Source organism: Triticum dicoccoides, chromosome 4B (assembly GCF_002162155.2).
Source record: "Triticum dicoccoides isolate Atlit2015 ecotype Zavitan chromosome 4B, WEW_v2.0, whole genome shotgun sequence".
NCBI classification, from domain to species: domain Eukaryota; kingdom Viridiplantae; phylum Streptophyta; class Magnoliopsida; order Poales; family Poaceae; genus Triticum; species Triticum dicoccoides.
Genome location: NC_041387.1, coordinates 360951855 through 361023943, shown reverse-complemented (window position 1 = coordinate 361023943; position 72089 = coordinate 360951855).

Sequence of the window (72089 nt, the reverse complement as noted above, 5' to 3'; positions counted from 1 at the left end):
TGGACGCCGAGGTCTGTGCCGCCTTGTCCTTTGACTTGGCCGCACTAAGTGCTCCCTCGTCGACGCCCATTCTTCCGCCGGCGTCCACTCCACCACCCGTTTGCTTCGGAGGCGGTGAAAGCGGCGCAGACGGAACAGCTGCCTCCGAATCCTTCTTCTTCGGTGGCATGTCGATGAAGACGATGAAGATTTAGCTCGCGTGCATGCCGGATCGGGTTCGCACAATCTCGACGCTCCCCTACCTGGCGCGCCAAAGATGTCGGGGAAACTGATCCACCAACACCTATGGGGACCGGGCCCCTTTCGGTTCGGAGGGGGGGGGGGGGCGGAGGCCGCACAAAGAGCGGATCGAGGCAGTACACGCGATCAGTTTTACCCAGCTTCGGGCCGCACAGATGCGTAAAACCCTACTGCTGCTTGTTTGTGTGTATTAAATTCTTGCTCAGGAGCGATGGACGCTGCCAGACCGAGCATGAGAGTGTTCCTGATGTTTCGAATGAGCCGAACCCCTTCTACGTTGCGCTTGGGCCTCCTTTTATACTTTCAAGGGGTCACCGACAGGTGGCAACGTAGACTAGAAGGGTAAAAATGGAAAAGGATGCGGTAGGTGTAGCTACCGCTACTGTGGACACAGTGCACCCTACCTAACTCTGACGGCTGGGGACAAGGTCATTGAATGCCCGTCTGAGTTGCCTAAACAGTGCAAAAAGTGACCGTTAGGAGCGCCACCGTTTTCCACGATGGCCTTCTCTTCATCTCCGCTTGCCACCGCGTACCCCTGGCTGCACAGGCTCCCGCCACGCGCCCCTGAGGAAGCCTCATGGCGACACGCGGGTGGGTGCGCTGGAGCGTGGGTACAGAGTGGCAGCGGGCCCCCGGCAAGTACCTTGTCGGGGTCGTCGTCTTGTCGAGTCCAAAAGCTTGTCGCTCACCGGACCTTGCCGGGACGTGCGGTGCGTCGCGGCAAGTTTCTTGAGGTGCCGTGGTTGGCCTTCCCGGCAAGCTCCTCTTGCCGGGGCCTTGTCTCTTCCCGGCAAGATCCTCTTGTCGGGGCCTTGTCTCTTCATCTTGAATACTTTGTTCTTGAATGGCTCCAAAGGAGCCCATGGAGGACTCTGGTGGTTGTCCGGCAAGCCTTGCCGCGCGGCGCTGCAACTGCCCGTGCACAAGTTCGGGATACTAGGGTACCCCTACTCTAGTACACCGACAGGAGCCCCCGGGCCTGGGCCACACACGGTGCCAAGCGCTGTTGGGCCAGGCCCAAAACAGGGCACGGGCATGCGCGGAGCCTGGATTATGCCGAATCTAACTCCGTATCCACCGCGCCCCCCATAACGGCACGCGTCAATCGCGGGGTCGTGGGAGAGATCGTGGGTGGTTGTTTATTTGGAAGGCCGAAATGTCCGCCCCGTCCCTCTTTATATGCAGGGGAAACAGGGGCACTTCCCCCACCTTCGCCCTTCGCTGCTGCAATCTCAGAAATCTCCGCCACCCTCCTCCGCTTGCAGAGTTGAAAGAGGGCAGCGCTCCGCCCCCGTCGCTGCTGCCACCACCAGCACCGTCGATCTCCCCCACCGCCTCCGCCATGCCTCCGAAGCCCGGGAAGGGGAAGGCCACGAAGGCCGCGGCCGCGAAAGCTGTGAAGTCGACCGAAGTGCAGCAGCTTGAGGCGCTGCGGAAGGAGCGGGCCACTTTCCCCCCGAGCTCTCCGCGAAGGAGCTGAGGGAGTGGTACTATCTCTTCTGGTCGACGGAGACGCGGGCGCATCCGCGCACGAAGGTACTCTCCGCCGTCGCCTCGCAAGCAGCTCCAGTTGGCGGATATCCTTTCTTCGCCGTGTTCTTCTACTGCGGGCTCTGCCCGCCATTCTCTGATTTCTTTTGCGACGTCATGAACACCTATGGACTCCATCTTCTCGACTTCACCCCCAACGCCGTTCTGACCATGGCAGTTTTCGCCCATCTATGCGAGAACTTTGTCGGAGTCCACCCCAACATAGCTCTCTTCCGCCATTTCTTTATGCCTCGTGTCGAGAGAGGGGAACCTCTTGCCGGCGGGATCGCCTGGATCTCGCGGGCCGGCAAGAAGGAGACCTATCTGGAGGGGGAGCTCCGCAGCAAGTGGGACGAGTGGAGAGCAGATTGGTGCTAGGTTGTAGAAGAGAGTCCGCAGCCGTTCACCGCCCTGCGCCAAGCCCCAGCAGTGCGTGGCAATGACTGGAGCGCTCTGTCCGTGGACGACGACAAGCTGAAGATCGCCACCACTTGGATCTTGCGTCTCAGGCTTGCCGGGCTAACTGTAGGAGCTGTCAGCGCAGATTTCCTTCGCTGGCGCATCGCCCCACTGCAGGTGAGGGGGAGACCCGTCTGGGAATTTGGAGGCCCGGCAGATATCATGAGGTTGCGCCCAGGCCTCAACTTCAATTTCACCGTCATAGAGTTGGACGGGATACTCAAGGAGATATTCAAGCACGACCCACAGCATCCCAAGTGGTTCAGGTTGCCGGCAGGCGTCGTTCCTCTGTGCAACAACTCCTCGCGCGACCGCATCTACGCCATGATGCCGTTGTGTGATTCGCACGGGATCGCTCCAACTTGGCAAGAGCCTGCCGGAGACGTTGTGCAGCAGTTCTTCGACATCCTAGTGGAAGTAGCGGTCAATGCTGACGACAAGAAGCTCCTCACCCGCGACACCACCGATCAAGAGATGGAACGCATCGCCACCAGGGCGGAAGAGGCGGCTGCAGCCGCAGCCGCGGGTGAATTTGGGTTCACGGTGGAGGAAGCGGACGCAGCATCTGCGATGAGTCTTGCTGAGCGGGAGTGGCCCGAAGACGAAGAAGAGCTTGCCGCGCCCGACGCCGAGTTGAGCGAGCCCGCCGAGGGTACGAGCGGCCCGCCATCTCCGGGGAGCTTGCCGGGAATAGGGCCCGGAACGCAGCCCCCAGTGCAGCCAAGAAGGCGCCTCCGCAGGGTCGGGGACACAGCAGGGCGGCAAGCGGGTCAACAGCCGCAGCGCCACGCGACGCGCTCCGTCGCGGCAAGTACGGTTGCCGCGGGTGCGCCTCCCGCCGCAGTGGCAACTGGGGTGGGGTCATCTCGGGCTGGCGCCGCAGTCCCCACCAAGCAGCCAAGGGATCCCACCCCTCCACCTCGTCGCGCCGGAGGTGGGCCGAGCTTCGACCTCTCCGCGCTCAGCTCCGACGAGGAAGAGGAAGAAGAGTAAGATTCCCTTGTTGTTCTTGTAGTTCTTCAACTTGCCATTCCTGTCTTGCATCTGATCTGACCCACCCTGGACTCTCCCTTTTCAGGACTCTGGCCCAGAGGGCGGCGAAGAGGGCCAAGGCTCAGGTGGTGGTCATCGAGGACGAGCCCACTGCAACGACAGGAGGCGCGCCCGAGACCACCTTGCCGGATCCGGCCATCACTTCGCAGAGCAGCCCCTAGCGCAGCCCCCAGCGTAAGCATATGGTTTAATTTCTGCTTCTGGATGCGCGTGGTTGCTCTTTTCCTTTGTTGACATCTGATCACTGGTTTGTTTGTGTAGGAGCAGAACAGCTTCATCAGGAGGGCATGGTGATCTCCTCCGACTCGTCGTCTGCTTCGACTACGCCGCCAAGGGCGGACTCCCCGGCAAGGAAGCGTTCTCTGGCAAGGGAGGAGCCTCCGGCAAGGGAGGAGTCTCCGGCAAGGGACAGCGCTAACGATCCGCCGGTGGTGGAGCTTATGACAGCGGATCCCAGCACAGGTAATCCTTCCTGCCCGAAACTTTCTTTGTATTCTTCTGCTGATTTTTCTTCTTGAGTGCTTGTTTGACTTCTCATTCTTCTCCGGTCGTCAGGTCCACCCTTCGCGGATCCGATGGAGACCGATGCGGGCGGCGGAGAGGACGCGCGCGGCAACACTGATGATGCCGCGGCCGCCAAAGACGGAGCTGGTGCCGATGTGCCTGCCGGTGAAGAGGCCGCCAAGGCTGCCGCCGAGGAAGCTGGCGGGGGATCTGGCGATCGCACTGACGGCCCTGAGGCCGCAGGAGCGTCAGGCGCTGCACCGACCGCCGATCCCTCCGCCGCTGCCGCAACGTCAGGCTCTGAGGAGCCCCAGCCCGGCGCCTATCTGAAGGCTGGCGAGGGCATCTTCATCAAGCTCCCTTGGGCGTCAAGCTCCAGGGCGCCGGTGGAAGGAGAAGTTTTGGATGGGGAGGTGCTTGCCTCCGCCGGGTTGTCGATCATTGACGCGCCGGGAAGCAGCAGTGACGAGCCCGAGGAGGAGCGGCTGCTGTGGAGGCTGCTGGCGCTCTATCGCGCCCGTCAAGTCAAGTTGGAGTCCCGGGAAGCGCTCGTCGCGAAAGCGAGCGTGGATATAGAGAAGCGCGCGGAGGAGCTCCGGGGTTTTCGCCAGGAAGCTCTCCGGGCCTTGGCGGAGGAGCGGGAGCAGCTTGCTAAGGAGCGGAAGGCCTTTCTCCTCGAGAAGGCCGAAGCTGAAGAGCAGCAGCGGCTCACCGGCGAGAAGCTGTACGCGCGAGAAGGCGAGCTGGCTCAGCAGAAAGTGAACCTCGACAGCCACGAAGAGGAGCTTGCCGCACGCGAACGGGCACTTGGCGGGTCGCTCCAGGAGGCAAAGGATGCGGCTGCGGCTGCCGAGACCGCCAAGAAGGAATTGGAAGTAAAGGTGGCGCAGCTGGAGGCTGATCTGAAGGTGGGTGGCGAAGAGCTTGCCGCGCTCAAGCGGGAGCGCGAGAGGGACGCCCTTGCCCACGGTGAGCTGCAGGGCCAACTCTCCGAGCAGGGCAAAGAGCTGCGGGCCGCCAAGGATTCCAATGCTGATCTGGAGCTGAAGCTGGCCACCCTGACGGAGATGTTGGACGGCGCCAAGAAACAGGAGGCGGACTTGAAGAAGGACATCAAGGCCAATGAAGTGCTACTAGCGAGGGCCGCCGAAACCCAGAATCTTCTCAGAGATACTGTGGCGCTCTGGACGGAGGGCCTCGTGAACATTGCTGCAGTCATCGAAGAGGAGCTGGTGCAATTGGGGGTGGAAGGCTTCGGGTACTCCTCCGACGAGAACCTCCAACCCAGCGCCAAGCTCACTCTGTTCTTCAAAGGCGTGGCGGCGGCGCTCCAGCAACTCCGGGAACGGATCCCAAAGCAGTTGGCCGAAGAGTCACGCTCGATTTGTGCCAGAGTTCTGGAGAAGGTGCTGGTGAAGGTGGCCTTCCGCAATCCGGGCCTCAACCTCACCAACGTCCTCAAGAGGCTGCCGGCGGACGCTGATCTTGACGCACTTAAGGCCCTCGTCGCACCCATTGTGGACAGGGTGAACGAGGTCAAAAGGGTTGACGGCGGTCGCGTAGATTAGGCCGTCCGTTTTCTTCTTTTCTTGTCGCTGCCAGTCATGTCATGGGAACACTTTATTAGAGGCGCGACAAGTTATTTTTGTAATATAACTCTATCTTAGGCAAAAAATTGCGGTGTTACTTCCTTTACTCGACTCTTGGCTTTGTATGGTTCTGCCCTACGCTTTTTAGGGAAACTTGCCGGTGCAGGCACCCTTGCCGCGAGCGCCGAGTGCGGAACTTCAGCAGCCTGCTGGCGGGGTCGCTACCGACAAGCAACCTTGTCGCAACTAGTTGCAGCTCACTTAAGTTGTTGAGCGGACTCGAAACAAAGTAAGGGCGCAGCTAGCTACGAGTTGGTTCCTCCGCGCACAGGTTTTCCATACAAAGCACGGTCGTTCAAGGAAAATAACTCAAAAACTTAAAAAAAAACTGATTGCTCAAACTTTAGCAACTTAGCTTTTCTGTCGTCTGCTTCCCGGCAAGGAGAAACTTTCTTGAACGGCCTGGTCCACACCATTATCTCGTTATCGCTTACCGGGGTTTGGTGCTGCACAAAGTGTCAGATAACATATGCGAAAAAGGATTATAGCATAAAAAAACTGACAAGATGTGCGGGGCACATGAACTTTACTGGTGCATGTGGTCTGCGCCCGGCTTTGTACAAAGGATTACATGCAACAGTGGCAAGACTTGTACAAAAGGTGGTTGCCAGAAAAGCTTCCGGCAACCGTGCCCTACGGGTAAAATTTACGAAGATGTTCTATGTTCCAGGAGTTGCTTACCGGAATGCCATCTTTGGTCTCAAGGCGGACAGTGCCGGGCCGAGTGACTCGTTTCACCCGATAAGGGCCTTCCCACTTCGGCGTCAACTTGTTGGAATTCTTGGCGGACTGAACACGCCGAAGAACAAGGTCGCCTTCCTCGAAGCTTCTGGCCTTAACTTTGCAGCTTTGGTAGCGACGCAAAGCTTGCTGGTAGCGAGCGGCTCGCACAGCAGCCTGAAGACGGTCTTCCTCAAGGAGCAGCGCGTCATCTTGTCACTGCTGCTCTTGCTCGAGCTCATCATAAGCGAGCACTCGAGGCGACCCGTAAACGAGTTCCGTGGGGAGAACTGCCTCCGCTCCGTAGACTAGAGCGAAGGGTGTCTGGCTAGTGGCTCGATTTGGCATCGTCCTGATCGACCAAAGAACCACTGGCAGCTCCTCGATCCAGTTTTTTCCGCACTTGTGCAGCTTGTCGAAAGTTCTGGTCTTGAGTCCCCACAGCACTTCAGCGTTTGCCCTCTCCGCTTGACCGTTGCTTCTCGGGTGAGCAACAGAAGCGAAGCAGACCTTGGCGCCAAGATCTTGGACGTACTGCATGAAGGTGCGGCTCGTAAATTGTGTGCCGTTGTCGGTGATGATCCTGTTAGGGATGCCGAAACGGCAAACAATCGACCTGAAGAACTTGACTGCTGACTGTGCTGTCACCTTCCTCACTGGTTCCACTTCCGGCCACTTTGTGAACTTGTCGATTGCAACGTACAAGAACTCAAAGCCCCCGACAGCTCGGGGAAAGGGGCCGAGGATGTCGAGCCCCCAGACCGAAAATGGCCAGGATAAAGGGATCGTCTGGAGAGCTTGAGCTGGCTGGTGTATCTGTTTGGAATGGAACTGGCACGCTTCACACTTGGTTACTTGTGCAGTTGCATCCTGGAGGGCTGTCGGCCAGAAGAAACCTTGTCGGAATGCTTTGCCGGCAAGTGCTCTTGCGCCAATGTGGTGACCACATATGCCTCCATGTATCTCTGCCAATAGCTGTTGTCCATCGTCCCGGCGAATGCACTTCAATTTCACACCGTTGAGTCTTATTCTGTACAGTGTGTTGTCGACAAACTTGTACATACTTGACTGCCGGGCTACTTTTCAGCTTCTTCTTGCTCTTCGGGAAGCTCTCCTGTCTGAAGGAAACGGACAATCTGCTGCGCCCATGCTGGAGCTTGTGGCTCGACAACAAGGAGTAAAGGCGTATCTGTTGCTGTGGGAACATCCGCTTCTATGGCAAGAACCCGCGGTTCGGCCGGAGCGTGATATTCCCCGGCAAGCTTGCTGGAGCAAAACTTGTCGGGAGCGTTTTCTTCAACGGAACAAACCAAGAGGTTCGCCGGAGCAGACTGCTCCTCAGCACTCTTGGCGTCGATCTTGGGGACCTTCTTGGCGGCGGCTTCGGGAAGCTCTGCCAGAAAGTAGTCATCAGAAACCAACTTCCTTTTCTTTCTCTGTCCAGTCGACGGTGTTACGGATGGTTGAGTCAGCTTGAGCACAAAAATCCCTGGTTCCACAGGTAACTTTAGTGCTGCGCACTTTGACAGGCCGTCAGCAATATCATTCTGAGCTCGTGGAACGTGTTCCATTTGCAGGCCGTCAAAGTGTGCTTCTAGCTTCCTTACTTCATCAACATATGCTTCCATCAACGGACTTTGATAGCTTTTATTTACTTGGCGGACTACCAACTGCGAGTCACCCCTGACAATGAGCTTGTTGATCCCAAGGTCTGCTGCGATTCTGAGTCCGGCAAGCAAACCTTCATACTCTGCGGTATTGTTCGTTGCTTGCTCCTTGGGAAAATGCATCTGAACTACGTACTTGAGGTGCTCTCCGGTGGGTGCGATAAGCAGCACGCCTGTGCCGGCGCCTTGCAGTGAGAAGGCACCATCAAAGTACATCAGCCACTCTTTGCTTGTCTCCTTGACGGGGATGCTCGTCTCTGGAATTTCTTCATCTGGGGTTGGCGTCCACTCTGCTATGAACTCTACCAATGCCCTGCTTTGGATCGTTGCAGTGCTCTCAAACTTGAGGCCAAAGCTTGACAGTTCCAACGCCCACTCGACAATCCTGCCTGTTGCTTCTGGATTCTGCAGTATCCTCTTCAGCGGAAAGCGAGTGACAACTGTGATCTCATGAGCCTGGAAGTAATGGCGCAGCTTTCTCGAGGCCATGAGAAGGCCGAAAAGCAATTTTTGCACACCAGAGTACCTCGACCTAGCCCCCTGGAGAAGGGAGCTGACAAAGTAAACTGGGCGCTGCACCATCTTCTTCTGCACCTCCTTGCACATCTGCGCAGATTCATCTTTGTCGGGACCAGAGCTTGTCGGAGAAGCCCCCTGCTTGTCGCTTGATTCACTTGTCGCGGTCGTTGGCTCATCATCCGCCTCCCTCTCTGCTACTAACGCAGCACTAACCACGTGATTGGTTGCCGCTAGGTACATCAACAACTTCTCTTGTGGCTTAGGTGCGACAAGTATTGGAGTGGAGGACAGGTACCTCTTCAAGTCCTGCAGCGCATCCTCCGGTTCCGGAGTCCATTTCATTGGACCTGCCTTTTTCAATATTTTGAAAAACGGCAGGGCGCGCTCAGCAGACTTAGAGATAAACCTGCTGAGAGCAGCCACGCAACCGGTAAGCCTTCGCACATCCTTGACGCGCTTCGGTGCTTCAATCTGCTCGATGGCCTTGATCTTGTCGGGGTTGGCTTCAATTCCCCGCTGAGACACAAAGAACCCGAGAAGCTTGCCGGAAGGGACTCCAAACACGCACTTCTCGGGGTTGAGCTTGAGGTTGATCTTGCGCAGATTTGCAAAAGTTTCTTCTAAATCTTGGATCAGGGTAGCCTTGTCCTTGCTCTTGACCACTATATCATCCATGTAGGCTTCCACATTTCTGTGTATCTGTGGCTCAAAAGCGACATGGACTACCCTTGCAAATGTTGAACCAGCATTCTTCAACCCAAAGGGCATCCGTACAAAACAGTATGTGCCGCAAGGGGTGATAAATGCGGTTTTTTCCTCATCCTCCTCTGCCATGAAGATTTGATGGTATCCTGAATATGCATCAAGAAATGAAAGCAAATCACATCTAGCTGTGGAGTCAACAATCTGGTCAATGCGCGGCAAGGGAAATGGATCTTTGGGACAAGCTTTATTAACATCAGTGAAGTCAATACAAAGTCTCCATTTCCCGTTAGCCTTGCGCACAACAACAGGATTGGCCAACCACGTGGGATGGATCACTCCTCTGACAAGGCCTGCTGCTTCCAATTTCCTGATCTCTTCTGCAATGAACTCTTGGCGCTCCACTGCTTGCTTCCTGATTTTCTGCTTGACGGGCCGAGCATGAGGACAAACGGCTAGGTGGTGCTCAATTACTTTCCTGGGAACACCGGGGATATCAGACGGTTGCCATGCAAACACGTCGACATTCGCCCGCAGGAAAGCAATGAGCGCGCTTTCCTATTTGGGGTCAAGCGTGGCACTGATGGTGAAGGTACCACCAGTGCCGTCCTCCTTGGCGGACACCTTCTTAGTCTCAGGTGGAGCTGCCATTGCCTTCTTACACTTGCCGGTGGAGCTCGATGGTGCGTCCTCGACGGTAGCGCAGCACTCCGAAGAGGTGCGCTTGCCGGATTGGGCATCAGAGCTCTTGTCGGACTTTGTCTTCTTCTTCCCCCCGGGAGCTTCAGCAGCAAGTGTGTTGCAATCAGCTGCGGCTGCCGCTTCCCGGTAGATCTTGTCGGCGCAGATAAGGGCATCCTTCTTGTCGCCGGGGACAGAGATGACACTTATCGGGCCTGGCATCTTGAGCATGTTGTATGCATAGTGAGAGGCTGCCATAAACTTGGCCAGCGCTGGACGGCCAAGGATCCCATTGTAGGGTAATGGAAAATCGGCAACGTCAAATGTGACCCTCTTGGTTCTGAAATTCAGCTCGCTGCCAAATGTGACCGGCAGCGTGATCTTCCCCTTCAACTTGCTCCTTCCCGGGTTGATTCCTTGGAATGTGCCGGTCTCTTCAAGCTCGCTGTCAGGGATCTGGAGTTTCTGAAGGACCGCGGAGGAAATCAGATTCAAGCCGGCCCCGCCGTCAACTAGCATCTTCGTGACCTTGAGGTTGCGGATAGTTGGTGAAACCAACATCGGCAAGCACCCGACCGCAGTTACGCGATCAGGGTGATCCTCAATGTCGAAGATGATAGGCATGCTGGACCATTTCAGAGGTTTGCGTGACTCTACGGATGGTTCCGCTGCATTAACCTCCCGCATCCACTGCTTGAGTTGGCGGTGCGAAGTATGCAGAGAAGCGCCACCGTCAACGCACAGGACCTCTGTACCTTTCTGAAATTCCTGCTCGTCGGCCTCGTCATCATCCATGTCTTCGTCGTCGTCGTCATCTTCATCCTTGTCGCAGCCGCGGGGAGGCCTGTCTCCTTGCCGCTGCTTGGCCTTGCCATGGCGTCCTCCTCGGCCGGGACGTTTCTTGCCGGATCCACCAGTTCCTTCCTGGGCCTTCTCCTTGTCGCGCCACTCGTACTCAGCTTTCTGTTGCTCAACAAGCTGTTCGACTTTCTTGCAGTTCTGGAGATCGTGACCCTTGGTGCGGTGAATCTTACAATACCGCTTGCCGGAGCTGTCCTGCTTGTCGGCGGCCGCCACAGGCTGGGCCTCCTTGTCGGAGCCACCAGCTTTAGCTTCCTTGGCGCCACCTCCGTTGCTAGACTGCTCGACAGCTAGCACTTCCTTGCCCTTTTTCCTTCTGTTGTTCCGCCGCTGGCCTTTCCTTGTCGGGGCGGCATCCTCACTGTCGGATCCTCCTGCTCCTGTACTCTCTCCGGGGAGCCTCCTCCCCTCTTCAGCACGTGCACACTTGTCGGCCAGGGCGTAAAGCTCGCTGACGTCTCTGATCTTACACATCGCCATCTCCTCCCTCATCCTTCGGTTTCGCACATTCTGATGGAACACGCTGATGATCGCGGCGGGGTGGACGTCTGGGATGTTGTGTTGTACACGGCTGAATCTCTGAATGTACTTGCGCAGTGGCTCTCCTTCCTTTTGGGCGAGCAGATGAAGATCGCTTTCTTGGCCATGTGGCTTGTGGCCGCCTGTAAAGGCGCCGACAAACTGATGGCATAAATCTGCTCAAGAGGAGATGGAATTGTCCGGCAAGTGCATGAGCCAGGACCTGACGTTGGGCTTGAGTACCAGCGGGAAGTAGTTGGCAAGGATCTTGTCGTCCCGTCCCCCGGCAGCCTGCACTGCGATGGTGTAGATGCTGAGAAACTCCGACAGATGCGTCTTGCCGTCGTACTTCTCTGGTACGTCTGGTTTGAAATTCTTTGTGCTGGGCCACTGGACTTGCCGCAGCTCACGGGTGAAGGCAGGACAACCTACAACGTATGGCAGATCGCCTGGTTCCCCTGGCGCATGCATGTCAACAGAGGGCCCAGCGCGCTTGTCGGATTGACGTCACCCTTCTCTTCGGCGCTCGATGCGGGTTCGAGCGTATTCTTATTGTCATTCATGGAGAACTTGGCGCTGGTCGCGACGAGCTCGTGGGTCCGACGACGCGGTGGAGCCGCTGTCGGGGTGGACCCGGCGAGTCGGCGATCTTGGCCTTCGTAGTGGAGAGTGCATGGAAGTCGCACCTCCCCCGATCTTGTTGCCATAGGCTCGCGTCCGGCTATCCTGCCGCGGCAGCGAGGTGCTTGGTTGCCGCGCAGTATCGCCGTTGGCGAAGCCGATGAGGCTCTGGATAGTGGCCCTCCATTCGTCGGTCTTGTCCGCCGTCGGAGGATAGTCTAGGAGCAGTTGAGCTCGCGCCAAGGCTTCTGCTGGAGTGGTGGGCGGCGGAGGTGAACGGTGCGAGGAGTGGGGCGTGCTCGGACTCCTAACCACGTTAGGAGGAGCAGTGCCCCGTCCAGGCGACCGTACTTCGCTCGAGCCAGCATGTTGACATGCATGTTGGTCTTGAGCGCCACGAGAACCACCAGTTTGATCTTGGCCCAGCGGACGTATGGCGCTGCGAACGCCATGCCGCTGCTGGTCCCGCGCCTCCTGAGAGGGGCGCGGTGCGCGCATGGACGCCGAGGTCTGTGCCGCCTTGTCCTTGGACTTGGCCGCACTGAGTGCTCCCTCGTCGACGCCCATTCTTCCGCCGGCGTCCACTCCACCACCCGTTTGCTCCGGAGGTGGTGAAAGCGACACAGACGGAACAGCTGCCTCCGAATCTTTCTTCTTCGGTGGCATGTCGATGAAGACGATGAAGATTTAGCTCGCGTGCACGCCGGATCGGGTTCGCACAATCTCGACGCTCCCCTACCTGGCGCGCCAAAGATGTCGGGGAAACTGATCCACCAACACCTATGGGGACCGGGCCCCTTTCGGTTCGGAGGGGGGGCGGAGGCCGCACAAAGAGCGGATCGAGGCAGTACACGCGAGCAGTTTTACCCAGCTTCGGGCCGCACGGGTGCGTAAAACCCTACTGCTGCTTGTTTGTGTGTATTGAATTCTTGCTCAGGAGCGATGGATGCTGCCAGACCGAGCGTGAGAGTGTTCCTGATGTTTCGAATGAGCCGAACCCCTTCTACGTTGCGCTTGGGCCTCCTTTTATACTTTCAAGGGGTCACCGACAGGTGGCAACGTAGACTAGAAGGGTAAAAATGGAAAAGGATGCGGTAGGTGCAGCTACCGCTACTATGGACACAGTGCACCCTACCTAACTCTGACGGCAGGGGACAAGGTCATTGAATGCCCGTCTGAGTTGCCTAAAGAGTGCAAAAAGTGACCATTAGGAGCGCCACCGTTTGCCACGATGGCCTTCTCTTCATCTCCGCTTGCCACCGCGTACCCCTGGCTGCACAGGCTCCCGCCACACGCCCCTGAGGAAGCCTCATGGCGCCACGCGGGTGGGTGCGCTGGAGCGTGGGTACAGAGTGGCAGCGGGCCCCCGGCAAGTACCTTGTCGAGGTCGTTGTCTTGTCGAGTCCAGAAGCTTGTCGCTCACCGGACCTTGCCAGGACGTGCGGTGCGTCGCAGCAAGTTTCTTGAAGTGCCATGGTTGGCCTTCCCGGCAAGCTCCTCTTGCCGGGGCCTTGTCTCTTCCCGGCAAGATCCTCTTGCCGAGGCCTTGTCTCTTCATCTTGAATACTTTGTTCTTGAATGGCTCCAAAGGAGCCCACGGAGGACTCTGGTGGTCGTCCGGCAAGCCTTGCCGCGCGGCGCTGCAACTGCCCGTGCACAAGTTCGGGATACTAGGGTACCCCTACTCTAGTACACCGACAGGGACGTAGTCGATGTCGTGGAGGAAGACGGACGACGTTGGCGAGGCGGAGGTGGCCGGAGTGCACACTGGCGACGGCTATCCCGAGCTCGAGCTGAAGCTCGGTCGGTTCATGGCGGGCAGGGCGACGGCGAGGCGCGGCTGGGCTTACCTGGCGGCAGCGAGGAAAGGAGAGGAGGGGGATCAGTTGAAGGGAGACCCTAGGGCACCGGGGGAAACTTTATAGGGTTCTATGGAGCTTCTCCGGCTGTCAAATCAATGAGGTTGTCAACATGGACATGCTGGATGCGCGCCGTACAGGAGGTTGACGACGCCTCTGTACATGTGGGCTGGATGGGCTGCTGGGCTGCGCCTGGCTGTGGTGCTCGGTTGGGCTGCAGCTGAGGGGAAGGCCCAGGTAAGGAGAGGAAAGTCCCCCTTCTCATTTCCTTCCAGTTTCTGATTATTTAAATAACCAGCTGAAGAAACAAAAAAGGCCAGTGGACTAGGAGAGGCATTTGGAAATTATGAAAATATTCCCAAGCTCCTGGGATTATCCGCTATTTGGATAAATTTCATTGGGCATTTTTAGAGGTAGAAAAATAAAACAAGTTTGAATAAAATTCAAACTTGGGTCATTTTTGAACCGGACCAAAACAACTTCAAATAAGGTGATATTTGGTAGAGAGGTAAATGACATGGAGCAAGATTTATAGGGAGAATATGAACATTTAAGGAGAAGGTAAAAGGTGCACTTGCAAAATGAAAGAAAGGAAAGGAAGGAGAATTGGTGATGATGCAAGATTTATGCATTGAACATGCAACAACATAATATGTATGAGGTCACAACATGCACGTGATGAGGATGGAATGGAAAATGACAAGAGGCACAAATGCAATATGGTAAGGTGAGCATGACAATGAAAAGAGTAAACCGCATAACCAAACAAGATGAGGCCAAACATGATAAAAACCCACAAGAATTGGATGAAGGTCAAGTTGATATATTGCCAAATTGGGACATGTTACATCTGGGGTGTTACACTTGCATATGAGGACTTACGGAATTGTTCTATGTTGTTTCCGGCCTCATTTAAACTTGATTTGATGTGTTGGTCTTGTATGTATCATCTTTTGCCATGAGTAGCTCCATGTAGCCTTGTCATGCATCATGTCTGTTGTGCATCTTGTCTTGTCTATGTCTGGTGTGTTTACTATGTTGTGTGCTTCTTCTCGATAGTTCCCGTTTCGTTGCGATCATGAGGATTCGTTCGTCTACGCTTGGTTCGTCTTCGTGGCTTCATCTTGGATCTCACTACTATCATTCTTCTTCCTTGCGGGATTTCAGGCAAGATGACCATCACCTTGGATCTCACTACTATCATTGCTATGCTAGTTGCTTCGTTCAATCGCTATGCTGCGCTACCTATCATTTGCTCTTCAAGCCTCCCAAATTGCCATGTCAGCCTCTAACCTTTTTCACCCTTCCTAGCAAACCATTGCTTGGCTATGTTACCGCTTTGCTCAGCCCTCTTATAGCGTTGTTAGTTGCAGGTGAAGTTGAAGATTGCTCCATGGTGGACAGGATTATGTTGGGATATCACAATATATCTTATATTATTAATTCATCTATATACTTGGTAAAGGGTGGAAGGCTCGGCCTTATGCCTGGTGTTTTGTTCCACTCTTGCCGCCCTAGTTTCCGTCATATCGGTATTATGTTCCCAGATTTTGCGTCCCTAACACGGTTGGGTGATTTATGGGACCCCCTTGACAGTTTGCTTTGAATAAAACTCCTTCAGCAAGGCCCAACCTTGCTTTTACCATTTGCCTCACCACCACCTACTTTTCCCTTGGGAGTAATTAACCCAAGGGTCATCTTTATTTTAGCCCCCCCGGGCCAATGCTTGTCTAAGTGTTGGTCCGAACCGAGTAGACTACGGGGCCCCCTCGGGGAAACTCGAGGTCTGGTTTTACTTGTAGGATGTCTCATCCCGTGTTGCCCTGAGAACGAGATATGTCCAGCTCCTATCGGGATTGTCGGCACATCGGGCGGCTTTGCTGGTCTTGTTTTACCATTGTCGAAATGTCTTGTAAACCGGGATTCCGAGACTGATCGGGTCTTTCTGGGAGAAGGTATATCCTTCGTTGATCGCGAGAGCTTATCATGGGCTAAGTTGGGACACCCCTGCAGGGTATAAACTTTCGAAAGTCGTCCCCGTGGTTATGTGGCAGATGGGAATTTGTTAATGTCCGGTTGTAGATAACTTGACACCAGATCCGAATTAAAACGCATCAACCGTGTGTGTAGCCGTGATGGTCTCTTTTCGGCGCAGTCCGGGAAGTGAACATGGTTTTGGGGTTATGTTTGACGTAAGCAGGAGTTCAGGATCACTTCTTGATCATTGCTAGTTTCACGACCGTCCCGTTTGCTCTCTTCTCGCTCTTATTTGCATATGTTAGCCACCATATATGCTTAGTCGCTACTGCAACCTCACCACTTTACCCCTTCCTTTCCCATTAAGCTTTGCTAGTCTTGATACCCATGGTAATGGGATTATTCAGTCCTCGTGGCTCATAGATTACTACAACAACAGTTGCAGGTACAGGTTAGGCGATGATCATGACGCGAGAGCGATGTTTGCTTGTTTTGGAGTTCTTGTTCTGCTTCTTTGATCAGGGGATAGGTTCCAGGTCGGCAACCTGGGCTAGTAGGGAGGATGTCGTTTGAGTTTCTGTTTGTGTTTCATCTGTAGTCGGATGGTGCTCTTATGTAAGATCATGTTGTATTCGTGTGGCATTGTTTGCCTTATGTACATATCCCCGCTATTATGTAATGCTGATGTAATGATATCCACCTTGCAAAAGCGTCTTCAAGATGCGCTTCTATCCTTGGTGGGACCTTCAAGTTCCTTTAGGATAGGGTCGCATCTTGGGCGTGACACTTACTGACCTTAGGATCCCCCTTGATTGATCGAACCGCTGTCATTGTTCAGTCTAGAAGAAAAACTATTTTGAATCTAGTTATATCAGAGAATAGGATTTATTTTTACTCCTCAACCCCTTCGTCGCTCTGGTGAGGACTACAGACGTAGATGTTTTGACTTCACACTCCTCTTTTTGACTCAATTTTTTTAGGATCACGCGGGTATTGTGGAATCGGTCCGATACCATTGTGACGAGAATTCTATCTTGGTGCCTCCTGACATTTAGGGGTTGTGGCAGTGTCCCGGGGAGTTGAGCTCCAAGGTGTTTTTGTCACAGTGCTTATCATTTCAGTTCCGGATACCAGAGGACGCTGACATCAAAAAATGCTTCTACACTCTTTGTGGTGAGAGTAGTTTGACGACACCCAATATTGTGGAGAGCGATCAAATGTATTGCCGCATCTAGTATATCGGATGTTTTCGAAGGTCTGAGGTACACGATTTCTAAGGTTTTCTTGGTTATGTGTTGACGGATGGATAAAGTTAGAGTGTAGGATTTGTTAGTTGTGTGAGATATTTGTGCCTCCCTGTATCCCCAACACCAGATGGCATAACTAGAAATTTTCGAGAGTTCATAGGTGGGAATTCAAGTAATTACCTAGGATTTCTCTTCCGACAGATGTATGATTTGAGATTGGGGTCCAACGTCTAGTGGTTCGTTTTTCACGGTCGATTTACAGTGGTCGCGAGGCGTCTTAAAGAATCCTCGGCTATGCTGATTCGGGGACGTCTCGTTTGTCATTTATGATGTCCGCTGTATGTCGTGCCCATGGGGTGTCATCACGAACACTTTGGGCGAAATCTCAATCATATGTTTGTTTCTGGCTTATTCTACAAGCCAAATCCTTTGTTTTGTTTTTAGTTGTGGTATTCGAGTTGCTTTGATGTCAAGTGTTGATTCCATTCCTTTGCTAAGCGGTGTTCTCATATTTCTATGTGAATACTAATCCTTCTTGATCATCGAGGTTGTGATATTAATTCTTTTCCGATCGGCGTGCTTCTCTTCAAGTGTATCCGATCATTTAAACATCCACAAGATCAGTTCTAAGTTTTGTCAACGGTGTTTGTTCCATCCGTCCCAAGTTTCCTGTGTTTTTCCCACCATCCCACCCCTTTTCTTCAAGGAAACGGATTTGTTAATCAAGTATCCATTTTATTTATGTGAAGGCTCTTCATTCTTTTCCTTCAATGTTCTTATCCGGTGATTCTCATGAAAATGCTAAGGAAGCTTTAAGTTTATCATTCTTCATTCCCTTTCTTTTCCGGTGGACTAAATTCAAGCTTTCGGTGTTGATCATATCTCTTTCCTCGTTTCAAATGCTTTCCCATGCTGGTGCACCTCATAATCATTCCCCGCTTGCTATTCAATTGTTCCGGAGTGCTGAAGATAGCTTGAAGATTCGTGTTTCTACTCTGCATCAATTCAAGCTATTATGAGGTTGTTATATCATTCAAATCATTTAATTGACCGGTGCAATATTTGCTTAAATTCGTTCAACGGTGTTTCTCTTAGTGGGCCCTAATCCATAGGTCTTTTCCCAGGATCTTACCTGACTCTTCTAATTTTTCAGAGTTATTCTCAAATTCTTTTCACAATTTGAATGAATTTTGATCAGCCAGATCCCTTTCCAAGATCTGATAACTAAAAAGTATAGGGGATCGCAACAATTTTTGAGGGTAGAGTATTCAACCCAAATTTATTGACTCGACACAAGGGGAGCCAAAGAATATTCTCAAGTATTAGCAGCTGAGTTGTCAATTCAACTACACTTGAAAGACTTAATATCCGCAACAAAGTATTTAGTAGCAAACTAATATGGAAGTAATGATAACGGTGGCAAAAGTAACGGTAGCAGTTTTGTAGCAACCGTAATAGTGGCAACGGAGAAGTAACATAGGAAAGAACAAAATGTGAAAAGCTCGTAGGCAATGGATCAATGATGGATAATTATGTCGGATGCGATTCCTCATGCAACAGTTATAACATAGAGTGATGCAGAACTAGCTCAAGTTCATCAATCTAATGTAGGCATGTATTCCGAATATAGTCATACGTGCTTATGGAAAAGAACTTACATGACATCTTTTGTCCTACCCTCCCATGGCAACGGGGTCCTATTGGAAACTAAGGGATATTAAGGCCTCCTTTTAATAGGGTACTGTTCCAAAGCATTAACACTTAGTGAATACATGAACTCCTCGGACTACGATCATCGCCGGGAGTGGTCCCGATTATTGTCACTTCGGGGTTGCCGGATCATAACATATAGTAGGTGACTATTGACTTGCAAGATAGGATCAAGAACTCACATATATTCATGAAAACATAATAGTTTCAGATATGAAATCAGGGCACTCGGGCCCTAGTGACAAGCATTAAGCATAGCAAAGTCATAGCAACATCAATCTTAGAACATAATGGATACTAGGGATCAAACCCTAACAAAACTAACCCGATTACAAGATTAATCTCATCCAACCCATCACTGTCCAGCATGCCTATGATGGGATTACTCACGCACGGAGGTGAGCATCATCAAACTGGTGATGGAGGATGGTTGATGATGACGATCGCGACGGATTCCCCTCTCCGGAGCCCCGAACAGACTCCAGATCAGCCCTCTCGAGGAAGATTAGGGCTTGGCGGTGGCTCCGTATCGTAAAACGCGATGTATCCTTCTCCCTAATATTTTTTCTCCCCGAAAATGAATATATGGAGTTGGGGTTGAGCTCGGTGGAGCCCCATGGGGCCCACGAGGCAAGGAGCACGCCCTGCACCCACGTGGACAGGGTGTGGGCCCCCTGATGCTGATTCCTTTGCCAATATTTTTTATTAATTCAGAAAATTGTCTTCGTAGATTTTCAGGTCATTCCCAGAACTTCTATTTCTGCACAAAAATAACACCATGGCAGTTCTGCTGAAAACAACGTCAGTCTGGGTTAGTTCCATTCAAATCATGCAAGTTAGAGTCCAAAACAAGGGAAAAAATGTTTGGAAACTAGATACGTTGGAGACGTATCAACTCCCCCAATCTTAAACCTTTGCTTGTCCTCAAGCAATTCAGTTGACAAACTGAAAGTTATAAAGAAAAACTTTTACAAACTCTGTTTGATCTTGTTGTTGTAAATTTGTAAGCGAGCATTCAAGTTTTCAGCAAAGATTATGAACTAACCATATTGACAATAACATTTAGGTCTCACATTTGCTCATATCAATGGCATAATCAACTAGTGAGAAATAATAATAAATCTCGGATGACAACACTTTCCCAAAACAATCATAATGTGATATAACAAGATGGTATCTCGCTAGCCCTTTGTTAGACCGCAAAACATAAATGCAGAGCACCCCAGAAGATCAAGGACTGACTAGACAGTGTAATTCATGGTAAAATAGATCCAGTCACAGTCATACTCAATGTAAATTAATAACAATGCATGCAAATGACAGTGGTGCTCTCCAACTGCTACTTTTTAATAAGAGGATGATGACTCAACATAAAAGTAAATAGATAGGCCCTTCGCAGAGGGAAGCAGGGATTTGTAGAGGTGCCACAGCTCGAGTTTTGAAATAGAGATAAATAATATTTTGAGAGGCATACTTTCATTGTCAACATAACAACCAAGAGATCTTGATATCTTCCATGCTACATACATTATAGGCGGTTCCCAAACAGAATTATAAAGTTTATACTCCCCCACCACCAACGAGCATCAATCGATGGCTGGCCCGAAACAACGGGTGCCGTCCAACTAACAACAATCCTGCGGGAGTTTTGTTTGCATTTATTTTGATTTGATTTGAGCATGGGACTGAGCATCCTGGTTACCGGCCATTTTTGCGTGAATGATGAGCGGAGTCCACTCATCGTGAGAATAACCCACCTAGCATGGAAGATATAGACAACCCTAGTTGATGCATGAGCTATTCAAGCATACAAAACAGAATTTCATTTGAAGGTTTAGAGTTTGGCACATACAAATTTACTTGGAACGGCAAGTAGATACCGCATATAGGAGGGTATGGTGGACTCATATGGAATAACTTTGGGGTTTATGGAAGTGGATGCACAAGCATCATTCTCGCTTAGTATAAGTGAAGGCTAGAAAGAGACTGGGAAGCGACCAACTAGAGAGCAACAATAGTCATGAACATGCATTAAGATTAATCAACAATGGGTGCAAGCATGAGTAGGATATAAATCACCATGAACATAAATATCGTGGAGGCTATGTTGATTTTGTTTCAACTACATGCGCGAACATGTGCCAAGTCAAGCCACTCGAATCATTCAAAAGAGGATACCACCCTATCATACCACATCACAACCATTTTAATAGCATGTTGGAACACAAGGTAAACCATTGTGAACTCCTAGCTAATTAAGCATGGCATGAGAAACTATAATCTCTAATTGTCATTGCAAACATGTTTCATTCATAATAGGCTGAATTAGGAACGATGGACTAATCAGATTTACAAAAACAAGACAGGTCGAGTTCATACCAGCTTCTCTCATCTCAATCAGTCCATCATATATCGTCATTATTGCCTTTCACTCGCACGATCGAACAGTGTGGATAATATAATAGTGCACGTGCATTGGACTAAGCTGGAATCTGCAAACATTTAATACAAAGGAGAAGCCAACGTAATATGGGCTCTTGGTTAGATCAACAATAATACAAATGAGAGCCACTCAACATTTTCATCGTGGTCTTCTCCCCTCGACCCCAAAAGTAAAGAAAATAAATAAAACTATTTACACGGGAAAGCTCCCAACAAGCAAAAGAAGAACGAGAAATATTTTTGGGTTTTCTTTTAATTACTACTACAAGCATGGAAAGTAAACTAGCTAAAAGCTACGACTAATTTTTTTGGTTTTTCTTAAGGTTTTTCAAACACACGAGAAGAAAGCAAGAAAAGAAAATAAACTAGCATGGATAGTACAATGAAAAAGTATGAGCACCGACAACTAGCATGAGTGTGTGAACATGAGTGTAACGTCGGTGAGAAATATGTACTCCCCCAAGCTTAGGCTTTTGGCCTAAGTTGGTCTATAGCCACTTCTGGCCTGGCGGATATCTAAACTCGTAGTTGGGGTTGTACTGAGATGCAGCAGCTACTGCCTGAAGAGCTGCAGCTTGGAGGCAAGCTGCCTCCGTCCTCCTCTCATATTCGTTCGCCTCCTCCCTGGTTATAACATATCTCCTTTTTGCCTGAAAGTTAAAGAAACTAGGAGTAGGGAGGGCAACATGGACAGTACGCCATCTGTCAAAGATTAGTCGGTACTGGAGGAACTGTTCGTTCCTCTCAAGAAACTGATGGCGGACCATAGCACTATAATCTAGGTAAGCAAGTGGCAACTCCATATCATTGTCGTGTATGGGTACACCAAGATAATTAGCTACACGAGTTGCATAAATTCCACCAAACAAATCACCATTTTTACCATTAAGGTGCAACCTCAATACAACAATGGCCCCCAAGTTATATTGTTTATCACCTAATACCGCACTCTTGAGGACACTAAGATCTGGAACGCACATGAGACAAATCGCATCTTTACCGTTAATGTATCTACCTATAAAGAGAGAAAAATAATGTATGGAAGGGAAATGAATGCTCCCTATGGTATCTTGTGCGATTTCTCTAGTTTCCCACACAGTGATACTAGCAAGAAAGTCTTTATATTCAGATTTGTGAGGTTCACTAACATTGCCCCACTGTGGGAGTTTACAAGTAGTATTAAAATCTTCTAGGTCCATGGTATATGATTTATCATAAAGATCAAATAAAACAGTGTGAGAATTGCATGAGGATGAAAACTTAAACCTCCTCACAAAGGAATCAGTGAGGTACTGGTACTGTCGGCACTTATCTGACACGAAGTCCTCAAGGTCAGAATTATGCACATACGCGTCAAATTCATCCTTGATGCCTGCTTGGACCATAAACTCCTCTGACGGCCATTCACAAGGCCTAACTTGAGCTTCCCTCGGTGGTTCATTGTCCGGCTCACGTATCACGAGCCTTGGTCCTTGCTTCCTTCAGGAACCACCTTGGTACATTTTCCTATGCATTTTTCTTTCTTTGAAAAATTTCTGGAATTTTTAGTGACTCAAAATAAAAGTGAACCAAACTCAACAAGATTGATAGCAACTACTCTCACAGGTGCCTAGGGGCTATACCGTGCGTTAAAACTACTTTGGATCATATAAATTTGACATGCAAGCTCAAGAATAGGGTCACCTCAACAAAAAAAATTTGCAATACATAAAGCACTAGAACAAAAACTAATTGGACCATTGGAGGAGTCACATACCGAAGAACAATCCCCCAAAATAGTTTGGTGAATGGAGCTCTGAGCAAGGAGATCGAAAATGGCAGCAAGGAAGAACAATCCCCCAACATGGGTTTGAGCTATGGGAGGATTTTTTCTAGAGGAAGACGAAGTGAGTAGGTGCTGGAAGAAGTGGAGGGGGTCCACGTGCAGCCCACGAGGCAGGGGGCGCGCCCCGTGCCCTCGTGGCCAAATGGTGGGTCCCCCTGGTGTGGTCTTAGTGCCAGAAGTTCTCAAATATTCTACAAAAAATCATACTCCATTTTCAGGACATTTGGAGAACTTTTATTTTCGAGGTATTTTTTATTGTATGGATAACTCAGAAAATAGACAGAAAATACTATTTTGCTTTATTTAAACTAGATAACAGAAAGTAAAAGGAGGGTACAGAGAGTTGTGCTTCCTAACTTCATCCATCTCATGCTCATCAAAAGGAATCCACTAACAAGGTTGATCATGTTTCATTAACAAACTTCTTCCGAATAACATAAAACCGGAGAATTTTGAATAACACTAGATTACCTCAACGGGGATATGCATGTCCCCAACAATAAGAATGTCATATTTCTTCTTGACAGTAGGAACAAGAAATTCCAAACCTCCAATAGTAATCGTTGAATTTTTTCCAATAGAATTTATACTATGAACTTGAGGTTGTTTCCTTGGAAAGTGTACCGTATGCCCATTGCACTTAACATGAAAAGTGACATTGCCTTTGTTGCAATCAATAACAGCCCCTACAGTACTTAGAAAAGGTCTACCAAGGATGATCAACATACTGTCATCCTTGGGAATATCAAGAATAACAAAGTCCGTTAAAATAGTAACATTCGCAACCACAACAGGCACATCCTCACAAATACCAACGGGTATAGCCGTTGATTTATCGGCCATTTGCAAAGAGATTTCAGCAGGTGTCAACTTATTCAAATCAAGTCTACAATACAAAGAGAGAGGCATAACACTAACACCAGCGCCAAGATCACATAAAGCAGTTTTAATATAGTTTCTTTTAATGGAGCATGGTATAGTTGGTACTCCTGGATCTCCTAGTTTCTTTGGTATTCCACCCTTAAAAGTATAATTAGCAAGCATGGTGGAAATTTCAGCTTTCAGTATCTTTCTTTTATTTTTAACAATAGCTTTCATATACTTAGCATAAGGATTCATTTTAAGCATATCAATCAAACGCATACGCAAAAATATAGGTCTAATCATTTCAGCAAAGCGCTCAAAATCCTCATCATCCTTTTCTTGGATGGCTTAGGAGGAAAAGGCATGAATTTATGAACTCATGGTTCTCTTTCTTTACCGTGCTTCCTAGCAACGAAGTCTCTCAAATCATAATGGTGATTCTTTGATTGTGGGTTATCAAGATCAATATCAGGTTCAATCTCTGCATTATTATTATTACTAGGTTGAGCATCTACATGAACATCATCATTGACATTATCACTAGGTTCATGTACATCACCATATTGTGTTTCAGCATTAGAAATAGAAATATCATTGGGATTCTCAGGTGTGTCTATAGCAGGTTCACTAGAAGCATGCAAAGTCCTATCATTTTTCTTTTTCTTTTTCTTAGAAGGACTAGGTGCATCAATATTAGTTCTCTGAGAATCTTTCTGAACTCTCTTAGGGTGGCCCTCGGGATACAAAGGTTCCCGGGTCATTCTACCACCTCTAGTCATAACTCTAACATCATTAACATTTTTCTTATTATTTAATTCATTGAGCATTTCATCTTTTGCCTTAAGTACTTGTTCTACTTGAGTGGTAACCATAGATGCATGTTTACTAATAAGCTTAAGGTCACCTTTAACTCTAGACATATAATCACTCAAGTGTTCAATCATATAAGCATTACGTTTCAATTGTCTACCAACATAAGCATTGAAGTTTTCTTGTTTAACAATAAAATTATCGAACTCATCCAAGAATTGGCTAGCAGATTATAATGAGGGATATCACCTTCATCAAATATATAGAGAGAATTTACCTTTACTACGTGTGTCGGGTTATCAATACCATGTATTTCTTCAATAGGTGGTAAATTCTTAACATCTTCAGCTTTAATACCTTTTTCTTTCATAGATTTCTTTGCCTCTCACATATCTTCAGGACTAAGAAATAGAATACCCCTTTTCTTCGGAGTTGGCTTCAGAGTTGGTTCAGGAAGTGTCCAATCATTATCATTGCTCAATATATTATTCAATAGTAATTCAACATGCTCAACATTTCTTTCCCTGAAAACACAACCAGCACACCTATTCACGTGGTCTTTGGAAGCATCGGTTAGTCCATTATAAAAGACATCAAGTATTTCATTTTTCTTGAGAGGATGATCAGGCAAAGCATTGAGTAACTGGAGAAGCCTCCCCCAAGCTTGTGGGAGACTCTCTTCTTCAATTTGCACAAAATTATATATTTCCCTTAAGGCAGCTTGTTTCTTATGAGCGGGGAAATATTTAGCAGAGAAGTAATAAATCATATCCTGGGGACTATGCACACAACCAGGAGCAAGAGAATTAAACCATATTTTAGCATCACCCTTTAATGAGAAAGGAAACAGTTTAAGGATATAGTAATAAGGAATTTTTCCTCATGAGTAAATAGGGTGGCTATATGATTCAATTTAGTGAGATGTGCCACAACAGTTTCAGATTGATAGCCATAAAAAGGATTGGATTCAACCAAAGTAATTAACTCAGGATTGACAGAGAAATCATAATCCTTATCAGAAAGACAGATAGGTGAACTAGGAAAAGCAGGGTCATATTTCATTGTAGCATTCAGAGACTTTTCTTTCATCTTAGCTAACAGTTTCTTAAGATCACATCTATCTTTGCAAGAAAAAAGGTCTCTAGCAGTTACTTCATCCATAACATAACCCTCAGGTAAATCTGGCAATTCATATCTAGGGGGGCAATCTTCATCATCACTATCATCAATATTATCAGTTTCAATAATTTCATTCTCTCTAACCCTAGCAAGTTGTTCATCTAGAAATTCACCTAATGGCACAATATTATCAAGCATAGAAGTAGTATCATCATAAGCATCATGCATAGCAGAAGTGGCATCATCAGTGACATGAAACATATCAGAATCAATAGCAGGTGCAGGTGTTGCAAGTTTACTCAAAATAGAAGGTGAATCAAGTGCAGAGCTAGATGGCAGTTCCTTACCTTCCCTCGTGGTTGAGGGGAAAATCTTGGTTCTTTCATCTTTCAATTTCCTCATAGTGATCAACAGATATAAATCCCAAATGACTCAAAGAATGGAGCTATGCTACCTGGCAACGGTGCCAGAAAATAGTCTTGATAACCCACAAGTATAGGGGATCGCAACAGATTTGGAGGGTAGAGTATTCAACCCAAATTTATTGATTAACACAAGGGGAGCCAAAGAATATTCTCAAGTATTAGCAGATGAGTTGTCAATTCAACCACACCTGAAATACTTAATATCTGCAACAAAGTATTTAGTAGCAAAGTAGTATGGAAGTAATGGTAACGGTGGCAAAAGTAACAGTAGCAGTTTTGTAGCAATCGTAACAGTGGCAACGAAGAAGTAACTTAGCAAAGAACAATATGTGAGAAGCTCGTAGGCAATGTATTAATGATGGATAATTATGTTGGATGTGATTCCTCATGCAACAGTTATAACATAGGGTGATACAGAACTATCTCCAGTTCATCAATGTAATGTAGGCATGTATTCCGAATATAGTCATACGTGCTTATGGAAAATAACTTGCATGGCATCTTTTCTCCCACCCTCCCGTGGCAGTTGGGTCCTATTGGAAACTAAGGGATATTAAGGCCTCCTTTTAATAAAGGATCGGACCAAAGCATTAACACTTACTGAATACATGAACTCCTCAAACTACGGTCATCATCGGGAGTGGTCCCGATTATTGTCACTTTTGGGTTGCTGGATCATAACACATAGTAGGTGACTATTGACTTGCAAGATAGGATCAAGAACTCACATATATTCAAGAAAACATAATAGGTTAAGATCTGAAATCATGGCACTCAGGCCCTAGTGACAAGCATTAAGCATAGCAAAGTCATAGCAACATCAATCTTAGAACATAATGGATACTAGGGATCAAACCCTAACAAAACTAACTTGATTACATGATAAATATCATCCAACCCATGACCGTCTAGAAAGCCTACGATGGGATTACTCACGCATGATAGTGAGCATCATGAAATTGGTGATGGAGGATGGTTGATGATGTTGATGGCGACGGATTCCCCTCTCCGGAGCCCCGAACGGACTCCAGATCAGCCCTCCTGAGGAAGATTAGGGCTTGGCAGCAACTCTGTATAGTAAAACACGATTAATCCTTCTCCCTGATTTTTTTTCTCCCCAAAAGTGAATGTATGGAGTTGGGGTTGAGGTCGGTGGAGTCCCAGGGGTCCCACGAGGCAAGGGGCGCACCCTGCACCCTCATGGACAGGGTGTGGGCCCCCTGATGCTGATTCTTTCACCAATATTTTTTTATTAATTCCAAAACGTGGCTTCGTGGATTTTCAGGTCATTCCGAGAACTTCTATTTCTGCACAAAAATAACACCATGGCAGTTCTGCCGAAAACAGTGCCAGTCTGGGTTACTTCCATTCAAATCATGCAAGTTAGAGTCCAAAACAAGGGCAAAAGTACTTGGAAAAGTAGATACATTGGAGACGTATCAAGATCTCTTTCAAATTATTTTCATCTTTGGCTCAACCTTTACTTTTTTCGTTCTTCCAGAGTGTCTCAGCAATTTTTGTGGTGTTTTCGTCGTCATTCTCAGCTTTGAAGACCGAAGAAGCGTTTCTCCTAAATCTTGGCCCATTCTCTTGAAGATTCATGGTTCTAACTTCATTCCATCCTCATAATTGTTTTCGATTGTGAGTTCTTTTCTTATCCATCCGAGGCATTTCAGAGCTATTTTCATTTTGATTCTATGAAGGCCAAAATTTTATTCTTCATACTCAACGTTTAGCTCTCGTTCCCAATTCTTCCGGAGTATTGTTCAAAGTGTTCTCTAGTTAGCTGGTGATCTCTTCGTTCTCTTTATCTATATTCCCTCAAGTCTCTTCATTCATTTTCAATTCTTCCCAGTGATTCATTCACTTCTCTTCAATCGTTTTCAATTCTTGCAATGGTTCATTCAAGATTCCTTTTTCCTTTGTCATCATATCAATTCATTTGTTCTTTCCAATTCTACCAGTGATTCGCTGAATACTTTCTCAAGATTGTGCGAGATCTCTCTTTAACCCTTTTCAATGAGAATAAGTAGTATGCTAAATCCGTTGCTTGTCATCAATTTAAGTTGATGAATGATAAACATACAGTAAATCATATTCTTGTTTCCTCGAGGTTACTCAATTATTTCCGGAGTTCATTCATGGTATCAATTCTTGATTCAAGTTGCTCACCTTTCTTTTCCGGAGTTCCAAGTTTTCTTGGATGTCTCATCACGAAGCTCCATCTAAATCATTGCAAGGCTTCACCTTGTGTTTTCAACTTCTATTTCCTTTCGTTTAATCATTCTTTTGTTACAGGTGTTCTCACGAAGGCTCTACATGGTGGTTCATCAAGGATTTAATTCATTCTAGAAGTGTTCTTCAAGATTTTATTGGAGGAGTTCAAGCATCCTTCATCGTGCATTCTGAAATGCAATTCTTTCTATCTTATCTTTTAGGTGTTGTTATGTCATTCTTCACAATTTCCCTTCGTGTTTCATGAGTCACATGTTGTTAGGAATGAGGTATTTTGAATCCACCAATCTCTTTGTTGGAGTTATCTTGGTGAAGATTTCACCTAAAGCCTTCCCTAAGGAATGTTGCTAATTGTGGTGCCTATCAATAATCCACGTTTCCTCCTATTCTCGCGGTGAAAGAAGTTTTCTTCTGTTCGGTGATCTCAACCAATCAATTGTTTTCGTTTCTGGCGGTTGTCACCTCATAAATTGAGATGTTTCCCATAAGCCCACAATAATCTTATTATTTTGTTGTTGATTCTTCCAACAACTCTGTTCAAGCCTTCTTCGTAATGTTATTCTTCCAAGTTTAACGTTGTGGTGAACGTTTTCATGTTCCTCTCCATTCATTTTATTCCATTCTTTCTTTTTTCCGGAGGCATTATGTTGTTGCTCTCATCAAATATCATCTCACCTTGTCAACTTTTTGTTAAATTCCTTTCATGTTCTATTGGAGAGCTGTCGAAATTATGTCAATCTTGTTCCTCGGCTCTCTTGTTATACCGTTGCGGTTTCATATTCTTTTGGTTCGTTAAGCTCATGTTTCATGTCTTTCAACCTACAAGGTTCTCATTATGTTCCTTGTTCCTTTTTTCTAACGGAGCTTTTCAATCTCGTTCATCTCCATTGTATTCTTTCTTTCAAGATTGTTCAACCTCTCAAGGTTCATGGTTCCACTCATTTGTCAAAGAAGCAATTTAGTTTTACCTCTTCCTTTTCCGCTTCTCTCCGGTGCCACCCCTAGGATCTCGGGTCGATATCCTTTGTTAGTGTGGGAGAATTGTGACGCCCTGAGACCAACGCTCCAGAAGACTTCCAGCTATTCCGAGTTTCGTAGTGTGATTTATTTTTGCTTGTTGCATTTCATCATCACATCATTCGCATTGCATCGGCACTCCGTGTCGTCATTCTTTTCAAAACATGCATCTGTTAGTAGTCGCCACTTCTCCCCGTTGTTTTCGTTGACCGTTCCAAAACTGACCGCACTTGATCACGACCTCCTAACTCCTCTATGCCAGGTGCATAGATGCCTCATGTGCATGTTCAAAACTTCTCCCGAACCCGACCCAGGCTGTCGTTACCGATGGGTCCGGATCATCCCCAAACATCCCTAAAATATCTTCGATTTCTTAATTGGACTTCCAAAGCATTTTATCTCGAGCATCCGATCCCGATCCAATGATCCAACCCCCCTTCTTCCCTTATATAATCTACCGCTAGTCCATTTTGGACCTAACCCTATTTCCTAGGGATCCTCCCACCCGCCGCCACTAGGTCCACCCAGTCGCCTCCCTCCTAGGGATCCCTTCCAATCCAATCCACCTTGGGATCTTCATCCAGCCACCACCTCGCTCGATCGTCCTCCTCACGCCCAAGCTCCTCCTTCCCTACCCCGAGCCGCATCTCCAGCTCACCACATCACGCAGCGCATCCCTGAGCGAGAAGCACTCGATCTGCTCGTGCTAGAGCACATCCATGGAGCCGAGGAAGTCCTGCACCCTCCCCCGCCTCAGCGCACCTTGCCTCTGCCGCCTTTACTGAACCCCGGAGCCGCGGCCGTGCTCCCCTGCCTCCATGCCCGCAACCACCCGAGGAAAGAGCCTCACGCTCATGCGCGAGCACGCACATGAGCTTCTGCGCCTATGCCCAGCTCCGTCGTTAGGTCGTTGTTTCGTGTTTCTCCTCCTCCCTTCCCTATATTTTCCCTCCCGTGCTCTCTATCTAATCCTTCTCCCTCTCCATGTGTTTGCCTTCCCCGACAGGATCCGCATGGAGCACCAGCCTGCCTAAGCCGCCCTTCTACCTCCGCCTTGCCTGCTCGCCGGAGCTCGTGCGCTGTTCTGCATCATGCTACCGCGTTTTCTGCCCCCTGTCGTGCAGCGCCAAGGCCTCTGCTTCGTCCTGCGTTGACCCTGTGGCTTGCCTTGATCTGCCTCTGCATGGACCCCACCGAGCCTGCGCCAAGTCCCTGCCCCGCAGTAGATCCTCGCCTTCACCTGGAACCGCTGTGCCACCGCGGTTGCCCGTCGTTGTCGACCTCCATGCCCCGCCGCCGACCTTTGATCGCTCTGCATCGACCAGAGGAGCTCGAACCGCTCGCCCGCGCTGTTGAACCATCGCCCTGCTGCATGGGCTGCCTCATCCGCAATGCCTCCCTGGCCCAGCTCCCACGCCAAGCCTGCCAGCCTCCGCAGGACAAAGGCCTCAAGGGCCCAATGCGAGCAGCTCCCCCAACCCTCCAGTTTTGGCCCGATATGTTTTTTCCTCTACACGAATTTAGCTATTATCCTAGGATTGCCAGTTTTGCAGAAACCCCCTCATTGTTCATGCATTTTATATCTCACAAACCGTGCGTCAGATTAAAATGTTTTAAACATGTAAAATGCTTAGAATTTTGTGTAGACTCACAATATCCCACTTTCGTCCATGTTTGAAATGTTTCAATTGTTGATTGCCTCTATTTACTAAATGACATGCTAAAATGGTTTATTTCATAACTAAATAACCGTAGCTCAGAATTTAATAAAGTTTATATGTAAATGGGGTAGAAAAATGCATAGATTAACATGATGCACTTACTCTTGATGTTTAAAAACTCTAAAATATGATTTAGGGCAGAAAAGTAGCAAATCCAAAATATGCATATGGGGATTTTCTAGAATTGTTGTTCGTTGTTTCTGGCCTCATTTAAATTGCCTAGATAGGTAGTTTTATTATGCTTCACCTCTTGCCATGTTTAACAACATTTAATTTGGTGAGTAGCATAAATAAGAGTTAACTAAATATTTGAATGTGGGGTTTCGTCAATATGCAACTCGTTGCATATTGAGCTCCACTTAATTTGTAGTATTGTTTGTTGCACTTTGCCATGCCATGCATATTTAAACCGGACATGCATCATACTTGATTGTGCATCATGCCATATGTATGCTTGTGTGTTTACCATGTCGTTTGCTTCTTTCCAGTGTTGCTTCTTAGTTTCGGTAACAATGCGGATTGTTAGGGTTCGTTCGACTATGTTGGTTCATCTACTTCATGGACTCGGTCTTCTTCCTAGTGGGATATCGGCCAAGATGACCGTTACCCTAGATCTCACTACTATCATTGCTATGCTAGTTGTCTCGATGCTATCATTATGTCACGCTTCCCGCCACTTGTTTATCGAGCCTCCCAAATTGCCATGAAAAAAAATCTAACCTTTTCCACCATCCTAGCGGCCGTTGTTTGGCTCTGTTACCGCTTTGCTCAGCCCATCTTATAGCGTTTCTAGTTGCAGCTGCAGTTGCAGGTTGTTCCATGTTGGGACATGGAAATCTTGGGATATCACAATATCTCATAATTAATTAATGCACCTATATACTTGGTAAAGGTTGGAAGGCTCGGCCTTTTGCCTGGTGTTTTGTTCCACTCTTGCCGCCCTAGTGTCTGTCATACCGGTGTTATGTTCCTTGATTTTGCGTCCCTAACATGGTGAGGGTTTATGGGACCCTCTTGATAGTTAGCTTTCAATAAAACTCTTCCAGCAAGGCCCAACATTGGTTTTACCATTTTCCTAATAAGAACTAAAACTTGCGTAGGGACCCGCGGGCACCCGAGGTCTCTTAATCAACCCCCAAGCCAGTGCTCCACAAGAGTGTTGGTCCACCTACCTAGCAGTCGGCGGGGCCGCCTCGGGGCAACTCGATGGTATTTTGGCTAGCATCCACTTAGCATAGACGGTGTTGTCCTGAGAACGAGATACGCGCGGCTCCTATCGGGGTATCGATGCACCAGGTGGTCTTGCTGGTTTTGTTTTACCATTGTCAAAATGTTCTATGCACCGGGATCCCAAGTCTGATCGGATGTCCCGCGATGGAGGATTGTCTCTGCGGATCGTGAGCTTGTCATGGGCTAAGCTGGGACACCACTGCGGGGTTTAAACTTTCGAGACCCACGGTTATGTGGCAGATGGGAATTTTTAATGTCCGGTTGTAGAAAACTTGACACCAAACTCAAATTAAAATACACCAATCACGTGTCTAACCATGATGGTATCTTTTCGGGTGAGTTCGAGAAGAGAACACGGTGGGGTTATGTTTGAACGTAAGTATTTCAGGATCACTTCTTGACCATTACTAGTTTGCAACCGTTTGTGCAGCTTTTCATCTTACTCATGTACTCTTAAGTTAGCCACCATACAATGCTTAGTCGCTTGCCGCAACCTCACCACTTATCCATTCCATACCCATTAACCTTTGCTAGTTTTATACCAATGGTAATGGGATTGTTGAGTCCTCGTGGCTCACAAATTACTACAACAACAGTTGCAGGTACAGGTAATGCAATGATTTGACGTGAGTGCGATGCTTGCTGGTTTGGAGGTCTTCTTCTACTTCTTGTTCGATCAAGAGATATAGGTTCCAGGTCAGGAGCCTAGGCTAGCAGGGTGGATGTCATTCTTCTTTTTCATTTGATTCCATCCGTAGTCGAATCCTGCTCTTCTGCTTGATGAATGCTATGTATTGATGTATTGTTGTATGAATGTTGTAACTTGTGGCTAGTGTAAGCCTTTATCTTGTATTCTCATCTATTCAGTACATCGTATGTTGTAATGATATCCACCTTGCTATGCGCTCGAAATGCGGTTGTGCCCGATCATGAATTCATCACGTGATTGGGATAGAACCGCATCTCGGGTGCTACAAAAACCAAGAAGATCGCCTTGGACCTGGTGCACCCAGAGAGGTTTGATGTAATAGGGACTAACCTCGATATCAAATAGGAAGGCAAGCTCGTCGATTTCCTCCATGAGAATCAAGACATCTTCGCATGATCTCACAAAGACCTGCTGGGTGTTCCGAAGAATTTCGCTGAGCGTAAACTACATGTGAGGCCGAATACTAAGCCGGTCAAGCAACCCCTCCACCGCCTATCAGAAGAGAAGAGAAGAATCGTTGGTGAAGAAATCGCCCGGCTTCTGGCAGTCGGCTTCATCACGGAAGTGTTCTACCCGGACTGGCTTGCCAACCCAGTCCTCGTCTTGAAGAAGAATGACAAGTGCAGCATCTGTATCGACTACACGAGCCCCAAGGATCTGTTTGCTCTGCCACATATCGACCAAGTGATAGACTCCATGGTCGGCTGAGAGCTGTTGTCCTTCTTGGACGCGTACTCCGGCTACCGCCAGATCAAGCTAGATCTGGCTGACCGCTTGAAGACCGCCTTCATCACACCATTCGGCGCCTTTTGCTACATCACCATGACATTCGGCTTGAGGAATACCGGTGCCACCTCCCAACGATGCATGCAGAAGTGCCTCCTGAAACAACTCGGTGGCAATGCCCACGTCTATGTGGATGACATTGTGGTGAAGACGGAGAAGTGCGGCACCCTCTTGGAGGATCTCAAGGAGACCTTTGAAAATTTGTGCCGTTTTCAAATCAAGAACAATCCAGAGAATTGTGTCTTCGGAGTACCACTCGGCCAACTCCTAGGCTTCCTTGTCTCTGAACGCGGCATCGAGTGCAATCTCGTGAAGATCAAGGCCATCGAGCAGATGGAGAAACCAACCAAGCTGCGTGACGTCCAAAAGTACACCGGGTGCCTGACATCCCTCAGCTGCTTCATTAGTCGGCTAGGCGAGAAGGCACCCCCCTATACCAGCTCATGAAGAAAACCACTTTCTTCAAGTGGAACGACCAGGATGACGAAGCTTTTCTTCAGCTCAAGCGCATGATGTCTGCGCCACCTATCTTGGAGGCTCCGGCTACTAAGGAACCGATGCTCCTCTACATCGCCTCCACCAACCGAGTCATCAGCATGGTGATCATGGTCGAGCGCCCAGAAGTCGGCAAGGTGCAGCCGGTCCAGAGGCCGGTGTACTATTTGAGTGAGTTCTTGTCCGCCTCCAAGCAGAACTACCCCCACTACCAGAAGATGCGCTAAAACGTGTACTCTGCCACCAAGAAGCTGAAGCAATATTTCCAAGAGCACTCCATCACGATTGTCTGCACCGCCCCCTTGCTGAGATCATGGGCAACAGAGATGCATCTGGCCGGGTGGCCAAGTGGGTCATTGAGCTGGCTCCACACACCATCCTCTACCATCCCTGCACCGCCATCAAGTCCCAAGCGCTGGCCGATGTCTTAGTCGACTGGGCCGAGTCCCAATACCTGCCGCGAGTGCCGAATATTATGCACTGGCAGATGCACTTTAATGGCTCAAAAACGCGCACCAGCTTGGGAGATGGCATCATCCTCAGCTCTCCCAAAGGTGACAAGCTGAATTACACGCTGTAGATCCATTTCGACGCCTCCAACAATGTAGCCGAGTACGAGGCGCTCATCTTTGGGCTCCGAATGGCCAAGGAAATCAGCATCCGCCGCATCCTCTGCTACATCGACTCGGACTTGGTGGTCTAGCAGTTGTCCGACCACTAGGACGCCTAGGACTCCAACATGGCAAGCTACCGCTTCCTCATCCAGCAAATGAGCGGGCACTTTGACGGGTGCGAGTTCCTCCACGTGCCATGAGCCGACAATGACGCAGGAGACGCCCTGGCCTGCATTGGCTCCACTTGGCAAGCCATACCAACCGGCGTCTCCCTCGAGTGCCTGCGCAAGCCGTCTATCATGTCCTCGCTGGATTCCGACTCCATCTTCGTGCCGGCTGACCTTGGAGCAGTCGGATCCGGTTCGGGGACTTCAGCAGTCGGCCCAGGGACTTCAGCAGGCGGCCCAGGGGCCGCAACACCAGCACCCGGCCCAGGAATTGCAGCAGGCGGCCCGAGGACTGCAGCAGGCGCCCCATGGACTTCATCGGCACCACCAGGAGCGGCCGGCTCCAGCCCACCGCCTCCCAACCCGGCCCCCCTCGTGCCAGTTGCTGTCTTCATAGTGGTCACGGCCCCATCTTGGGCGCAACCCATCCACGACTATCTGGTAAGCTGCGTGCTACCAGCTGACGAAGTGATAGCCCGACAGATCCGGCGCCGACCAGGCGCCTACACCATCGTCAACACAGAGCCCGCTAGACAGAGCTTGACCAGCGTTTATCAGCATTGCATAGAGCCGGAGAAAGGCATGGAGATCCTCAAAGACATTCACCAGGGCGAATGTGGCCACCATTCTGCCTCTAGAGCCCTCGTAGCAAAAGCCTTCCGCCATGGTTTCTTCTAGCCGACTGCTTTGGACAATGCCAAAGAATTGGTCAAGAAGTGCAAAGGGTGTTGGAAGTTCAGCACCAAGCAGCACCAACCGACTTCTATCCTCAAGACAATCCCCATCACCTGGCTGTTTGTCGTGTGGGGTTTGGACATGGTGGGTCCGTTCAAAACAGCACGCGGCAGCATTACTCATCTGCTGGTTGCTGGTGACAAGTTTACCAAGTGGATCAAAGCCAAGCCAATCAAGAAGCTAAATGGTCCGACAACCGTCACGTTCATCGCCGACATCACCGTTCGGTACGGCGTTTCCCACAGCATCATCACCGACAACGACACCAACTTCGCCAAAGGTGCCTTGGCTCATTTTTGCACAAACCAGGGTATCCGACTGGACCTAGCGTTCATTGCCCATCCGCAGTCAAACGGCCAGGGCACCAACAGATCAACCAGCTTTACGCCCTTCTTCCTCATGTATGGTGCCGAGGCTATCATCCCCATGGATATCGAGTTCGACTTGCCTCGCATCACTATGTACACGGACGCAGAAGCAAAGGAGGTGCGAGAAGACGGTGTTGACCTGCTCGAAGAGGCCCAGCTGCTAGCGTGCATCCAGTCCGCCATCTACCAGTAGAGCCTTCCTCACTACCACAACAAGATGGTCAAGCCGCATACATTTCACGAAGGCGATCTTGTGCTCCGCCTGATCCAGCGATCAGCCGGCCAGCACAAGCTCGCAGCTCCTCGGGAAGGCCCCTTCATCATCAGCAAGACCCTGCGCAATGACTCATACTATCTCATGGACACCCAAAAGCCCAGGGAACGCAAGCGAAGCACAGCCGACGAAGAGATGGAGCGACCATGGAATGCAAACCCGCTCCGTCCGTTTTAAAGTTGATGCGAGCGTATGTAGCACGCCAACTTTTGTTTTAAGTAAAGACCTCAGGTCCCCAGAGATGCACTTGGGGCTAACTTTTTAATTATAAGATAAGCTTATGCCATGATTTGAGTTTTTCATATTATTGCCTCGTCCGGGTTCCGGTCAGCTGGCCCGGGGGCTCGCCGCCTTGGCCTAAGTCCGCACCAGCCGGAGCCGATTAGTAGTGTGCCGATGCCAAAGCCCTCTCTTCGCTTCAGGTCACAGCTTGCAGCGTGGCTGTCTGACTGGCAAGAGCTAAAGGCCGGAAATGCTGTACACACAAAAAAATGACTAAGGAAAATGCCGACCATGGCCAGGCTGGCCTCTCGCCTCCCTCGTCTGGCTACTCAGCAGTCGGCAGGCCGACTTCTCGCTCGATTAGCTATGCTCTAAGAGGATGAAGTAACTTGCCCGTTCTAAACGACCAAGTCCCTGACCTAGCCACAGACCGTAGTGCGGCTGTCCGGCTGGCAGGGAGGCGGCCAAAGGAATGCTGCGAAGGAAAAAGCAAAAGAGGGCAAAGGAACACTTAAGCTAGAACATGGCAACTCATGCAAAAATGTGGGGATTTAATCTTTATACATTGCAAAAGGGCCCAAGGCCAGCATTCATCAAGTTTAAAAATACACCCCCAGTGGGTGGGACTGCGCATAAGTGACATTGTTTTCAAGCACGAAGATAGAAAAAACTTGAAAAAAAAGTTAAACAGGCCATCTAGGCGGACGGCCCCTCAGGCTATGCAGACTGGCCGGCGGCAGGCGTAGCTCCGGCTGGCGGGGCTTCCGGCTGCTGGGTCGCTAACGTGGTCTCCGGTGGGTCGCTAGTCAGCGCTAGGTCTCAGGTGGAGTCCAAACACCGCGAAACTTTTTGGAGAATTTTTATGGACCAGAACACCCAGGATGTGCCAAAGAAGTACCATAGGGGTGCCCCGAGGGGGGCAGAACCCACCTGGGCGCGCCTGGGGGCCCAGACGCACCCTGGTGGGTTGTGCCCACCTCTGTGGCCTCCCACATAGCCTCTTCGCCACAAAAAATCAATCTAGACCCCGTTCCGGCACCCTGTTGGAGGGGGAGATCATCACCAGTCGCCATCTTCATATTCCGACGACCACCATGATGAGTAGGGAGTAGTCCACTATCGAGTCTGAGGGTTTGTCCTAGTAGATATGTGTTTAATCTCTCTCTCTCTCGTATTCTTGAGATGGCACGATCTTGATGTATCGCGGGCTTTGTTCATATAGTTGGATCATATGGCATTTTTCCTCTCTATCTTGTTGTGATGATTTGAGTTTTCTCTTTGGGATTTTGTTGTTATCAGATTGAATACTTTTATGGATTTGAGGGCACTTGATATATGTCTTGCTTATGCATACCCGTGGTGACAATGGGGTATCATATTACGGTTTAGGGGTTTTACCCCGTAGTAAATATTCAAAAAAATGGGGTATCATATTGATTCACTTGATATGTGTTTTGACACTCAACTTGTGGATTCCCCGAGGTGACATTGGGGTAATCTATGCATAGGGATTGTTTCACATTCTCGTCTTTTGTTTCTCCTGTAGAAATCTTGGGGAACTCTTTGAGGTTCTTTTCGTTGGAGTTAGTATTATGAATCTGAATTTGCTGGTGTTATTCTAGTACGAACTCTTGATAGATCGATCAGAAAGAATAACTTGGTGTTATTTTAGTACGAACTCTTGATAGATCGATCGGAAAGAATAACTTGGTGTTATTTTAGTATGAACTCTTGGATAGACTGATCGGAAAGAATAGCTACAAACAATTTCTTCTTAAGTTCTTTCCTAGATAAGAACTATGGAGTGATTCTTCATCGCACTTTGAGGGATGTTTATATGATCCAATTAGATTAGCATTGTTGAGAGATTGCACTAGGGAAAGTACGGACCATAGGCATCATTTTCAAGCATTGGAATACCGATTGTGCTCCATTTTTTCAATTGCAACCTTGCTGTTTTTTATTGTTCCTATTTCAAAAATCAATATCTACTATCATGACTACACTTTTATAACCATCTCTTCGCCGAACTAGTGCACCTATGCAAATTACCATTGTATTTGGTGTGTTGGGGACACAAGAGAATCGTTGTTATTTGGTTGTGGGCTTGTTTGAGAGAGAGCATCTTCATCCTACGCCTCCCATGGATTGATAAACCTTAGGTCATCCACTTGAGAGAAAATTGCTACTGTCCTACAAAACTTTGTGCTTGGAGGCCAACACGAGTCTACAAGAATAAAGTTGCATAGTAGACATCAAGCTCTTTTGTGGCACCGTTGGCGGGGGGATGAGTGCTTGAAGGTATATCTTTAGATCTTGCAATTGAATCTTTTAGTTTCTTGTTTTATCACTAGTTTGGTTTATAAAAAGAAAATTACAAAAAAATGGAATTGAGGTTGCCTCATATTATTCGTCTTTATAATGTCTTCCGTGAAAGTGATGGAAAGGAAAATGTGCTCAATTGATAGAAGAGGAATTCTATAAAATGTTTGGCATAAAATCCATGAATGATGAACATGATTGCAATGTTGCTATTATTAATTCTTTGAACATCCATGATGCTAGTGATATGCAAAGCCATTAGCTTGGGGATGCTATGTTTGATGAAGATGATATTTTTAGTCCCCCAAGTTTTGATGAGCAAGTTTATTATGATGAAAGCATGCCTCCTACTTATGATGATTATGGTGATGACATGTATGCTATATTGAACAATGATAACCATGAAACTTTTCATCATGATTTTAATTTTCAATCACATGATATTTATTTCGTTGAGTTTGCTCCAACTACTATTGATGAGAATAAATTTGCTTGTGTGGAGATGTCGGTGCAACAAAACTGGGGCCTGTTGTCCTGACTGTGCACAGGCGCAAGATCGGGATAGAAGCATCAGAACAAGGCAAACAAGAGACCAAGAGATTCAAAACATCAACAAGCAGATCGGGAAGGATCAAAGGCCAAGAAAGAGGAGCCAGATATTATCAAGAGAAATATCTCCCTTGCTGGGCAGGCGAGCCCGTCAAGGGGCGAGGCTACACCCATAAGGAGATGACCAAGACGTCCTGTCAGGGCCTGCTAGGACTCATGGAGTCCAGATGACCTCGCCGACTACTCCAACATGACCCACGTCGTCGATCAGTGCGGTGTCAAGCGGCAGAGTAATTAAGTGGCAACCATTCGCCACGTGGTGGCCACTTCCTACCAAGGAAACCTACAAATGACACCCGTCCAATGATGTGTCAAGCGAGCAGGCGTGGAGCTGGCAAGATAGCCTGGCAAGACTTGCAAGGCAACCAATGATGTGACACTAAGCCGTGCATTAAATGCACACTGATGGCTTAAAGAGTTAGGTATGATAGCACTATTTGCTATCATACCAGTGTCTAATGACTAATTTGCCACTGTGGTGACCCCTTAACCTATAAAAGGAGGCCCTTGCAACCATAGAAGGGGTTCGCGAGGTTAAAAAAGTTAGACCACCCGCACCCTCGTACGCGCATAGTCGCTCCCGCCTCGAGGCAACCCTTGCCGGGCAAGTGTACTACGCACCACCACCACCTTTCCATCATCAATCCACCAAAGCAGTAGTAGGGTTTTACGCCTCACGGTGGCCCGAACCTAGGTAAAACTGCCCATGTGATCTCTGCCGCACTGCCCTACGTGGGTCTGCTCTTTGTGCAACGCGATTCCCCCCTGTCAAAATAGCAAGGGGCCGTCCTAGTCCCATAGGTGGCTGTGGTTTCCCGCGGTATCTTTGGCGCGCCAGGTAAGGGGAGTCACTTGCGCGAACCTGAACACGTAAACAATGCGTCGTCTTCATCGCCTCTGCATCTTCGACGGTGCTATCAAAGAAATCAGCTTCTTCGGCTCATCCACCCACCTCGAAGGCTCTGCGACCCATGGCCTCCAACGCTGCGAGGGGCACGGAGACACGCTAGGGTGCGGACGCTGCTGGGGATGTGGTCAGAACAGACAGCACCACCACCATTTCCCCCACGGTCAGCGCGAGAGCAGGAGATACTGGAGGAGAGCAACATCAGCCACACCTCGACGGCCGCACTTCGCTCGCCGACGGGCATAGACTTGGCGATAGCGCTCAGTCTAGGGCGAACCACCGCCCTCCGGCCATCCTATCCGTTGGTGCGACCGCTTTCCCCAGGGCGGGTCGATCGAGCTGATGTTCCCAACGGAGTTGATGGCCCTCGAGCGCCTCCACCTCGCCACCCTGCTACTCAGGTGGTTTCACTGCAACAGCGGCACGCAGTGCTCCCACCGCTGGCTCCATTAGGTGCCGAACAACGGCGCGATCGAAATCATCATCATCTATGCCAAGCATAGCCTCAGATGCTATGGCACGGGCTCAATTGCTGCCGAGGTTTCCACCAACGGCCGAGCAGATGGACGAATGGTGTGCCACCATCGAAAGTCTGCTCGGTTTCGCCGAAGCCGAGGGCTCATGATGAGTTTCCCCACCGCAACCTCCCCAAGCAACGGCAACATCCCATGCTGCTGCCTGTACGGAGGGAGCCGTCACTACAGTGCAGTGCCCACCATGGTAGCCGGAACGGACGCATCCGAACCAAGATCCCGATGACCTCTCAATGGCCTCCTGTGATCCTCGAGCACGTCGAGGCCGACGATGAACCCCGGAAGATAGGCGAAGAGGTGGCATGTGCGTTGTCGCGCAACGCCATGGCAACCTCCTCCAAGTTGACGGGCGCGGCGGCCCCGACATCGACGAGCCCACTCTTGGTGCTGACGGACCCCTGCCCTTCAAGGTTGGCTGCCCCGCCTTCACCCGTGAGCTGTAGCAAGTTTGTTGGACATCCGTTCACACATTCAAGCCCGAGATACCTAAGAAGTATGACGGGAGGCTGAACCCGGCAGAGTTGCTGAGCATCTACACCATCGCTGTTCAAGCAGACGGGGGAAGATATGAGAGGGTGTTTTCCAACTACTTCCTATTGGCCCTCAAGTCTAATGTGAGGTGTTGGTTGATGCACCTGCCAGAGAACTCTATTTCGTCATGGGCAGATCTGTGCCATGAATTCATCGGCACTTTCACAGGTGGCCACCAGGAGCCGGGCCGTCCTAGCGATCCGCAACTTCTCCAGCAGAAGGAAGGAGAAACCATCCGGCAGCTATGATAGCTGCTTTCCAGTCCAATGTGCGCAACTGCCGGGTCCATTCTAAGATGAACCTGCGGTTGCCCAAGACTGTGAAGCAACTATACACCCTAGTGGATAAGTGTGCACGGATGGAGGAAGCGAGGAAGTTGCCCAGAGAGGAAGATTGCATCGATGTTGATTTAGAAGATGATGACGAGTCCACCAGTCAGAAGAAGGTTAAGAAGCGCGACAAGAAGCGGAAGGATAAGGCAGTATTGACTATTGAAGTGTCAGGCACCCCAGGTACCGGCAAGATCGCCAAGGCTGAGGCCCCCGGAAGGAGGTTGCCGCGTGCGCCGATTGCCCGAAAGCTGCAGCTGCTGAGGAGGCCGGGAAGGGCGATGGGCAATACTACAAGATCCACCGCACCAAAAGCCACAACCTTCAGGAGTGCTATCAGGTTGAGCAGTTGATCAAGAGACGGAGAGCAGAATATGAGAAGCGTGATAAGGAAAAGGGTCAGAATGTCGCTGGCAGTAAGGGACAAGGTGATGGAGTAAATCGCCCCAGCAAGCCCTTTCGAAATAAGGGAAAGCCCGCAAGAGACCAGTAGAAGGAAGTCTGTGATGATGAGAGTGATAAAGCGGATGAAGAGGAGACCAGTGAGCAAGAGTTTTAGAAGGCCACGGACGCCCTATGCATTGAGGGGGCTGCATCTTTGCACACCTCCCATCGCCAACTCAAGTGATGGGCATGAAAAGTCAATGCCATGGAGCCAGCGCCAGAGGCCCGGAAGCGGCTCAAGTGGTCCCGTACGCCCATCATCTTTGACGTAGAGGACCATCCTAGCCGTACCACTGCAGTAGGATGCCTGCCTTTTTTGGTTTCTCTAACAATTCGCAACCTCAAGGTCACAAAGATGTTGGTGGATGGTGGGGCCAGACTAAATCTGATTTCCGCAGTAGTTATCAGCAAGCTTCAGATAGAAGAGGAAGAACTAGAGGTTACATGCACGTTTCAGGGAGTCAACCCCGGCAGGAGTCATCCTATGGGGAAGATTACGTTGCCAGTGACGTTTGTGGGAGAGTATAACTACCGGACTGAAAAGATTGTGTTTGACATAGTTGATCTCCCCCTGCCGTACAATGGGATCCTTGGGCGCCCGGCCCTGGCTAAATTCATGGCGGCATCCCACTATGCCTATAACACCCTAAAGATGCCTGGGTCACTGGGAGTCCTCACCATCCCCGCCAGATGAGAAAGATGCCATCATTTATGTGGACAAGATTTACCAGGACGCGGCCGCGGCAGAGGCAGCGATGGCAGCAGTTCCCACCAAGAAAAACAAAGCGAAGAAACGGGATTGTAGGACCTCCGGGAAAGATTCCGGGAAGCGTGCCCCCTCCGAGTGCACGACAACCGTTGACAACATGCCGGAGTGTTCCAACAGCAAGAGATCCAAGGTTGCTGCTCCACAAGTGAAAAAGGTCCTAGCAGGGCTGGTTGGCGTTGACGGTACTTTCACCATCAGCACCAACCTCGATGACAAATAGGTAAGCACGCTCATTGCCTTCCTATGGGCAAATATCGATGTGTTTGCTTGGCAACCATATGATATCCTCGGTGTTCCCAGGGAGGTAATCAAGCACCACCTTGCTGTCTGCCCACATGCCCGACCTCTTAAGTAGAAAGTCCGGAAGCAGGCCTTGGAGAGGCAGCAGTTTATTGCAGAAAAAATCAAGAAGCTTGAGGCAGCTAGTTTGGTCAGAGGAGTTCTACATCCCGCTTGGCTAGAAAACCCAGTGGTGGTCTGGAAGGCAAACAGGAAGTGGAGGCTATGCATTGACTTCACAGATCTCAACAAGGCTTGCCCGAAGGACCCATTTCCCTTGCCGCATATTGATCAGGTAGTGGATTCCACTTCAGGTTGTGATTTGCCCTTATTTCTGGACGCCTATTCAGGATACCACAAGATCTTTGTCGGATTTCGGGTTCCGCAAACCCTTGAGAGGATCAAACTCTAGGGTGCGTGCGGAAATCTCAACCTACCTAGCCTTCCGACTCCCTAACCTCATTGCCTAGCACATCAAGCTCGAAGAGAAAGAAAGACACAACAGTTTACCCAGGTTCGGGCCACCTTGCGGTGTAAAACCCTACTCCTGCTTTGTGGTGGATTTGCCTCGAGGGGTTGAGGAAGAATTAGTAAAGTGGAGAACAGCCACAGGAAGCGTGTTCTTTGGCTCCAGTGAGCTGCTGAGCTGGTGAGGGTGGAATGGATCCGAGTGGCTTGATCCGTCCTTGGTGGTGGCTAGGTCCTATTTATAGTGGCCTTGGTCCTCTTCCCTAATGATGGCAGGAAGGGATCCCGCAACGACCAAACTTGAAGGGAGAAAACAAGTACATCCTATCCTGACTAAAGTGGTCTTCGCCTGCAAAAGCCTCTAGTTGTGACCGAGGGAGTCCTGGATTAGGGGGTATCCAGACAGCCGGACTATTGGACTATGAGAAGATACGAGACTCAAGACTTTGTCCTGTGTCCGGATTGGACTCTCCTTTGCATGGAAGACAAGCTTGGCGATCCGGATGTTAGATCTCCTTCTTTGTAACCGACTCTGTGTAACCCTAGCCTCCTCCGATGTCTATATAAACTGGAGGGTTTAGTCCGTAGGAGAAGAACAATCATAATCATAGGCTAGCTTCTAGGGTTTAGCCTCTATGATCTCGTGGTATATCAACTCTTGTAATACTCAAATCATCAAGATCAATCAAGCAGAAAGTAGGGTATTACCTCCATAGAGAGGGCCCGAACCTGGGTAAAACATCGTGTTCCCTGCCTCCTGTTACCATTAGTCTTAGACGCACAGTTCGGGACCCCCTACCTGAGATCCGTCGGTTTTGACACCAACATTGGTCTTTCATTGAGAGTTCCTCTGTGTCGTCACAGCAAGGCTCGATGGCTCCTTCAATCATCAACAACAACACAGTCCCTGGTGAGACTTCTCTCCCCGGTTAGATCCTCGTGTTCGGCGGCTTTGCACTGCGGGCCAATTCGCTTGGCCATCTGGAGCAGATCGACAGCTACGCCCCTGGCCATCAGGTCAGGTTCGGAAACTTGAACTACACGGCCGATATGCGCGGAGACTTGATCTTCGACGGATTCAGGCCTGCACTAGGAGTGCCAAATAGTCACGACGAGCACGACTTAGATCTGCTGTCAGACAATATTCAGGATATCGCACCTGCAGTAGCTCCGGACCTAAATTTGAGGCAGATCACATCGTCCGAGGTCGAGTGGATGGACCCCTCCCCGGATGCCGCATACTCATCGATGGTAGAGCTGAACACAAACTCCACCTCCAAGGAAATCTGTGTCACCGGACCCTCGGACTTGCGTCCGGTTGTAGGTTCCGGACTGTATGCACCCGGGCCCATCAAATCCGATTGGGCTCCGGTAATGGAGTTCACCGCTGTGGATATCTTTTAGCACTCGCCCTTCGGCGACATGCTAAACTCATTAAGGTCTCTCTCTTTGTCAGGAGACTCTTGGCCGAACTATGTCCGGCTCGAGAGGGAAGCAGGCGACGAGGAAATTCGTTACCCACCCACCACCCATTCATTGCCACTGTCGATGATTTAACCGACGTGCTTGACTTCGACTACAAAGACATCGACAGTGTGGACGACGATGCAGGAGAAGAACATGAACCACCGCCCACGGGGCGGTGGACAGCCACCTCCTCGTATGATATATATATATGGTGGACACTCCCAAAGAAACCAATGGCAATGAGGCAATAGAGGATAACCCCTTAAGGAAGAAATCAAAGCATGTGTGTCATCGGCGCCGCTCTAAGCCCCGCCACAACAATACCGGCACAGGAGACAAAAATAATCCGGATGGTGCCGAAGATGAATACAATCCCGATCAGCCTGCCTTCAAGCAGGCCGGACAGGAAGACGGGAAGCTTACCCAGATGAACAGGCGACGGACGGGTACTTGGAGGAGGACAACTACATGGCCCCCTCCGAAGATGAGGTGAGCCTCGGCGACGATGAATTCGGCGTGCCTGAGGATCCCGTAGAGCAGGAGAGTTTCAAGCGCCAGCTTATGAACACTACAAGAAGCCTGAAAAAGAAGCACCAGCTGCTCCAAGCTGATCAAGATCTGCTCACAGACAGATGGGCTGAGGTCCTGGCAGCCGAGGAATACGGACTCGACCGCCGCACCAAAGGTTACCCAAAGCACAAGTTGATACCTCAACTCAAGGAGGAGGTCCTAAAGCCCACACTACCTGCACAGGACGAGGCTGACCGGCCACCTCGTGGCCGGGATAAAACGGCGTATCGGCCCGAATACCAGCTCACACCCCCACGCAAATACACTACGGCATGGGGCAATAGGCAGGACCTGCGAGACATACTGGAAAACAAAGCAGGACAGCCAAGGTCGATCTACGGATCGCGGGGGCACGCCCCAACACATGCCGATGATCGTCATGCCGGATACACTATCAACAAGTCCGGCCGGGCCGAACACAGCCGACCAGACTTATTCGAACGGCGTAGTAACATAGCCCGGCATAGAGGCGCCGCACACCCCCTCTGCCACACTGACGAAGTAATGGATCACGAATTCCTAGAAGGGTTTAAACCCTTAAACATCGAATCATACGATGGCACAACAGACCCCGCGGTATGGATCGAAGATTTCCTTCTCCACATCCACATGGCCCGTGGTGACGATCTACATGCCATCAAGTATCTTCCCCTTAAACTCAAAGGATCGGCCCGACACTAGCTGAATAGCCTGCCGGCAAATTCCATCGGCAGTTGGGAAAACCTGGAGGACGCGTTCCTCGACAACTTCCAAGGCACTTACGTGCGACCAACGGATGCTGATGACTTGAGTCAAATTACCCAACAGTCCGGAGAGTCAGCCAAGAAATTCTGGACTCGGTTCCTAACTAAAAAGAACCAAATTGTCTACTGTCCGGACACCGAAGCCTTGGCGGCCTTTAAGCATAATATCCAGGACGAGTGGCTCGCCCGACACCTCGGCCAAGAAAAATTGAAGTCCATGGCGGCCCTCACGACACTCATGACCCGCTTTTGCGCGAGCGAGGATAGCTGGTTGGCTCGCAGTAGCACCACGCCAAGAAACTCCGGCACTTCAGTTGACCATGACAGTAATGGCAAGCCACGGTGCAACAGACATAAGCGTCGGAATAATGGCGACAACACCGAAGACACGGCAGTCAATGCTGGATTCAGTGGCTCAAAATCCGGATTCACCCACCATAATACCTATGCTATCTTGAGAGAAGCCACTAGTGAAACCTATGGCCCCCGGGTCTATATTTAATCATATAAGATAGCAATCTACTTTTATTTGCATCTTTACTTTTCCAATCTATATCATAAAAATACCAAAAATATTTATCTTATCATATTATCTCTATCAGATCTCATTTTCGCAGGTGGCCGTGAAGGGATTGACAACCCCTTTATTGTGTTGGTTGCGAGTTCTTGTTTGTTTGTGTAGGTGTGTGGTACTTTTGAGGAGCCTCCTACTGGATTGATACCTTGGTTCTCAAAAACAGAGGGAAATACTTATGCTACTTTGCTGCATCACCCTTTCCTCTTCAAGGAAAAACAACGCAAGCTCAAGAGGTATCAAGAAGGATTTCTGGTACCGTTGTCGGGGAGGTCTTTGCTCAAGTCAAGACATACCAAGTATGCATCACAAACTAATCTCCCTCGCATTACATTATTTGTCATTTGCCTCTTGTTTTCCTCTCCCCCACTTCACCCTTCCTGTTTTATTCGCCCTCTCTTTCCCAATCTCCTCTCTATTTTGCTCGCCTTTTTGTTTGCTTGTGTGTTGGATTGCTTGTCGCGATGGCGCAAGATAATACCAAATTGTGTGACTTCTCCAATACCAATAATAATGATTTCCTTAGTACTCCGATTGCTCCTCTTAATGATGTTGAGTCTTGTGAAATCAATGCTGCTTTACTGAATCTTGTTATGAAAGATCAATTCTCTGGCCTTCCTAGTGAAGATGTTGCTACCCACCTAAACAACTTTGTTGATTTGTGTCAGATGCAAAAGAAGAAAGATACGGATAATGATATTCTTAAATTGAAGTTATTCCCGTTTTCACTTAGAGATCGTGCTAAAGTTTGGTTTTCGTCTTTGCCTAAGAATGGTATTGATTCATGGAATAAGTGCAAAGATGCTTTTATCAGTATTTTTCCTCCTGCTAAGATCATCTCTCTTAGGAACGATATTATGAATTTTAAACAACTTGATCATGAGCATGTTGCCCAATCTTGGGAAAGAATGAAATTGATGATTCGCAATTTCCCTACTCATGGTTTGAATTTATGGATGATCTTACAAAACATTTATGCCGGATTAAATTTTTCTTCTAGAAATCTTTTAGATTCGGCCGCGGGAGACACTTTTATGGAAATCACCTTAGGAGAAGCTACTAAACTCCTTGATAACATTATGGCTAATTATTCTCAATGGCACAATGAAAGATCTACTAGTAAAAAAGTGCATGCTATAGAAGAAATTAATGTTTTGAGTGGAAAGATGGATGAACTTACGAAATTGTTTGCTACTAAGAGAGCTCCTATTGATCCCAATGATATACCTTTGTCTAATTTGATTTAAAATAATAATGAGTCAATGGATGTGAATTTTGTTGGTAGGAATAATTTTGGTAACAATGCTTATAGAGGAAACTTTAATCCTAGACCGTTCCCTAGTAATTCCTCTAATAATTATGCAAACTCCTACAACAATTCTTATGGTAATTTTAATAAGATGCTCTCTGATTTTGAGAATAGTGTTAAAGAATTTATGATCTCTCAAAAGAATTTTAATGCTTTGCTTGAAGAAAATTTGCTTAAAGTTGATGATTTGGCTAGGAACATTGATAGACTTTCGCTTGATGTTGATTCTTTGAAACTTAGATCTACTCCTCCTAAGCATGATATCAATGAGTCTCTCAAAGCTATGAGAATTTCCACTGATGAGTGCAAAGAAAGAACCGCTAGATTGCATGCTAAGAAAGATTGCTTTGTAAAAGCGTGTTCTTCTAGTTTTCATGAAAATAATGATGAAGATCTAAAAGTTATTGATGAGTCCCCTATTAAATCTTTGTTTTGCAATATGAATCTTGATAATGATGGGACTGGAGATGAGTCAACTTTAGTTAAAAGGCGTCCCAATGATTCGGAGTTTGTAGATCTTGATGCTAAATTTGGTAAAAGTGGGATTGGAGAGGTCAAGACTTTAAAAAGCATTAAACCCACTATCTTGGATTTCAAGGAATTTAATTATGATAATTGTTCTTTAATATATTGTATTTCCTTGTTGCAATCCTTGTTGAATTCTCCTCATGCTTATAGTCAAAATAAAGCTTTTACCAAACATATTGTTGATGCCTTGATGAAATCTTATGAGGAAAAACTTAATTTGGAAGTTTCTATAACTAGAAAACTTTATGATGAGTGGGAACCTACTATAAAGATTAAAATTAAAGATCGTGAGTGTTATGCTTTGTGTGATATGGGTGCTAGTGTTTCCACGATTCCGAAAACTTTATGTGATATTCTAGGTTTCCATGATTTTGATGATTGCTCATTAAATTTGCACCTTCTGGATTCCACCATTAAGAAACCTATGGGAAGGATCAATGATGTTCTTATTGTTGCAAATAGGAATTATGTGCCCGTAGATTTTATCGTTCTTGATATAGATTGCAATCTTTCTTGTCCTATTATTCTTGGTAGACCTTTCCTTAGAACGATTGGTGCAATTATTGATATGAAGGAAGGGAATATTAGATTCCAATTTCCATTAAGGAAAGGCATGGAGAACTTTCCAAGAATAAAGTTAAATCACCTTATGAATCTATCATGCGAGCTACTGATGAATTGAGTGCCAAAGATGGCACTACTTAGATCTATCCTCGCTTTTATGCCTAGCTAGGGGCGTTAAACGATATCGCTAGTTGGGAGGCAACCCAATTTTATTTTTGTTTTTTATTTTTGCTTCTGTTCAGTAATAAATTTTTCATCTAACTTATGTTTAGATGTGTTTTCATGTTTTAATTAGTGTTTGTGCCAAGTAGAACCTATAGGATAATGTACAGTGATAGTTAATTTGATTCTGTTGAAAAACAGAAACTTTGAACGCACGAAAATAATTTTAGTAATTCACAGAAACGTGCCTTTGTGTTGATTCTTTTTTCCGTATATGAATAGGCAAATTTCTCAGGACTTCCTATTTTGGTAGGATTTTTAGAGTTACAGAAGTATACTAGAGTTACAGATTTCTACAGACTATTGTGTTTTTGACAGATTCTGTTTTTCATGTGTTGTTTGCTTATTTTGATGCATCTATGGCTAGTATGGAGGGGTATGAACCATAGAGAAGTTGGAATACAGTAGGTTTAACACCAATATAAATAAATAATGAGTTCATTACAGTACCTTATGTGGTGGTTTTGCTTTCTTGCACTAACAGAGCTTATGAGATTTCCTGTTGAGTTTTGTGTTGTGAAGTTTTCAAGTTTTGGGTAAAGATTTGATGGATTATGGAATAAAGTGTGGCCAGAGCCTAAGCTTGGGGATTCCCATGGCACCCCAAGATATTCAAGGATGACCAAAAACCCTAAGCTTGGGGATGCCCCGGATGGCATCCCCTCTTTCGTCTTCGTCTATCGGTAACTTTACTTGGAGCTATATTTTTATTCTCCACATGATATGTGTTGTGCTTGGAGTGTCTTGTATGATATTCGTATTTGCTTTTTAGATTACAACAATCATCCTTGCTGTACACACCTTTTGGTAGAAACCCACTTGATTGGAATTTATTAGAATACTCTATGTGCTTCTCTTATATCTTTTCAGCTAGATAGTTTTGCTCTAGCACTTCACTTATATCTTATTAGAGCACGGCGGTGGCTTGATTTTGTAGAAATTATTGATCTCTCATGCTTCACTTATATTATTTTGAGAGTCTCTTAGAATAGAATGGTATTTGCTAAGGTTATAATATTGGTCCTAGAATGATGGGCATCCAAGTTGGGTATAATAAAAACTATCATAGAAGTGAATTGGATGCTATGATCAATTTGATACTTGATAATTGTTTTGAGGTATTAGGATGGTGATATTAGAGTCATGCTAGTTGGGTGATTATGAATTTAAAGAATAGTTGTGTTGAAGTTTGTGATTCCCGTAGCATGCACGTATGGTGAACCGCTTTGTAATGAAGTTGGAGCAGAATTTTATTTATTGATTGTCTTCCTTATGAGTGGCGGTCGGGACGAGCGATGGTCTTTTCCTACAAATCTATCCTCCTAGGAGCATGCGCGTAGTACTTTGTTTTCAATGTCTTGTTGACTTTTGCAATAAGTATATGAGTTCTTCATGACTAATGTTGAGTCCATGGATTATACGCACTCTCACCCTTCCACCATTGCTAGCCTCTCTTGTGCTGTGCAACTTTCGCCGGTACCATACACCCACCATATACCTTCCTCAAAACAGCCACCATACCTACCTATTATGGCATTTCCATAGCCATTCCGAGATATATTGCCATGCAACTTTTCACCGTTCCGTTCATATGACACGCATCATCATTGTGATATTGCTCTTTGCATGATCATGTAGTTGACATCGTATTTGTTGCAAGGCCACCTCCATAATTTTCATACATGTCACTCTTGATTCATTGCATATCCCGGTACACCGCCGGAGGCATTCATATAGTCATATCTTGTTCTAAGTATCGAGTTGTAATCTTGAGTTGTAAGTAAATAAAAGTGTGATGATCTTCATTATTAGAGCATTGTCCCAGTGAGGAAAGGATGATGGAGACTATGATTCCCCCACAAGTCGTGATGAGACTTCGAACTTTATAAAAAAAGAGGCCAAAGAGCCCACCAAATAAAAAAAGAGGTCAAATAAAAAAAAGGAGAAAGGCCAAATAAGAAAAATGAGAGAAAAAGAGAGAAGGGACAATGCTACTATCCTTTTTGCCACACATGTGCTTCAAAGTAGCACCATGATCTTCATAATAGAGAGTCTCCTATGTTGTCACTTTCATATACTAGTGGGAATTTTTCATTATAGAACTTGGCTTGTATATTCCAATGATGGGCTTCCTCAAAATGCCCTAGGTCTTCGTGAGCAAGAAAATTGGATGCACACCCACTTAGTTTCTTTTGTTGAGCTTTCATACATTTATAGCTCTAGTGCATCCGTTGCATGGCAATCCCTACTCACTCACATTGTTATCTATTAATGGGCATCTCCATAGCCCATTAATACGCCTATTTGATGTGAGACTATCTTCTCCTTTTTTGCCTTCTCCACAACCACCATTCTATTCCACATATAGTGCTATATCCATGGCTCACGCTCATGTATTGCGTGAAAGTTGAAAAAGTTTGAGATTACTAAAGTATGAAACAATTGCTTGGCTTGTCATCGGGGTTGTGCATGATTAAATACTTTGTGTGATGAAGATAGAGCAACAGCTAGACTATAAAATTTTGTAGGGATAACTTTCTTTAGCCATGTTATTTGAGAAGACATGATTGCTTTGATTATTATGCCTGAAGTATTACTATTTCTTATGTCAATATGAACTTTTATTTTGAATCATTTGGATCTGAACATTCATGCCACGATAAAGAAATTACATTGAGAATTATGATAGGTAGCATTCCACATGAAAAAAATCTGTTTTTATCATTTACCTACTCGAGGACAAGCAGGAATTAAGCTTGGGGATGCTTGATACGTCTCCAACGTATCTATATTTTTTTATTGTTCCATGCTATTATATTACCCGTTTGGATGTTTATGGGCTTTACTTTACACTTCTATATCATTTTTGGGACTAACCTACTAATCGGAGGCCCAACCCGAATTGCTGTTTTTTGCCTATTTCAGTGTTTCGAAGAAAAGGAATATCAAATGGAGTCCAAAGGGAATGAAACCTTCGGGAGCGATCTTTTTGGAACAAACGTGATCTAGGGGACTTGGAGTGGACGTCAAGCAATAGAGGAGGCGGCCACGAGGGTGCCCGGCGTGCCCCCTATAGGGGGGCACACCCCTCACCCTCGTGGGCCCCTCGAGCATCCACTAACCTACTTCTTCCTCCTATATATACCCACATATCCTTAAAAAATCTAGGAGCACCATGAAAAACTATTTCCACCGCCGTAACCTTCTATATCCGCGAGATCCCATCTTGGAGCCTTCGCCGACGCTCCGCCAGAGGGGGAATCGACTACGGAGGGCCTCTACATCATCTCCAAGGCCCTTCCAATGAGTTGTGAGTAGTTTACCACAGACCTTCGGGTCCATAGTTATTATCTAGATGGCTTCTTCTCTCTCCTTTAATCTCAATACAAAGTTCTCCTTGATCTTCTTGGAGATCTATTCGATTAACTATTTTTGCGGTGTGTTTGTCTAGATCCGATGAATTGTGGGTTTATGATCAAGTTTATCTATGAGAAATATTTAAATCTCCTCTGAATTCTTTTATGTGTGATTAAGTTATCTTTGCAAGTCTCTTCGAATTATCAATTTGGTTTGGCCTACTAGATTGATCTTTCTTGCAATGGGAGAAGTGCTTAGCTTTGGGTTCAATCTTGCGGTGTCCTTTCCCTGTGACAGCAGGGGCAGCAAGGCACGTATTGTATTGTTGCCATCGAAGATAAAAAGATGGGGTTTATATCATACTGCATGAGTTTATCCCTCTACAACATGTCATCTTTCTTAATGCGTTACTCTATTCTTTACGAACTTAATACTCTGTATGCATGCTGGATAGCGGTCGATGTGTGGAGTAATAGTAGTAGATGCAGGCAGAAGTTGGTCTACTTGTCACGGACGTGATGCCTATATACATGATCATGCCTAGATAATCTCATAATTATTCGCTTTTCTATCAATTGCTCGACAGTAATTTTTTCACCCGCCGTAATACTTATGCTATCTTGAGATAAGCTACTAGTGATACCTATGGCCCCCGGGTCTATCTTTTATCATATAGGCTTTCAATCTACTTTTATTTGCATCTTTACTTTTCCAATCTATATCATAAAAATACCAAAAATATTTATCTTATCATATTATCTCTATCAGATCTCACTTTTGCAAGTGGCCGTGAAGGGATTGACAACCCCTTTATTGCGTTGGTTCCAAGTTCTTGTTTGTTTGTGTAGGTGCGTGGGACTTTTGAGGAGCCTCCTACTGGATTGATACCTTGGTTCTCGTAAGCTGAGGGAAATACTTACGCTAATTTGCTGCATCACCCTTTCCTCTTCAAGGAAAACCAATGCAAGCTCAAGATGTAGCAGCAGGTCCCATGAAGTGGACCCCTGAAGCAGACACAGTTTGCAAGATTTGAAGACCTACCTATCCTCTGTGCCTACCCTGGTTGCACCCAAACCCCAGGAGCCATTGTTGCTATAATTAGCGGCAACCAACCAAGTGGTCAGTGTAGCCTTTGTAGCACAGTGATAAGTCAATGAGAAAGGGAGTGAGCAGAGGCCGTCAGGGCCAGATAAGGATCAGAATAGTAGCAAACACAGCAACAATGACAACCCAAGGACACGACAAGGAACAAAGTGGTGCGGCGCCAAGTGTACTTCATCAGCTCCTTGTTGCAGGGGGCTAGGTTGAGGTACTCTGGCATGCAAAAGTTGATCTTTGGCCTCATCATGGCCTCAAGGAAACTGTGCCTCTACTTCCAAGCCCATGAGATCATGGTTGTTACTCATTTCCTATTGCAATGGATACTCTGAAATCTAGAGGCTACCGGCAGAATAGTGGAGTGGGCTTTGGATCTATCCAGCTTTGGTTTGAGGTTAGAGAGCACATCAAATATTCAAAGTAGGGTGTTGGTAGAGTTTATTGCAGAATGGACGCCAACCCCTGATTAGGAAATGACAGAGACAGTTATCCCCGGCAAGGAATCCCGACAAGAATGGATTATGTATTTTGATGGTGCCTTTTCCCTGCAAGGTGCGGGGGCTAGCATGCCTCTTGTCACCCCCTCCGGGGAGCACTTAAAGTATGGCGTCTAGATGCATTTTGCTCGGGAAGAAGCAACCAACAATACAACAGAATATGAAGGGCTCCTTGCCAGGATCAGAATTGCAGCAGAATTGGGAATTAAGAAGCTGATCATTTGAGGAGATTCACAGGTGGTGCTGAGGCAAGTTAACAAGGATTATCAAATTCCAGTGATGGAGGCATACGTCGAGGAAGTGAGAAGATTGGAGGAGCACTTTGATGGAATACAAATAGAGCACGTACCCCGTGCGGAAAACAGCATAGCTGATCATTTGTCAAATTGTGCTGTGCAGAAGCTTCCTGTGGAACAAAGGACTTTTGTTCTCCGTCTTACGCTGCCCTACGTATCCCCAACAACAATGGTCCGGAAGAGCAGAAAGTTGGAAGCTGGAAAGCCTCTCCCAGTAGAGCCATCCACTCCCGGCAGAGACCCTGCTGGAAACAACTCCTCGCAGCCTACCGGACCACCCCCTCCAGTCGGGTCCATGGACCCCGCGTATGAGGCTGGTGCTCCCGCGGTAGAGGAGGTGCCACTAGTCCTCGTTGCCGAGCCACAGGCTCCAACTTGGGCAAGGCATATTGTCCACTTCCTCCAAACCGGAGAGCTTCTTGGCGATCAAGACAAAGCTAAAAGAGTAGCCAGAAGGGCCAGTATGTATCAGTTTGTCGATGACACACTATACTGAAGGAGGACCAACAGTGTGAAATTGAAGTGTGTCTGTCAGGAAGAAGGAATGTGGGGCTCCCACAATGGATCAAGGGCGTTAGTTGGGAATGCATTCCGGCAAGGATTCTATTGGCCCATAGCCCTCCAAGATGCGGTCGAGCTAGTCACTAAGTGTGAAGCCTGCCAGTTCCATTCCAAGAAAACCCACCTGCCTTCCCAAAAGCTTCAAACAATCCCTATATCATGGCCATTTTCGGTCTAGGGCTCGATATTCTCGGCCCCTTCCCCCGAGCAATCGGGGGCTTTGAATTCTTGTTCATTGCCATCAACAAGTTTACAAAGTGGCCGGAAGTGACTGTCATGAGAAAGGTGACTGCTCAGTCAGCTATCAAGTTCTTGAAAGATCTGGTGTGTCTTTTTGGAGTTCTGGCAAGGATCATCACTGACAACGACACCAAGTTCATGAACCACACCTTCATGCAATATGTTAATGGCCTCGGATGCAAGATCTCATTCGCCTCTATGGCACACCCTCGGAGCAATGGACAAGCTAAGAGGGTGAACGCTGAAGTGCTACGCGGATTCAAGATAAGAACTTTTGATACGCTGCAGAAGAATGGCAGGTGGTTGATCGAGGAGCTGCCGGTAGTTCTCTGGTCCCTCAGAACTTTCGACACCAAACCGAGCTACCGGGCAGACTCCCTTCTCCCTAGTCTACGGGGAAGAAGCAGTTGTCCCCATAGAACTCATTTATGGGTCGCCTCAAGTACTTGCTTACAATGAAATTGTGCAAGATCAGCACTGGCGTGACGACATTGTGCTACTCGAGGATAACCATCTCCGGGCTGCTACGCATGTTACACGCTATCATCAAGCCCTGCGTCACTATCATAGCCACTGGGTTCATGCTCGGTGTTTTGTGGAAGGTGACCTTGTCCTTAGGCGCGTTCAGTCGGCCAAGGGTACACACAAGTTATCACCGAAGTGGGAAGGCCCTTACCGGTTAGTATGAGTCATCAGACCAGGCGCAGTCCATCAGGAGACTAGAGATGGCACTCTGTTGCAAAACACATGGAATATTGAGCATCTCCGCAAGTTCTACCCGTAAGGCGCGAGGCTGCCGGGTAGGCCATTTGTACAGACCTTGCCTCAGTTGCATGTAACCCCTTGTACAAAGCCGGGGTGATAACCTCGTGAGAGGGAAAATAAAGAAGCATTGTAGGGGGCCCCCAACCTAGATGGCATGCATGCATGAGCATTCCAGATCACTGCATAAGCATTTTCATGAGCATCTGCATATGCATATAGATAGGATCACATCCTACATTCATTTTCATCTGCATGAAGCCACAGGTTCTTACCATGGACTTGGCTTCGACAAGGGGGTGGGAAGATTGCCCGACACAGCGATCCCGGCAAGCCAAACAACTAAGTTTTACCTCTTGTCCATTCGTGTTCTGTAAGCTATAACTTGTGCATTAGAAAACCTTGCCACTCCTTCTAGACTTAGGTGCTCCCATTCCTGACCCGAACGATGCTTCTGTCAAGGTGGTCGCAACTGCGTTTGATAAAAGGAAGTTGGCGGGGGGCTGGCCCCTTTGTCTCTAACCCCGCAGATAAGGTTGTCCGGCAGACAAAAAGGGGGCCGGCAGGATAAGCCTGCCGAGATAAACTCCTTTATTTACACTAAAGAGGCGTCTCACCTCTGCATGGACATATACATGGATGAGTTCCCGGCAAGGTTCACCTTTTCCATAAACATCCTGATACAAGTACGAGCATTACAGAACACAAACATGGACATGAGAGATTACATTATTCGAATTGAAATTTGGCAACTGCCTTCAAATTTAGGACTAAAACAAGATAAGTGCCCTGTGATGCCTTTGCCCCTGTCCATCTCCTACAGGACAAGGTCGAAGAGGTAGAAGGCAGGAGCGGCTGAAGATCGACGCCTCCCCAGGATCAGGATGACGCTGTTCTCCAGCACAGAGGGAGGATCCGGAGGATGAGCGTGGATGATGACGCTGCTGGAGGAACGGGTGGAACAGAACGGAATCATCGGCAAACATGACTCGTCGGAACGGTCGCCCCCGTTCTGGACGCGTCGTGGGTTGCCGCCATCATCAACACCACTACCACCTAAAGACCCCAGGTCGTCAGCCACACCGAATGCCATGCTCTATGGCTTTCCGCATAGAGAGCATGGCCGTCCCCAACGTCCATGACCTTGGAAATCACCGTACGTCCTGAAGACATGTACGAAGATGAGAAGCCCTCCTCCGCAAACAAAGGATGACACCTGGAGGAGCTAGACCTGCCTTCACCAACGGTAGGCCTCTCCCGAGGCTCTTCCCCTGCGTCGCGTAGGAACGAAGAACGAGGAGTGACCGGCTAGCACGCCTCGCACCCGGCGCGGGCCTCGGCTTGGTGTCATCCTTATCCCCTCCCACTGAAATTAAGGCTATGGGCGGCACAACGAGAAGTGCACTGGGGTTGCCACCCCAGCGTTACAGCCATGCCGCCCGAGCGTCCTTGCGACCATAATGTATTCTGGGCTGAAGCCTGGAGGCCAGCCCGAGGCACCCCCTTCCAACATGTTCGAGATGGAGCAAGACAGAAGAGGATGAGAATGCAGTTGGATGCCTCTGCTCCTCCCCCCTCTTACTTTTATAGGCGAATGGGGGACTGGGGGCTGGATCCACAGTGGGTGACCACCGCCCTCCTTCACCAGTTCAAAGAAGCCGGGCCCTCGCCATTATGCTCTACCGTGCCACGCGCATCTGTTACCTACCCCACGCGATGCATGCGGCATGCATGGCTAAGGATAAGGGCATGATGGGATGAGTGAATTGGCAGTTTCTACCCCGTGCGTGGAAGTCATTCACAGGCCATTACTGGAGCGGCCCCACCACTATTGGCTTTGCATGATGCGCGGGGATACCGGAAACTAGCCCGAAATAAAGACTAATGAAGAAGCAAAGAAGATCTCAAGAGACCAACCTCTCCAGCGGCGCTGCTTGTGCACTTGTTAGGCCCTACCCCGACGACGCTCGGCAGCGCATTCGGGGCAGGCCTGGTTGCTTCTGTCGGTGTAATAGTCCCAGCTCCTATTGCCCTGACTGTGCACAGGCGCAAGATCAGGATAGAAGCATCAGAACAAGGAAAATAAGAGATCAAGAGATTTAAAGCATCGACAAGCAGATCGGGAAGGATCCAAGGCCAAGACAGAGGAGCCAGATATTATCAAGAGAAATGCGTCCCTTGCCGGGCAGTTGAGCCCGGCAAGGGGCGAGGCTACCCCAGAAGGAGACGAGCAAGATGTCCCGGCAGGGCCTACCGGGACTCACAGAGACCAGATGACCTCGCCGACTACTCCAGCATGACCGATGTCATCGATCAATGCGGTGTCAAGCCGCGGAGTGATTAAGTGGCAACCATTCGCCACGTGGCGGACACTTCCTACCAAGGAAACCTACAGACGACACCCGTCCAATGACTTGTCAAGCGAGCAGGCATGGAGCTCGCAAGATAGACTGGCAAGCCTTTGCCTGGCAACCAACGATGTGACACTAAGCGGTGCATTAAATGCACATTGACGATCTGCAGAGTTAGGAATGATACCTCTATTTGCTATCATATTAGTGTCTAATGACTAATTTGCCATTGTGGTGACCCCTCAACCTATAATAGGAGGCCCTTGGCAGTTGTACAAGGGGTTCGCGAGGTTAAAAAAAGTTAGACCACCCGCACCCTCGTACACGCGTAGTCGCTGCCGCCCCGAGGCAACCCCTGTCGGGCAAGTGTACTGTGCACCACCACCACCACCACCTTTACACCATCAATCCACCAAAGCAGGAGTAGGGTTTATGCCTCACGGCATCTTGAACCTGGGTAAAACTGCCCGTGTGATCTCTGTTGTGCTGCCCTACGTTGTTCTGCTCTTTGTGCAACATGACTCCCCCCTGCCGAACCAGCAAGGGGTCGTCCTGGTCCCATTGGTGTTCGTGGTTTCCCACAACAGGAGAGTAATAAATTTTCTATGCTTGTGGATCATGAAAAGAATGCTTTATGTGATAGTTATATTGCTGAATTCATTCATGATGCTACTGGAATTTATTATGAGAGAGGAACATATGATTGTAAGAATTGCAATAATATCAAGTTTCCTCTCTTTATGTTGAAAGTTTTGAAGTATTGCTTGTTTTGCTTCCTATGTTAGTTGATTCTTGTTCCCATGATTTGTTTGCTCACAAAATCCCTATGAATAGGAAGTGGGTTAGGCTTAAATGTGTTTTCCATTTGATTCAAGATGCTCTCTTTGTGTTTGAATTCTTCACCTTTATGCGAGCATCGTTGAAATCATCATGCCTAGCTAAAAAGGCATCAAAGAAAAGCGCTTGTTGGGATACAACCCAATACTTTTACCTACTGTTTTTGTGTGTTCACATGATTATTCTACTGTAGTAATAATGTTTTATTGCTTTTGTTTCAATAAAGTGCCAAGTAAAGCCTTTGGGATAGTGTGGATGATGGTTGACTTGAATCTGCGCAAAAACAAAAACTTTTGTGATCAGAAAAATAATTTCATAAATCACAGAAACTTGATTTTGCTCTGAATTTTTTACAAAAGATTGATATAGAAATTTCCCACGTTTTCCTAATTTTTCAGAAGTTTTGGAGTTACAGAAGTATATGAAGTTCCCTGCAAATACAGGCTATTCTGTTTTTGACAGATTCTGTTTTCGTTGTGTTATGTGCTTGTTTTAATGATTCTATGGTTTCCTTTGAAGAGTTTTTGCCATGGAAAAGTTAAAATACAGTAGATATGATACACTAAAAAAATTCGAATGGGTTTTCAATAGTAATTAAAGTAGTGATTTGCTTTCTTATACTAACGGATCTCACGAAGGTTTTGTTGAGTTTTGTGTGATTGAAGTTTTCAAGTTTTGGGTGAGATTGCGATGGATGATGGAATAAGGATTTAGAAAAGGATAAGCTTGCGGATGCCCGAGGCACCCCAAGCTAATATTCAAGAAGTATCAAGCAACTAAGCTTGGGGATCCCCCAGAGTGGCATCCCCTCTTTCTTCTAACAACCATCGGTATTTTACTTGAAACTATATTTTTATTCGTCACATATTATGAGTTTTGCTTGGAGTGTATTGTATGATATGAGTCTTTGCTTGTTTTTCTTTGTGTTTTAAGTCATCTATCCTACTTGGAAACACCCAGTTGATGGAGCCAAAATTATGCTATGACTTGTTACAAGTGCTCTCTATGCTTCACTTAAATCTTTATGAGCTATGGAATTGCTCCAGTGCTTCACTTATATCTTTTTGAGCATGATGTGCTTTACTATTTTTCAAGAAATGCTCTCATGTTTCACTTAGATTTATTTCAGAGTTAGTAAATTTTTTAAGAAATGCTCTCTTGGTTCACTTAAACTATTTCGAGAGAAGAACTTTTTTATGCTCATGTTTTTCACTTAGATTTGTTTGAGTTATCAAAAGCAACATATGAAATTAGTGCCAAAGTGATAGATATTCAAGAGGGATATAATAAAAACTTCCATGAAGATCATTGGACAAAATAAACTTGATTCTTTGTAATAGTTTTGAGATACGATGATAATTATATGTGAGTCATGTTGACGAGTAATTATGCTTTAGTAAGAATATTGGTGTTAAGGTTTGTGATTCCCTATGCAAGCAAGAAAGTCAATAGTTATGCAATGAAATTACATCCTACTTGTGGTGCATTATTCGGTGTTAGTCATGCTTAATGCTCGCTTATGAGATTTTTCATTTCTTGGTCGGATGCTTCCCAATCTTTTGCTAGCCTTCATTTGCACTAAGTATGATCACTACTTGTTTATCCAAAATCCCTTAAACCATATCTTTCCACATGAGTCCACTATACCTACCTATATGTGGTATTCTTTTTCCATTTTAAGCAAATTTGTATGTGCCATCTCTAGTTTTCAAAATAAATTTCTCTATTGTGTGCTCGTACCGCTCATGAAAAGGTAGGGGGTGGCTAATATATTTCCATGCTAGATGTGTTATTCTCAAGATGAGTGTTTATTCACTTGTCATTGCATGAGAGTATGACAAAGGTATTAGGGATGCCCAGTCTCGAAATGAAAAATGAATTTAATTTATGTTGTCAAATAATAAATTCCTTGGAAAGTGTTGGTATGGAAGGCACCAGTGGATACGGTTAGCCATGGAAAGTGAAAGTATGGTGGAAAAAGGAATAAACTTTATTTTCTATTTGGGAACCGCCTATGATATATCTAGCATGCAAAGTATTGGGAACTACTCGATCGTTTTCGTAGACAGGAAAATCATGCCACCCAAAATGTTTTATCTATATTTTTTTGCTTTGAGCTCTGGCACCACTACAAATCCTACTTCCCTCTGCGAAGGGCCTTTCTATTTACTTTATGCATTTTTTATTTTTACTTGAGTCTCCATCTTCTCTTATAAAGAACCAACTAAGGGGCACTAGATCATACTTGAGCATTGGATGTAGCTAATATGCGAGAGTTTTTCATGAATGGATCAATGATTTAGCATGGTGGGCTAGGGATAACTTGCTTTAGTGTTGATATTTTGAAAGGCATCTTTGCTTGTTGATATGCTTGAGTATTGAATTCTTCATGTCAAAACTAGACTATTGCTTTGAACCATATAAAAGTCCATATGTCCATGCTACAAAAGAAAACAATATGTGATGAACATGTTAGGCAGCATTCCACATCAAAAATTATGTTCTTATCATTTACCTACTTGAGAATGAGCAGTAATTAAGCTTGGGGATGCTGATACGTATCCAACGTATCTATAATTTTTTATTGTTCCATGCTATTATATTTTCATTCTAGGATGTTCTACAACCATTTTCTAGCAAATTTAAGTCATTGTTTGGGACTAACCTATTGACATAGTACGCAGTGCCAGTTGCTATTTTTCCTTGTTTTTTTAATTCACGGGAACTCCATATTAAACGGAGTCCAAACACAGCGAAACTTTTTGGAGAATTTGTATGGACCAGAACACCTAGGATGGGCAGAGAAGTACTAGAGGGGTGCCCCGAGGGGGACATAAGCCACCTGGGCGCGCCTGGGTGCCCAGGCATGCCCTGGTGGGTTGTGCCCACCTCGGTGGCCTCCCACACCGCCTCTTCGCCCTATAAATAGTCAAATATTCCAAAACCCCCATATGTAACCCTAGATCAGAAGTTTCGCCGCCGCAAGCCTCTGTAGCCACGAAAAACCAGTCTAGACCCCGTTTCGGTACCCTGCCGGAGGGGGAGATCATCACTGATGGCCATCTTTATCATCCAGGCGGCCACCATGATAAGGAGGGAGTAATCCACCCTCGAGGCTGAGGGTTTGTACTAGTAGCTATGTGTTTAATCTCTCTCTCTCTCTCTCTCTCTCTCTCTCTCTCGTGTTCTTGAGATGACACGATCTTGATGTATCACGGGCTTGGTTAATATAGTTGGATCATATGGTGTTTTCCCCTCTCTATCTTGTTATGATGAATTGAGTTTCCCCTTTGAGATGTTGTTGTTGTCGGATTGTATACTTTTATTGATTTGAGAGCACTAGATATATGTCTTGCATATGAATACCCATGGTGGGGTATCATATTGATTCACTTGATATGTGTTTTGGCAGTCAACTCGCGGGTTCCCAAGGTGACAGGGTAATCTATGCATAGGGGCTGATGCACGTTCCTGTCTTTGTGTCTCCGGTAGAAATCTTGGGGCAATCTTTGATGTTCTTTTCGTTTGATTTAGTGTTATGAATCTGAATTTTCATTGGTGTTATTCTAGTACGAACTCTTGAAAGATCAATCGAAAACAATAACTTGGTGTTATTTTAGAACGAACTCTTGATAGATCGATTGGAAATAATAACTTGGTGTTATTTTAGTACGAACTCTTGGATAGATCGATCGGAAAGAATAGCTACAAACAATTGCTTCTTAGGTTCTCTGCCAGATAAGAACTTTGGATTGATTCTTCATCGCACTTTGAGGGATTGGTATATGATCCAATTAGAATAGCTTTGTTGAGAGATTGCACTAGCAAAAGTATGGATCCTAGGCCTCATTATCAAGCATTGCAATACCGTTTGTGCTCTGTTTTATCAATTTCTATTTTGCTATTTTTTATTGTTCCTATTACAAAAATCAATATATACTATCATTACTACACTTTTATCACCATCTCTACGCCGAACTATTGCACCAATACAAATTACCGTTGTGTTTGTTGTGTTGGGGACACAAGATTCTCTTTGCTATTTGGTTGCAGGGTTGTTTGAGAGAGACCATCTTCATCCTACGCCTCCCACGGATTGATAAACCTTACGTCATCCACTTGAGGAAAAATTGCTACTCTCCTACAAAACTCTGTGCTTGGAGGCCAAACACGAGTCTACAAGAATAAAATTGCATAGTAGAATCAGTCCTGAGGACGTAGAGCAACTTGGTAGACAAGAGAAGGAGGGGCAAACCCTGCGCGGCAGAACGGGATGTGGGGCACGCCCCGACCACACAAACACCACTGGAAATGCTAAAGTACGCTAGTCTTTTCCTGCGCCCCTAGCTGGACTCGCTTGATTTATTTTAGAGCAGAAGCAAAGGACCAGGCTCCAGGAAAGTGCACCCTCACGATTCATGAGCGCCCAGAGCTAAGTCACCTTCTCTGTGTCAAACATGAGCTTTACTATTGACACCACACTTCTGTTTCCGCGACCCCATTTAAGTGGAAACCCTTCTCCGTTCGAAAGCCGCCTGCGTGTCAAGGGGGACCTCCTAAACATCCTGCCTTACGGGTGGGTCGCTCACCTCCTGGCCTTGCACACGGCATCGCGACCTGGCATACCAGCGACGGCAGAATCTTACCTGGGGACTGGGTCCCGGCGACGCAGTGCACTAAGCTGTCGCCAAGTAATAGGGCTTAAGTTTAAATGGGAGACGCCAACACAACTTAGAAACACGAATAAGACATTATGATAAAAGGCGCAAGAGCCGCAGTTTCTTACACACCCCCGTGGGGCCTTTCGCAACTTTGATGCAGGAAATAAAAACAAAAGAACACGCCTCCCGAGGGCCGTAGCTCGTGAGGCGCTAACTCTGGCGTCGCGATGCCTAGTCGGAGTCCTCCTCCTCCTTGACCGGGCCACATCGACGTGGTGACTCGTTGTGTTCGTCATCGCTCGAGCTCCCCCCAAGGGAGGTGTCGTCGCTGCTGGAGGTGTCGTGCTCGTCGCCAAGGGAAAGTTTACCGCCAAGGACGTCACCACCCTGGTGGTCGTCATCATCGGAGAGGTGGTCGCTGCAGCTGTTGTAGCCCACCAGGAAGCACCCCAGGTGCCCACCGTCTTCCCTGAAGATCTTGACAAAGAGTGTCGTCGCCCCATCATACTTGAAGTGGAGAGTGTGCCTCCCCTTCAGGCCACGGGCGCGGGCAAACGTCTGCCACCCACGGGCCAGGTACACGTATCTTGACGGAGTGACCTCGACCTCCACCCACGAATACCGGTTTAGCAGCCGTTAGGCTGTAGCCACAACCTGATGGGTCCTCCGGCTAGTAGTTCCCCCACGAAGGAGCGTGGGAGCTTGAACCAGGTGCCCGACGACCTATTCATCCACACCACAAACTCTCGGGCCATGTCATCCGAGTGGGACCACGGGCGAGGGGGCCGAGCGGCCACTGCGGGTGTCAAAACTGGCGGATCTCAGGTAGGGGGTTTCGAACTGTGCGTCTGAGGATTGAAGGTAACAAGAAGGCAGGGGACACGATGTTTACCCAGGTTCGAGCCCTCTTAATGGAGGTAATACCCTACATCCTGCTTGATTGACTTTGGTGCGTATAGGGGTTACAAGAGTTGATCTAACTCGAGATCGTAATGGCTAAACCCTAGATGTCTAGCCTGTATGATTGTGATTGTTCCTAAAATATAAAACCCTCCGGTTTATATAGGCACCGGAGGGGACCAGGGGTGTACAAAATCGGTTTATGGAGGAAGGAAACTACACATCTGGATGCCAAACTTGCCGTCCATGCAAAGGAGAGACCCATCCGGACACAGGAGAAAGCCTTCGGTTCTGTATCTTCATGGCCCATCAATCCAGCCCATATCACACAGGCCGGCTCTCCGAGGAACCCATAATCCAGGACTCCCTCAGTAGCCCCCGAACTTTCCTTCAATAACAATCTTATATCCGGCTTCATGTCTTTGGCTTTGCAAGGTAAGTTCCCCCTTGTACTTCATACAATTTGGCTTTTGCATTAAATATTGTACTCTTCAGCTTCTACGCTGCCATTGCCTTGGCTTCCATGTGTCGGACGAATGCGAAGGGTATAGGCAATTTTACAAATAACCCCTTGACCATGTAGATAAGGTGCTTATAAAAGAGAGATCGAATCTCAGATTCCATACCTCACCAGACGGAAATCCTTAGGTCTTGCCACAAGAAACCAACCAAAGATGGACAACGCTCCTTGCTCTTCCTCATGTCCTCAAGGCCCTCAAGAAGGCAACTGGGAGAGCTGCCCGGTGTCCCACGATCAATTGTCCAAGCTGCAGGTGCAGGGATACCTCCCTCCATCTGGTTTGGTCCCCGTTCGGGCAGAACTAACCACTTATAATGGCGAAGTTCTGGCAGAGAAATCCCCTAATCCCAATAAAGGGGAGCGGGTGTGCTTCGTTTCCTTTTTGCTGAGGGGCATGGGATTTCCAATCCACCCTTTCCTCAGAGGTCTTCTGGAGTACTATGGTCTCCAACTGCACAACCTCACGCCGGGCTCCATTCTACACATTGTGGGTTTCGTCGCTCTTTGTGAGCTGTTCCTAGGCTGCGAAGCCCATTTCGATTTATGGAGGAAATATTTTTGCCTCGTCCCTCGCTCCTAGAAGGGATCTATTTTCGAGGTGGGTGGTGCCGAAGTATGGCATATAGGTGGAACAGGATACCTGTCCGGCACCCCGAAGAAGGCATCTGAAGAGCGGCCCTCGGAGTGGTTCTATATCGAAGATGTTATCCTTTCGGACCCTATCCGGCAAGGTCTTCCCGAATTCTCTTCCGCTCCTTTAAAGAAGCGCGCCAGCTGGCATCCCCAAAGCTATGAAGAAGAAGATAGTGTAGAGGTTAAGCGGCTGACGAACAAGGTTCGAATGCTTGCCCACTCCGGACTATCCATAGACGAGGTAATAGCGATTTCAATAACGCGATGCTTTCAGCCACCTCAATCCAGGGGGTTTCCCATGTGGCATTACAATGGTGAGGATGAAGCCATACATTGTGGGCGCAAGGGTCCAGCTAATTTTGCCGCTCTGGCTTCCACATTGGCTAACCTTTTCAAAGGGGAAAAGGAAGGCTTTGCTCGCCTGAAGTGCCGAGAAGGTTTCTCCATGTATACCCCCATTGACTGCATGAGTCTTGGATTATAGGCCTCAATTGATCTTTTTTCCTCAAGTATGTTTTATAACCGAGTTTAATACGACTGCCTTTAACATGAATGGAGAAAGGTCGTCGAGGGGATCTGCTGCCCCGCTTCACGGCTGGAGGACCATAATCGATACCTAGATCTAGGATACGAATAATATCCAAACATATTCGTGGATTTTGAGGATGGAGTCTTTTATCAGACAAGCTACGACGGCATGGAAGTGGCCATTATAGCCGACTACCTCGGCCTCCTTCCTTCCTCCCATGTAAGTACCCAAGAGACGTCTCCTCAAAAAGGGTTTTCCCACGGTGACTAACCCACTACACCATATCATGCTCCCAAGGGGTGACGCTCGAGCTAGCGCGCCGCAGCGAAAGGCGTCCTCTAAGAAGACGACGCTTGCACAAGGTGCCTCTCAGAAAAGAAAGGCGGAGAATGATACAGCTGGGCCTTCTTCAGCGTCAAAGAGGTATGATCCTTTAGTACGCACTCAGCGGATAGATCGGACAACGGCGTCCCCTTCTGCGCCATATTGGAGGAGGAGTGTATGCCGGACTGGATCCAAAGACCTGGCTGGCCATGCACAGAGTGATCTGGCCCCGGACCCTGCCACAAGGATTGGAGGGGATGCGGGAGTGATGCCGGATTGTCATCTCCCAGAGGATTCTGAGAATGTATCCGTCACAAAGTCCGAAGTCGAGATTGCTATGGGTCACCGGTGGCGTAGAGCGGCTATGCGCGACCCACATTTTACCGAAGAGGCTTTTAATGCTCTCAGCTCAGCAGAGTTATACTGGTTCGGGCCACGGTTATAATTTTTTCCGTCTTGCACAAACATTTTATTAGTTAAATCTTTGGTCAAAATTTAACACACATTACAAATGGGACCGATAAACCAGGACGAAGGTAGATTCCATCAACCAAACTGATTGCATCCATATCCCACATTTAGACACAGGTAAACATAGATGAAACATACTCAGACATAGATAATAAGCGTACACAAGCATAGTTCAACCGTCATTAAGCATACTCAAGTGCATTTATAATTAAGACACTACATAGCCATACATAGTTTGATCCCTCATCTCATCTCATCTGCAGGCACGATCATAAAGCTTCTCCAGGTACACGGCGTACGCGGCTTGTGCCACCCTGCGAGAATACTTCTGCTTGAAGGAGCCAACGGCTTGTCCTCTTGCATGCGCCAGAACACTTTGGTACGTGTGATGAAGCATTTGGTTGCAGAATGGGCATCGAAAGCCGTCGTCCCAGGTCCTAATACACCTGTTATGCATTCTTGCATCAAGCTCCCTGGGGATTTGCCTCTTGTACCTCCTCATGCCATCTTCATCCTCGTTGTTGACATCGTCAGACAGCACCTACACATATAGTAAAAAAGATGTGGCGTCAAATTAATGTTTACAAACTAATCTCTAGAGAACATATGGTAGTTGCCAAAATTTGGCATCATATCAATGTTTACATGCCGTAAAGTAGGATTAGGAATTTATGGCTATTTTTTTAGACATATCCAGAGATTATGGTTTGATTTTTAAGCACAATCATCTATGTACAAACCAATCTTGAAGAAAATACCAGCACAAACATATATGTAGGTCTTTCAAATTCAATTTTCAAGACCTCGCTAGGAATTATCACCGGTACATCATGGTGTTATACAAATGTTTTTTTAACCCCTTTCCGCGATGACGTTTTGAACCATCGCCAAGTGAGTGACTAGGATAGGGGGGTCCTTTCTGCATGACCCAGAAACCATCAGGGATAGGGAGTCTTGATGCATATACAGTACTACCTAATCGTTTATTCTCGCGTTGCCATCACAGTTGGTATTCTGTGGTGCTACGTTTACGATACGCGACCCATCACAAAGAGTTCATGATTATAGAAGTAGACTTTCACAGACATTTAGTTTTCCTCGACTGTGTGCGGTTCTACATAAGAGCGCACACAATTGTCGCTATAAAACTATATGCAAAGGTTGAATACATCCCACACGATTCATCTATCATCCACGTTGGATGAAGACCTATCACACGCGTTCTTCTATGACCAAACGTTCGTGATGCACACAACATCATAAACAGTCCATAATTGCGAAGCGTGTGTTATAAGGTGACTATCGCAAACATTTAATAAGAAAGAACTGTGTGCGATGCTGTTGTTAACCACACACGTTTTTTCTTGGATGATCGTGTGTGTATTAGAGATTGATCGCACACGTAGTGGATCCTAGAAACGTGTCTGATCTCCATGTTTACCGCAGACGTTTCACTTTTCAGAAATCATGTGCAGTGTAATCCCTAATTTAAAAATCAAATGTTTTGAATTAGAAAGTAGGCAATCACTTATTTATTACAAATATATGTTCAACCACGAATTCATAATTCTATGCACAGGTACATATACTGAAGAACTACAGAAGCACCAAGTAAAGAATGATGAACCACAATTGTACTAAAGACTGTAAAGAGAGAGGCGAAAGACATTCGGTTACTGGAGAAGGTGAAGCGGAATGCCCATATTGTACCCTCCTTCATGCGTAATGCGCGCGTGACCCTAGGCCAACCCCTTGTGATGGCTTCCCGTCCATCCTTCACTGTCTTCATTAGGACTTCTTTTTCAGGACCCCAATCCTAAGTCACATAGATCTAGCATGTAACACATCATATCACTTTGCGGCCTCACGCACGGTATTCCCACGGGTGCCACCTTACCTAGCCCGGTACCGTTTGCGCCTCTTGGCTCACGTATATGATAGTGTCGCTAGCATCCATATGACAGAGAGCCCGGTCCGACATGACTAGTCCTAAACCCAAGGTGGCGCTAACTTACAGGAACATGCATACATGACCCAGCAACAAACATGTCGATCATCAATGTATGAACCCAAGTCATAGCAAGCTACAAGGACTTAAAGGGACAACGCGTGACATTTGCCCAAAGGGGCAGACACAGGAACGAAGAAGGAGACATGTCGGCTAGCCTAAGTGTTCTAGAGCAGTAGCAAGCTACCATGGCTCAGTGGAAGCACTAGGAGACATTTCCCCATAAGAGAGGCTACCAAGAATAAACAACTAGGTTGTCGAATTCCACACATACCAATCATTTCAATAACATACACACAATATGCCCGATATGTGCAAATACAAAATGGCATCACAACAAAACTCTACAACTCAAAGTATTTATTCAATAGGCTCCAAGGATCCAGATATTACAAACATGGGTTTGATGACCCAGCATACAGAGCATACAGCAACGGAGGCATAACATGTCTGAGGACACACATCTACAAATAAAAATGGCTGAGAAGCCTGACTATCTACAAGACCCTCCCAAGGGTACAAGATCGTTGCTGAGGTAACAAGCTAAGCGTCGAAGTCCATGCGGTACAACTAGTGTGACAGAGGTCTCTCTGCAGAAACATAAATTAGTCAAACGTGAGTACAAATGTACCCAGAAAGACTTACATCAGATCTAGCTACATATGCATCAGTGTCAACAAAGGGGTAGTGGAGTTTAACTGCAGCAAGCTAGCTTTGACTCAGTGGCTATCCTATACTACGACTGCTGGAAACTCTTTTGAGGTGGCGCACATGAGTCCACATATTCACCAGATCAATACACCACTATGGATCCGCTCTCGTCTCCCTACGAGAACGCCATCCATAACACACACGCTTATCTTGCGCATTTTAGAGTATCCACTTTCACTTGTCTATGAACTATACAAGCAACCCAATAGTCCTTTACCGCGGATGCGGCTATTCGAATAGATCATATTAACCCAGCAGAGGTGTACTTCTTCACACACGCTCTTGCCACCTATCACCATGTACACGTCATGTATCTCGGCAACCTTCAAGCAGAAGCCTGGCGAGGGTGTCGGCCACGACCTCACTGACCACGCAAGACTCTACTCCAGGTTTATCGCCTATTCGGGTCCCATCCGCAAGGAGATCCGGTGGAGGTGTCACTCACGGCCCCAAATGACATGTACAGGGTTTCCAAGCCCACCAAACGGGCGACGCTTGGTACACCCAGCCACAGTGCCTAGTCTTTCCCAAACCCACCTATAACGGGTGCCACTTGGTAGACTACTAACACAACCTACAAACACCAAAAACTAGTTGCAACTCATGGACAGTGATCGAGTTGGTTAATAAGCTGAGAGGGGTCAAGTTACCGGAACCCAATGTGTGGTAGTAGCTGTCTTCGATCACAGACACAGGACTCAGTTCCTGAGGACGGTTTCAATGAGACAACCCACCATGTACTCCTACATGGCCTCTCACCGCTACCTTTACCAAATCGTGTTCACACACTTAGCTCTCAACAGTAGGACATGTTCACCACATTCCAATTCATCCCCGATGAAATAGACCTGACTCAACTCTAAGCAGTAGCAGGCATGACAACAACAAGCCTGAATGAGTAGGCACATCAGGGCTCAAACAACTCCTACTCATGCCAATGGGTTTCATCTATTTACTGTGGCAATGACAGGTCATGCAAAGGAAAGGGGTTCAACTACCGCAACATGTAACAGTTGAATCATTATTATCCTAATGCAGTAAAAGAGAGCAAGAGCGACAGAGTGGGATTGTATCGGAATGAACAACGGGGTTTTGCTTGCTTGGCACTTCTGAAGATGATATAGCTCTTCATCGGTGTCATCGAACTCATCGTTGGAACATACGTCTATCGAGGGGGAACAAACACCGGCAACAGAGGAAGAAAACAATCAATGCAATGCAACAATATGATGCATGATCCTGACATGGTAATATGTTGTGATTTGGGCTAATGCAACAGAAAGCCATTTTGATTGAAGTGGAATTTAAAACTACATCAAATTCCAGCTCCAAATCTATTATCAAATTTGTCCTAATCATGTTTCATCCTAAACAATGAGGTTAACTTGCTCAAACATGCATGAAAATTGTACACATGGAAAGACTGGATTTTTATGATCATGTTTGATATATAAATTATATCGTTTGGTGTTACGGTTGATTTTCTATGATTTTTTGAAGTATGGGGTATTTTCTGAAATAAATAAATCATTTGAGATTTATTTAAATTCCAAAAAATAATTACAGCTCATCATTGGGTCAGGGTG